Source organism: Hippocampus bargibanti, linkage group LG04, assembly GCF_051943395.1.
Source record: "Hippocampus bargibanti isolate YZ-2025 linkage group LG04, ASM5194339v1, whole genome shotgun sequence".
NCBI lineage: Eukaryota > Metazoa > Chordata > Actinopteri > Syngnathiformes > Syngnathidae > Hippocampus > Hippocampus bargibanti.
In genome coordinates this window covers 3,518,370-3,579,317 of record NC_142737.1, presented here as the reverse complement: position 1 = coordinate 3,579,317, position 60,948 = coordinate 3,518,370, and the positions used below count along the sequence as shown (strand labels likewise).

Sequence of the window (60,948 nt, the reverse complement as noted above, 5' to 3'; positions counted from 1 at the left end):
AAAAATCAAAACTTGAACAAATTCGGGAATGGTGCGCTAAGAGTTAATTCCTAAACTGTATTTGTCTGGTGTTATATGGGCTTGAAATGAGGGCGGCTGTCCGAAATACAATACATACATATTGGTTTATATTGCGCTTTAACTACAGCTGAAGCTGGAACAAAGCGCGAACATGGAAAAGAAGGAAATGATGCCCCCTTGTGGAAAAGAAAAAAAAAACATGGTCAGCACTTTATCGGCACCCAAGCGTGAAAAAAACATAATAATAATAATAATAATACATTTCATTTATAAGCACCTTTCAAAACTCTCAAGGTCACTTTGCAGTCACAGGATAAATTTTTCTTGGGTGAGCAGCGGCAGCCACACCCGCCAGCGTTCACTCAACCCGGAAACCCGAACAAATTCGGGAATGGCGCTCTACGTCATATTTTCAATTGCCGAATAAATTCGGGAATGCCAGCGAATGGGTTAAAAAAATCTGTAAAAAGTCAGAGATTTCAAAATAAAGTAATTGTAAAAATACAACAACACTGATCAACAAAAAAATGAATCTGAGGTGGCTTTCGGTGTCCCTCAGGGTCATTTTTGATGGCAATAAATAAAAGCATTTATATTTATAATTAAAAAAAACATTTAGACTTCTTTTTTTAACACATGGGATTTGGGATATTTTTGTTGTTTGTTTTTTTAAGTTTGACCAATTAAAGCTTGTAGACATGTAGTTTGAAAAAAAGGGATATGTTGCCCCCTCATGGAAAAGAAAAAAACATTCCCAGAGGCCATGGTCAGCACTTTATCAGCACCCAAGCATGAAAAAAACAACACCCGAACAAAATCTGGAATGGCGCTCAGCGTCATATTTTCAATTCATGAATGGCGTTGAATGAGTTTAGCGAAAAGCTTTTCAATTTTTTTAAACCAGAAAATCTGCAAGGGGGGGGGGTCTCTTTACGAAATGCTTTTAGAATGCTTTCGAGGCTATTTGTGAGATATTAGTTGAATCTTTTATTTGCCATTTTGTCACAGTTGCACTCTTAATTAGCTTTTTTTTTAAATAATTGCTGAGTCGTATCTTTTGGGAGAGCTGATTAGTCCTGTCATCAAGCCTATTAAAATAAAAAAAAAAATACCCCAAGTGACCCGTTTACTTGGCAAAAAAAAAAAAAAAAAACTACTGACGTTGCTCAACTCAAGCAGATGCAGTCCCACAGCGTGACACCATTGCTGTTTAGCGTCGTTACTTTTGCTTTACTCTCGATACTGGGGTTGTTTAAAAAAAAGGGACACAGCATCTTCTCTGTGATAGTTCTTTTAAACCGCGCCTCCAGGGTTTCAAAACTACAATGCAAAAAAAAAAAAAAAAAAAAAGCTGTCCACCCACATCCGTGCAACTTTCACAAGGCTACGGGGTGAAAGCAGACAACCCGAGTCGGAGGTTAGTAAACAGCAAGTTCCAAATGAGTTTGTTTCCAAATAAATGTAGCGATGTGGCATTTTGGTGCCCTGAGCGGAAAAAAAACGTGTCACCCCAAATGGGACGGATACACTTGAAACGCCGCAATCCTCACAGCGGTGAGCCCCCGAATCTGCGCAATCAAATGTCAAGGTGCTTTTATTTTGTTTTCGGTGTGTTGATGAGTCACTTAACTAGTGTTTAGCGCGTTTGGGATATGTGAAACGCATCCCAAAATGACTGTAAAATTATTCACGTCAGACCCTGGTTTACCGTATTTTCCGAGTGTATAAGATGCACAAAAAAAATCAAAAGATGACCCTGAGCCTTATACGTAGGTGCACCTTATATGTGAAGTCATATTAAGCCACAACATGTTTCGCAACTACTCAAAGCAGCCACCGACTCCATTTCGCCCTGTAGAAAAAGTAGTGCGTAATCTTAGCCTCTACTGTAGCGCCTTGTAATGTGGTGTGCCTTATATTTGGAAATTTATAAATTTTATATATTTATATACAGTAATACCTCGGCTTACAAACGCCTTGGCTAACAAACTTTTCGGCTTACGAACGTTAAATTCCCGAAAATTTAATCTTGGCATCCAAACTATTTTTCGGGATACACACGGAGCGCTACAATGAGTGATGTGTCGTTCGCGAACGACCCCGTTCTCCTAACGAGGAAATGGCAGCCGACTCTTTTTTGTCCTCTATTCCCCGCCCACAGTGTTCGTTAAAGCCGCACTTGATTGGTCAAGAACACAGCAGTGAGGGGGGGTTACAGAAACGGAGAGCTGCAAATAACAGACAGAGAGAGAGAGAAGGAGAGAGAGAGAGAGAGTGAGGGGAAATGGATAGAAAACACTGTGAAATTTGGACTAGTTTCAACTTTATTGATAGTTCAAAGGCAGAGTGTAGACTGCAAGGTTAAAATATCCTATCAATCAGGCTCCACAAATAACCTGCACTAGCCGTCTGTACACATGAGGCAAAAAGCTATCAACCCAGCTAAACAAAACACAATTGATGAGGAACTAGGTAAAATTATCGCAGAGAAAGCACGGCAACTTCACTCAGATATCATCAAGAGGCAACCTGGAAGTTCGTCATCCATTGATGATTTCAAGGCTAGCCACGGATGGTTCAAGAACTTTAAGCGTCATTAACTCTTTGAACTCTTTCAACAGTAGCCAAAATGGAACTGTATAGTGCCACTTAGCAGTTTTTTTGACGACGATACTAGTGCAGCGTGTTCTACCGGAAACAAATTCCTTGTGTGTTCTACATACTTGGCAATAAAGATGATTCTGATTCTGATTCTGATTCTGATACAGGGATTCATAGTGTCATTTGTCATGGTGAGGCAGCCAGTTCTGACGACAAAGCTGCCAAAGCTTACAAGGAATCATTTCTCAAGATGTTGGAAGAAGAAGGCTATGTTTGTCACCAAGTGTTTAATGCTGATGAAACCGGCCACTCCATTCCATCAAGCCATCAACGACCATCACAAAGGTAAATAAAACGACTTTATTATACAGTACAGTTTATTTATTTAATTATAATACCATATCACATTTATTATACATAAAGTAAGGTATGTTTTGTGGAGTTTTAAGGCTTCGAAAATAAGAAAGTAGAAAATTATGTGACCTGGGAACGGATTATTCTCATTTTAATGGTTTCCTATGGGAAATTAATGTTTGGGATACACACTTTTCGCCTTACACACTTACACTATCACTGTTATTTTTTTGGATAACTGTTTTCATTCATTGAAGGTGCACCTTACAGTCCGATGCGCCTTTTACAGTATATGGAAAAGGTTTGAAAATACATGATTCATTGGGGGTGCGCCTTATACTCCGGTGCGCCTTATACACCGGAAAATACGGTAATTTAAAACGTTTAATTCGATTGTCATATCGCTGCATTACAGCGTAAGTATCAGAATTGACTTTGAATTGCAAATCCAGCATAGCTGTGGGCCGTTTAAATATTCCCCGGGAATGTGGGTTTTCTCCGGGTATTCCGGTTTCCTCCTACATTCCATAAACACATCTGGCCGATTGATGGACACTCTAAATTGTCCTTTGGTGTGATTGTAAGTGCGGATTGTTGTTGGTCGGCGATTGTCTGGCAACCGGTTCAGGGTGTCCCCGGCCTACTGCCCCGAAGATACCCTGCAACCCTTTATGAGGATAAAACGACCAGAAAAATTGATTGGTTGATTCAAATGAGGGAGAAAAAAAAGACTTTCAGATTGACTCCTTGCCAACATGTTTGAAATATGCAACCTTATTTGTCAACAGGGCCCTCTCCACCCGCCTCCCTCCTTCCACTTTTAAAGCGATTTTGGGGAACCTTTGAAAAGCAGAAGCTTCTTCATCTCCACCAAAAAGGTAAAACCCACATAAAATCGCAAGCCTCCGTACACCTCATGACCAGCTCACAATCGGCCCGACATGGCGCTTTTCCTTCCGAGGTGAGCGACTCGCTTTGTAAAAATTGCCTTTTCTTTGTGGAGCTTATCAATCACTTCCAACCGACTCCTGTCGGCAACAATACGGGTGCGATTCTGCCTATTTGCCATGGAGACTGTGACAGAACAACGATGGGTAAGAGAGAGGAGGGTTGGATGTGGGCATGTTCTAGAAAGTTGATTTCCTTCACAAGGAAACTTTTTGGTGATTGCCGCTGAGGCAAACGCTTGCGTACCAGAGGACGTATGCGGTTTAGGAACGGCGCTCATGCGTTCAACCGAGACTCACGAATCACATCGAACAGTAGAAAAGCGTGCGATGCGATGACAACCTCGGCGCGCTCTCTCGTAGCAGGCCCGCTATCGATAATGGAGGCTCGCTGACAAGTTGCCACCTGAGCAAAGCAGGTGACAACTGAGATCAAAATAATCGCGATTGAACGCCAAACGCGCATTAACTGATTGTAGACTTATGGCTTTTTTTTTTGGCTTCATTTAAAAAAAATGTTCTAAAATAACATACAGTAAAGTCTCGTTATATCGATATTCAAGGGAGTCCGAAAAAATATCGATATAACCGGGACTATCGATATATCCGACCCTGTATGCATGTAATTTTCTCCGTGCGTGCATAGAAATAGTATCGATATAACCGGGACTATCGATATATCCGATATCGATATAACGAGACTTTACTGTATTTATTTATTTATGTATTTGTTTATTTATTTGTTTAATTATTCATTCATTTATAAATAGAAAGCTAGCTGGCTAGCTAATAGATAATAGCTAGCCCGCTGGCTGGCCAGATGGCGACAAGATAGCTAGCTAGCTAGCTAGCTAGCTTTCTATCTATTTGAGTTACTTCTAGGTTGAGTGGATTCTGGCGCATGTGGCTGCCGCTGCTCACCCACAGAAAATATTTACAAGTGTCCAGTTTTTTTTTTTTAAATTATTATTATTTTTTTAGCTCAACCAAAATAAGAACTACTTGAAAAAACAGTCGCTGCTGGAAAATCTTATCCCGTTTCTGCCCTGGATGAATATTGTCGTATATTAGCTCCCAAACTGCGCAAGTTTGGGAGTAATAATAAAGCTCGAAAATAAAAATGATCATCCATTGAACACTTTCTAAGGCACATGCGGGGGATGAAAAAAAAAACACATTTCACATGCAGAGGAGTGAAATCCGTTTGCAGCCATTTTTTTTTTTGTTTTGCTTTTATGACGAGTACCCGATCAGACCTCCATGGCTCAAAATGACCTTCCGCTTGTGACATTGGGAATTGTCGCTGTCACTGTTCTCGTCCTCCCCCTGCTCATGTGGAAACATTCCGTCTTTGTGCACGCTGGCTTGGCTCGGCTTGGCTGGGCTGGCAGCGCTCATCCATGTTCAGCATCCCTGAAGGAGAAGCAAGCTGGTCCCAAAGTCGCTGAGGCGGATTAGCCTGTCCCTCTCACTACCCCTCCCCCCCTCCTACCCTACTCCTCCATCTCCGCTCGCTCTTTAAAGCATATTGGAGGGCATGTGGAGCAACAACAAGCTTAAAAGTATTCCAGAAAGTTGACGCGTTTGTTGGAAGGAGACTGAGGGACGGCTTTTTTTTTGCCGGTGCTGTAAAACTAATCGATGAGAAGGTTTCTTCAGCCGTCATCTGTACAAAAGTGAAGGTTTCGGACGTTTCGCCTCCTATCCAAGAGGCTTCGTCAGCGAACTAAAGTCTGACTGGTCGTATCGGCCCTATTTATATATCCCTAATGTCCAGACATGGTGGCGCCGGTCACAGCTATGATAGGTCCCTACTCACAGGTTGGGGGGGCAGAGGACCCCTCCCTGTGGCCCCACTGATTGTTCCTACATTCCTGACTAACGACTGGACTATTACCCCCACTCCCACCGGTATCACCTCATCAGCATAACGACCCTCATACAATAGCCTGCCTAGGCAAAACAGGTTAGGCAACTTTCATAATGCTGATGAGGTATTGCTGCCTGTAAAACTAATGTAACCCCAGTAGCATTCTGAGTCAGTATCGCAAAAAAAAAAAAAAAAAAAATCCATTTGGGTGCGACGGGTCAATACAGAAAAAAAACAACAACAATACAGTGATGCCTTGGTTTATAAACTTAATTGGTCCCCAGACAGAGTGTGTAAGGCGAAAGGTGTGGATCCCAAAAATTAATTTCCCAGAGGAAACCATTAAAATGAGAATAATCCGTTCCCAGGTCACCATAAAACATAATTTTCCACTAAATAAGCCTTAAAACTACACAAAATAGACCTTATTTTATGTATAATAAATGTGTTACGGTATTATAAATAAAGAAATAAACTGTACTATATAATAAAGTCGTTTTATTTACCTTTGTGGTGGCCGTTTATGGCTTGATGGAATGGAGTGGCCGGTTTCATCAGCATTAAACACTTGATGAGAAACGTAGCCTTCTTCTTTCACCATCTTGGGGAATGATCCCTTGTAGGTGCTTTCTCTGCGATAATTTTATCTAGTTCCTCATCAATTGTGTTCTGTTTAGCTGGGTTTATAGCTGTTTGCATCAAGTGTACAGATGGCTTGTGCGGGTTATTTGTGGAGCCTGATTGATGGGAATTTTAACCTTACAGTCTACACTGTGCCTTTGAACTATCAAAATTGAAACGAGTCCCAATGTCACTGTTTTCTATCCATGTTGTCACTCTCTCTCTGTTATCTGCCTGTCTCTTTAATATTTGAACCAACTCCCCTCACTGCTGCGTTCTTGACCAATCAAGTGGCTTAACCAAAGACTGGCGAGTTAAGTTGACGTGCTTTCTCTGCAACAATACCCTCACTCACACTGTCCTGTGCTAGCTGATTTTCGTTAATGCACATCAACACAAGTTTTTCAACCTATTGCCCGAGACCGTTGCTTAGACAACACAGAAACACCCTTAGCCACACCTAGCAATGGTCGACTTACCGTACTGGGACGCTAATTCACACAAACGCACAGCTCATTCGATGATCTTCTGTTTAATTTTCTTTTGTGTCCTCTTCGGCTTAACACTAGCCTGTGGTGGGGTCTTTTTCATCCCATAATCGCAAAAGTACTCCACTCGATAGCAAACCACATCTGCACTCAAAGGGGGTGTTGTTCGACCGTGTGGTTTGGTGTTTATCCGCCGAAAAGTAGTCCGCCAGCCAGTTGTGTTGGTTTGGTTCGTCCGCCGAAAACTAGTTTGTATGCCAAGATTATATTCTCGCAAATTTAATGTTCGTAAGGCAAAACATTCGTGAGCTAAAGTGTTCGTAAGCTGAGGTATCATTGTATTATATTTTGAAAACTTTTCATTTTATTGAAGGTGCACCTTATAGTCCGGTGCGCCTTATACACCGAAAAATACGGTACATTTCTCGCAGTTCCTAAAATGGGATTTTCACCATTTCATTTGTTTAATGAGGCTAGCTACGATGTGTGTGTGTATCCATCCATTCATGCGGGCGGGTGCCTGCCATCTGTTTAGCTAAGATATGCCACCTTGTCCCCTTTCCTGTGCGTCAACGACTATCAGCTCCGCGCCCGGCCGCGGCTAATCGTCGGCTGATGCGGTCGAACGAAGCTATCTTAATCACCCCGATCTTAATTAGTGTGTCCTATCTAATTTCAAAAGTTATATCAAGGAAAAACGAACGCATTGGTTCGTTTTGATATTGTCAAATGATCAAAGAAATTAAAAAAAAAATAATATAAAAATTAAATAAATAAATAAACTATTCTACCGCTATTCAAAAAAAATCAGTGTTAATAAATATTTAATATTAACTCATTCACTGCCAGATGTGCAAAAATGTGTCCACTCCAGGGCCAGGGTGTTTGTCCTTTTCACTCAAGTTCCTGAACTCGGTCAATGCAGTTTTAGAAGCCTTAGCCTCTCTTCTTTCATCAGAAAAAAAGAGGTAGTTCCTAAATTACACGAGGGTCTGTAGTTATCTAAGCTTGAAATGTGGGTGACTGTACAAAGGTCAATGTCATGCTTTTCAATTCCTGAAAAAATTCGGGAATGGCAGTTAATAAATTAATATTATGATTTAAACTAGATTATTTAAACTAGATTATTTACATTATTTTTACATCTTACTTGATTATTAATTCAGTATGGTTACAGTTTAGATTTGTTTTCACGGGTAGTATTATATTCTGTATTATAAATAAAATATACTAAATTAGTATTAAACATAATAATTTCATCAGAAAAAAAATATAGTTAATTCCTAAATTATACGGGTCTGGAGTTATTTGAGATTGAAAGGAGGGCGGCTGTCCAAAATACAATGCAATTCATAGTATTGATTTATATAGCGCTTTAACAACAGCTGAAGCAAGGACAAAGCGCTAACATGGGGAAAAAAAGTAAATGACGCCCCCTTGTGGAAGGGGAAAAAACATTGCCAAAAGATCTGGCCAGTGCTTTATAATAATAATAATAATAATAATAATAATAATACATTTTATTTCAAGCGCCTTAGAAAGCTCTCAAGGACACTTTACAGTCACAGACAAGCATAGATACAATAATAAATACAATACAATTATAAATAGAAACAAGCGAAAGAGCTACACAGAAAATGCAATTTTAAATGGGTGGGTTTTGAGATGGGATTTGAAGGTGGGAAGAGAACCGATGTTACGAATGTTGGGAGGAAGTGAGTTCCAGAGTTTGGGGGCAGGGCAGCTGAAAGCTCTGTCCCCAATGTGCTGAGATGAGCAAGGGGGGCACACAGTGGTGGAGGGGATAGAAATTGGAAGAAGGTCAAATAGGTATTGGGGGCATTATTGGCACCCAAGCACGAAAAAATAAAACCTGAAATAAATCGGGAATGGCGTTCGACGTCATATTTTCAATTCCCGAATAAATTCGTGAATGAGTAAACTGTCGTAAACAAATAACAAATAACTCGTGTGCTGCGACGTGTATATTTTGCTATGCATTTGATACCAATATAGCGGCAGTATCACGGATATCGTTATTGGTATCGCCGATGACGCACAGGCTTTTCCCGCCCATTTTTTGAAAACAACAAAAGCGCTAAAAGACGGTTAGCACTCATTCATATTTGTCCTTCCGCAACGCAATGGAGGAATTGTTTTAATTTTGAATGTTATAATAACATGATGATTCTAAACTGAGGAAAAAAAATAAAAATACAGTGATACCTTGGATTACGAACTTAATTGGTTCCCAGACAGAGTGTGTGAGGCGGAAAGTGTGTATCCCAAAAAATTATTTCCCATAGGAAACCATTAAAATGAGAATAATCCGTTCCCAGGTCCCCATAAAACATAATTTTTCTACTTTCTTATTTTCGAAGCGTTTAAAACTACACAAAATATACCTTATTTTATGTATGATAAATGTGATATGTTATTATAATTAAATAAATAAACTGTGCTGTATAATAAAGTTGGCTGACATTTTCTTTTTGGAGAACGGCTTCACTCTCTCTCTGTCTGCAAACACCCCCCCCCCCCCACCGCCCTCACTGCTGCGTTCTTGACCAATCACGTGGCTTTAACCGAAGACTGGGGGCGGGGAATAGAGGACAAAAACAGTCGGCTGCCATTTTCTTGTTAGGAGAACGGGCTCGTTCGTGAACGCCACATCACTCATTGTGACATTTCCGTGTGTATCCCGAAAAATAGTTCGTATGCCAAGGTAAAATTTTCATACATTTAACGTTCGTAAACCGAAAAGTTCGTAAGCCAAGTGGTTCGTAAAACGAGGTATCACTGTATACATTTTTGTGCTTTCGAAGGGGAAACCGTCCTCTCCGCTCTCTTTCCCCTCGTCTCCCAGCGCCGCCAATGTCAATGTTCTGGATCAGCGAACGGGCCAGATGGCTTCAAAAACCCGGTCGATGCTCTCCCTTTGCTCTTTAAACCCCCCGCCCCCTTCCCACCTCCCGCTACCTTTCACAAACGTTCTCCATCGCCGTACTCTCGCTTTGGTGTCTCTCTCTCATGATGCTACAGCTAGCGAGACTATCCTCACGCTTTTGCCCAAGGCTCTGCTGTCAAGCCTTTGCCGAGCTCGACTTTTCCAGCTTGACGGCGACGCGTCTCCTACGCCGTCTCTCCCCGAGAAATGAAAGCCTTGATTTATTTCTCTATGGCCTCACTCCTATTCCACCTTACTCCTCTTCTTCCAAATATACCGTCGTGACATTGGCACCTCTCAAATGATCGTGGTTATGCTCATGTAGCCATCTTTGGGTGTGTTTATTGGAATTTAAATATTGATGAAGCCCCCGCTGTACAGAATAATAAACATACCTTGCATCAAATGAGTAAAGTAGCTAAGCACAGTGACAGTTAGCATTTATAGCAAAACTAGCTTAAAGCTAACAGGCTATCGAAATAAATATACAGTTAACACAAACGGACCTGCGACATTTGTGTCAAATGACACAAAATAAGCAGAGTGACAGTGAGCATTTTTTTTACAAAACTAGCTTAAAGGACAACCGACGTCCTCGGACAAGTTGTGTCCATAATTTGTAAAATGGCTTCAAATGACTTCTACTGAGCGTATTTGAATAAGATTCCACCGCATGTAGCTATATTTTACGTTTTAAGACTCGCTCTGAATATTCAGGAAGTCTTGTTTTTGAGTTGGTGATGAGGCCGTACGTGACGTCACGAAAGGACCGCCCCATGACCGTAAAAAAGACACATTGTAGCCGTCCTTCCATCACGTCAATGCATTTTGCTGTACTTTGGTCTGAAAACGTCGTGTTGCAACAAAAAGAGGCAGACGAGGGCGATAAAGCTCCATGTAAGGAATTAATCAGCCTGTGGAAACGGACTGATTAATTTGTTACACGGCTCTGTCGCTATTTTTTGCCTTTTTTTTCCACATTTCACATTTCCCACACCTGATGCCTCAAAATAACACGGAATAAATTATTTAATCGATTGCAAACATGTATGATTTCTTCTTCAGAACTATTTGAATCATATTCATAACTGGATGCGTAACAAGAAAGCATCCTCTCCGAATCTGAAGCCTGCTAGCTTGAAGCTACCAAGCTACCAAAACAAATTTACATTTTAATACAAATTGAGTGCCGACATTTGTGTCAAATGACACAAAATAGCCAGAATGACATTTCGCATTTAGAGCAAAACTAGCTTAAAACTTATAGAACAAACGTGTGATGTGTTTTTTTTTTATTATTTTCTTCCTCCTACTTCTTTATGTTTTTCTTTTTCCATCCAAGATGAAACCGGGTGAATCTTCTCCGTTCCCTTTGTCTGTCATTTCTTTTTATTTCTCGGACGGGTTGTAACTGCTAAGTGAAATTTGTGACTCGCTATGTCTGCATTTGCAATGACAATAAATAAATTACATTCTAAATTCAATTCCATTCGGAAAAAAAAAAACAACACACGCCAAGGGAGTATCAGCTATTTCCATATCATGGATTTCATTTATTGTGGGGGTGACGTTCCACATCACCCACGACGATAGAGTGGAGGGGGGGGATTACAAACTTCCATTGTGATGGGAAAACCCGGGATGACTTTAGTTCACGAACGGTGACTGAGAAATGAATTAAATTTGTGAAATGAGGTTCAACGGTGTTATCAGGTTCGACAGAACAACAACAACAATAACAACTGTTTCTGTTCGAGAGCTCACAATCCCCCCACCCCCTCAGCCCCGACCCTTCATTTTTTTTTATCTCGCAGCACTTGTGGAGCCCTGTCAAAATGTTTTATTAGACCTGCGCTATGTAAAGTCATAAAAAGCAATTGCATTACACATTACAAACAAGGATGATCAATAAATCATACCCGATCACGCGCCGCACTCTGCCGCACGGTGATTTTTCTTCACTCTGCCATGGATGTTTTATTTTTATTAATTTTATTAATTACATTAATTAATGAAATTTTATAAATTAGCTAGCTACCTAGCTGGCTATCTATTTGCTATCTATTAGCTATCTGGCTATATAGCTAGCTATTAATTAGCTATATGGCTATCTAATAATAATAATACATTACTAGTTAGTCTAGTTAGTTAGTTAGGTAACTGTCTAGCTTGCTATCTAGTAGCTATCTGTTAGCTAGCTAGCTAGCGTTCTATCTATTTGAGTTACTTCCGGGTTGAGGGAATGCAGGCACGTGTGGCTGCCACTGCTCACCGCAGAAAAACTGATCCTGTGACTGTAAAGTAACCTTGAGAGGCGCTTATAAATTAAACGTATTATTACGTTTATTATCTCCAAGGGGAGATTTATTAACCCGTGTAAGGCGCAAATAACGCCACATAAAGCATCAAATCAATACTCATCATTTAATGGAACACATATGTGAAAGGTGAAAATGTCACGTGTTCCTCCATTTGCCATGTAACGTTTAGATGATCCAATCAGGTGACTGCAGACGGCCTGTTCTGGTGAATTCAAACTATTCGATCAAGTGATTTCAGATGATCGCATCAGGTGAATTCAGATGATCTGATCAGGTGAATCCAGATGATCCGATTAGGTAAATTCAGATGATCCGCTTAGGTGAATTCAGATAATTTGATCAGGTGAATTCAGATGATCTGATCAGGTGAATCCAGATGATCCGATTAGGTAAATTCAGATGATCCGCTTAGGTGAATTCAGATAATTTGATCAGGTGAATTCAGATGATCTGATCAGGTGAATTCAGATGATCCGATGAAGCGAATTCAGATGATCCGATCAGGTGAATTCAGATGATCTGATCAGGCAAATTCAGATTATCCCATTAGGCGAATTCAGATGATCCGATTGGGTGAATTCAGATGAACTGATCGGGTGAATTCAGATGATACGATCGGGAGAATTCAGATGATCCGATTAGGTAACTTCAGACGATCCGATAAGGTGAATTCAGATGTTCGGATCAGGTGAATTCAGACAATCCGATGAGGTGAAATCAGACGATTTGATTAGGTGAATTCATATGATCCGATTAAGTGAATTCAGATTATCTGATCAGGTGAATTCATATGATCCAATCAGGTGAATTCAGACAATCCAATTAGGTGAATTTATATGATCCGATCAGGTGAATTTAGATGATCCGATCAGGTGAATTCAGATGATTTCATCAGGCGAATTCAGACGATCCGATTAGGTGAATTCACATGATCCGATCAGGTGATCCGATCGGGTGAATTCAAACGATCCCATCAGGTGAATTCAGACAAATGGATCAGGTGACTGCAGATGATCCGATGAGGTGAATTCAGACAAACTGATCAGAAAAGTTGTTGCTCCATGCTTTCCTGTCTTCCGCATGCTGCTTACATCAACATGTCATGGACCTTTTTTAACGGATGAAAGACAGGATGATTAATGGAGCCCAGATACCTCAATATCGTGAATAAATTTACATGAAGTAAAACAGCAATAAAATTAAACCTATTGCACCCTTTCAAAATCTAATTATACAGTTGTGAACAATAATGAAAAAATCAATTTAACCCAAATTTCCTTTTAATAATAATAATAATAATAATAATAATACATTTACTTTATGGCTCTCACATCCCCTTTGGCAAGTTTTTGGTTTTACCAAGTGCACGTGGGCGGCGAATAGCGATCACGTTGTGTTTTGAAAAGATGTGGGCGTACCAAATAGGGCCCGCCGCGGTGATTTTAGCTCTTACGGCGCGACAGCCTTTTCCCTTTTGGCATAAAAGGCATCGTTTCCTTTGAAATGTTTGATCCAGATCAATAACTTTTTTGGAGCTGAGCCGCCCGGCTGAGGACAGAATGGAATAGACGTGTTCATTTCACTCATCGAAAGAAGCGCATTTGCTTCGTCGAGGACCTCCAGCGCTAATTGCAACGTCACCATTAGGCACAAAGCGGGGCTTGGCTTCAGATGGAATTGGGTTTTAATTAGAGAGCCTTAATTGGTTGATTGCGCAGGGAGCTCGAAACTAAAGTGGTGACTAAATCCTGCTTGCGGGGCAGGTGGGGGGGGGGGGGGTCATGACGCAAAATGCTAAAATGACTGAGCAGCTTGGGAGGATTTTCCACACAAGTTATCCTCGTCGGGCGTCCTGCATTATTAATGACGTCGGGTTCTTTGCATTTCCTCTCGCCCCCCCCCCCCCCCACGCCCTTCCCGTCCTCTGTAAACATTAACGTTTTAAAAAGCAAACCGATGTAGGAAAATACAAATTACCAAAGCTGTGATATGTTAATTTTATTGACTGCCATTCACGAATTTATTCGGAAATTGAAAATCCGATGGAGAGCGCCATTTCAGAATTTGTTCGGGTTTTGTTTTTTTTTTTTTCTTGTTTATATGGGTGCTTATAAATCTTCTGTCCAGGGCCGCTGGCAATGTTTTGTTCGCCTTCACAAGGGGGCAGTATTTCCTTTTTTTCCATGTTAGCTTCAGCTGCGCTATATGTACAATATGTATTGCATTGTATTTTGTCCAGCTGCCCCCATTTTAAGCTCAGATAACTCCAGAACCATATAATTTAGGAATTAATCAGCCCGTTTCCACAGGCTGATTAATTCCTTACATGGAGCTTTGTCGCCCTCTTCTGCCTCTTTTTGGTGCGACAAGAAGTTTTCAGACCAAACAAGTACAGTAAAATGCATTGACGTGATGGAAGGACTGCTACAATGTGTCCTTTTTTCGGTCAGGGGCGTTCCTTCAGTGACGTAGGGCGAGGACTCGTCACCAACTCAAAAACAAGACTTATTCAGCGTGAGTCTTAAAACGTAAAATATAGCTATATGCGGTGGGATCTTTGTAAAATACGCTCAGCAGAAGTCATTTGAAGCCATTTTACAAATTATGGACACAACTTGTCCGGAGACGTCCTTTAAAGGACAGCTGACGTCTCCGGAAAAGTTGTGTCCATAATTTGTAAAATGGCTTCAAATGACTTCAACTGAGCGCATTTTACAAATATTCCACCGCATGTAGCTATATTTTACGTTTTAAGACTCACGTTGAATATTCCGGAAGTCTTGTTTTTGAGTTGGTGACGAGTCCGTACCTGGCGTCACTAAAGGACCGCCCTTGACCGTAAAAAAGTATTTTGTAGCGGTCCTTCCATCACGTCATGTATTTTGCTGTACTTGTTTGGTCTGAAAACTTCTTGTCGCACCAAAAAGAGGCAGAAGAGGGCGTCCAAGCGCCACATAAGGAATTTATTAGCCTGTGTAAGCGGAGGTGGCCACTGGAGGTCGCCATTTTGTGCCTCTTTTCTGGTGATCCGTTTCTCCCCAATGTTGCCTCAAAATGGCATGGAATAAATTCTTTAATCGATTGCAAACATGTATGCTTTCCTCTCCAGAACTATTTGAATCATATTCATAACTGGAGGTGTAACAAGAAAGCATTTTCTCCGAATCTGAAGCCATTGTTTTGATTCACTAGCAATGCAAGACGTCTTGGCATGACGTCGCGCACTGGGGGCGGGACTTTCTGAAAATGCCCAATTCGCAGCTCAATTTTTTTTGCAGATTTTGGACACTTTAAGTCATTTTTATTGGTGTTTTGCATTTGAGTACAAATATCATACTGCGTGTTTTGGGTATTTTAGATGCTATAAAACGTTTTTCTGGTGTCAGTTAGGAAACAAAAAAGTGACGTCGTTTGTCCTTTAAGTGGGTCATTTCAAGCATTTCCACACACGGTAACGGTTAACAAGGTATGATCAACCCAGCTGCTTTCCCCCACCGTGACCTCTTCTGACCTTTTCATTATCTCTCCCATTTACCGCCTGATAAAGTAATCTCTTTCCCTGCTTCTTCTTTTCACCTGCTGCCCGATCGCTATGCAACAGCAGTCACGGTGGGGAGACGCGACACTGTCACATTTCGCTTTGGTTGCCTTAAACATAAAAAAAACATATTGTTGCTTTGTGTTTTGAAGATTTTTTTATGAAATGTTCCGATAGCAATGAATCAATAATACAGTGATACCTTGGCTTATGAACTTAATTGGTTCCCAAACAGAGTGTGTCAGGCGAAAAGTGTGTATCCCAAAAATTAATTTCCCATAGGAAACCATTAAAATGACAATAATCAATTGTGTAGCTGGGTTGATAGCTTTTTTGCATCAAGTGTACAGATGGCTTGTGCGGGTTGTTTGTGTAGCCTGATTGATAGGATATTTTAACCTTGCAGTCCACACTCTGCCGTTGAACTATCAAAGTTGAAACGAGTCCAAATGTCACTTTTTTCTATCCATTTTGTCACTCTCTCTCTCTGTCGTCTGTCTGTTTCTTTGATGTTTAAACTACCTCCCCTCACTGCTGCGTTCTTGACCAATCACATGGCTCGAATTGAAGACTGGGGGCGGGGTATAGAGGACAAAAAAAAGTCGGCAGCCATTTTCTTTTTGGAGAACGGCTTCACTCTCTCTCTGCCTGTAACCCCCACCCCCTCACTGCTGCGTTCTTGACCAATCACGTAACAGAGTCAGGGTATTATCATCAAGAGGCAACGACAGCAACGACCATCACAAAGGTAAATAAAACGACTTTATGATACAGTACAGTTTATTTCTTTAATTACAATCCCATAGCACATTTATTATACATAAAATAAGGTCTTTTTGTGTAGTTTTAAGGCATATTTAGTAGAAAATTATGTTTTATGGGCACCTACTTCTTCCTTTCCTTTCTTCTTCCTTTCATAATTTAAGATTGAAGACTGTTTGTGTCTTTTATTTTTTGTCACATTATTTGTTAGTTAGGTTTTTGTTGTTATTTTGACTTCAAGATGGCGCCGCGAGAGTGGCTGCCCTGACAGCACGTCCTATATTTTGTTTTTCTACTTCTTCCTTTCCTTTCCTCTTCCTTTTATAAATTAAGATTGGAGAACATTATTAAGATTGGAAACTGTTGTGTCACATTATTTTTTTTTTTAGTTTTTCTTTGTTTGTTTTTGACTTCAACATGGCGCCGCGAGAGTGGCTGCCTTTGCAGCTGCTCCTGTATTTTGTTTCCGCACTGTTCGGCAAATAAAGGCTCGTCTAATCTAATCTAATGTAATATATACTGTGCGATCTGTTTTGTAATTTCATGAGGCTACTTTTACTTCTATTATATGCTTCAAAATATATTTTTTAATGCGATTGTAGTGGATGAAATACATTTACAGTATGTATAATATAAAAGTTGTTTTGGCCATCAATGTGTTTTCAAGTGGAAGTGCGTAGGTGTTTCAATCGGGGATTCACCTCATATCGGATTGATTTCTCAAGTGCAAAAGATTCATTTTAACAAACGTCCGGCAGGGGCAAGGTTGTCATGGCAGCTGCAAGCACTCCTGATAAATATTTCCACTTTTTTTGTTCTCTTTGCGCTGCAATTACATACTTGATGTCCAAAGGGTTTCTGTTTTCCTTCAGCTGTTATTTAACAAGCATCTCCTTTCTGTTTTATATTTATTTATTTTTTACTGGATTTAGCTGACATTATTCAATTATGGCTTGGGGTCATTTTAACAAATCGGATAATGGGGAAATATTGTAGTGTGTGTGTGTGTGTGTGTGTGTGTATGTTTGTATGACTAGTCTTGTGAGGACCACTAACATTTTATACCAGGGGTGTCAAAGTCATTTTTTGCCGCGGGCCACATTGTAGTTATGGTTTCCTCTCGAGGGCCGTTATGAATTTGGGGAACCCATTAGAATGTTTAAATCTCTTCAAATATTACATATAGAGCACACAGCCAATTATATGAATAACTCGTTTTCAAATCTGAAGTCAAGAATAATGACTTTTATAGTGGTTGACATCCAAAAATATGAAATTTTGGCTCAGATTTTAGCAATCATTATGGAATTTAACAAGTTTGATTTGCTTTCACGGGCCGAAGAAAATGATGTGGCGGGCAGGATTTGGCCCACGGGCCTTGACTTTGACACCTGTGTTTTATACCATACATAGTGAGGACATTTTTGACCAGTGAGGACCTTTTGGCCAGTCTTCACAAGTTTTTCATTCTAAAAGCTTCTAGAGCACAGGTGTCAAAGTCAAGGCCCGCGGGCCAAATCCGGCCCGCCACATCATTTTTTTCGGTCCGCGAAAGCAAATCAAACATGTTAAATTCTATGATGATTGCTAAAATCTGAGCCAAAATTTCATATTTTTGGATGTCAACCACAATAAAAGTCATTATTCTTGACTTCTTGACTATTCTGGACGAGTTATTCATTAATTTGCTGTGTGCTCTATATGTAATATTTGAAGGGATTTAAACATTCTAATGGGTTCCCCAAATTCATAACGGCCCTCGAGAGGAAACCATAACTACAATGTGGCCCGCGGCAAAAAATGACTTTGACACCTCTATTCTAGAGGGTCTATACATGCATCTGTTCAAGTTTCAGAGAGGTCCTCACAAATTCACCCAAAATGATTTTTTGGTGTGTATTTTCATTTCACTCGGATACACATACTTTTTACTCACTGTGTGTGTGTGTGTGTGTGTGTGTGTGTGTGTGTGTATGTGTGTGTGTGTGTGTGTGTGTGTGTGTGTGTGTGTGTGTGTGTGTGTGTGTGTGTGTGTGTGTGTGTGTGTGTGTGTGTGTGTGTGGTTAATGAGATGAAAATGTTCATACCACAAAAAGTAAAACGATATTTTAACCAAATTCACTCTAGCGGCGAGGACTTTGCATGTATCCATTCAGAAACCTCACTCCTGCTTTTATTTCAGTTTCAAGTCCACTTTTTATTGCTTTGTTTTTAAAGAAGTTGAAGTGGGAAATGTGGTGACATTTTGTGTTGAAATGTAACACTAGTTCCTCTCTAAACTTATCAGCAACGGTGGTCCTCACTCCTTATTATTCTTATTTATTTATTTATTTATTTATTTATTTCTACTCCCCCCCCACCTCCCCAAGATGGCGGCGCGTGAATAGGCAGTGGCTCCCCTGTCTCTCCCGGCAATGTTTTAGTTTTCGTGTTTATTATGTTTGTCAAAGTCATTATAAGTGCTTTGCACTTATTAAATGTGTGTGTGTGTATTACAGTGATATATATATATATATATATATATATATATATATATATATATATATATATATATATATATATATATATATATATAGATATAGATATATATAGATATAATTTTATTTTTTGTTTGTTTTGAATGTAGGCAGAATGTTGTTCGCGATCAAATGAAAACATTAGCAGAGCGGTCGGAGATACAGTAAAGTCTCGTTATATCGATATTCAAGGGAGTCGGAAAAAATATCGATATAACCGGGACTATCGATATATCCGACCCTGTTTGCATGTAATTTTCTCCGCGCGTGCATAGAAATAGTATCGATATAACCGGGACTATCGATATATCCGATATCGATATAACGAGACTTTACTGTATTATCTTCTTGCACGAAAGCTCAAGTGAAACATTTGCGCTATTGGTCAAAACGCTTCTCGGTTTGCTTCTAGTGGGAAAACATGATGCTGTGAAAAGTTTTTGTTTTGAATGTTCCCTCCTGGATTGTTTTTGTTTTTTGCAGTATATTCCTCGGATGTAATGCGGGAGTACAAAATGCATTCAGGGAAGAGTAAAAAAAAAAAGAGAATTACAAAAGTGTTTATATTTACAGAATGACGGGCACAATTGTGAAGTGCACTTAGCAATGCCTACATTCCGAAAAGGCATCTTCACTTCAGGTAGCCAGCTTGCAACGCCACTTTAGAGCGCCTCATTGTTGGTGGCGTGTGCACGGCCATTGTATAGGAAGAGGCGGAATAAGAGGGGCTGATTTCTTTTGTTTTTAAAATTGTATCTATTTATCTACTTATCTATTTATTTATGTATTTATCTATCTATGTATTTATTTATCTGTTTATTTATGTTCTGTTTGTCTGTTTATTTATTTATTTATTCACATAATTCTTTACACATTTTGACATTTATTTTAATTTATTTATTTGTGTATTTATTTATGTATTTATTTATTATGAACAAATGTATGTTTGTATGTATTTTTTCATGTTTTCTTTATTATTTTTATTGATTAATTAATTTATGAACATTTGTATTTATTTATATTTTGTTGAAACTTTAATATTATATTTATGTATCTGTTTATCTGTTTATTTGTTTGTGTATTTACACATTTGTTTACATATTTATGAACATATTTATTTTTGTGTGTATATTTATTTATTTACGAACAAATGTATGTTTGTATGTATTGTTTCATGTTTTATTTATTATTGTTATCAATTAATTAATTTATTTATGAACATTTGTATTTATTTATATTTTGTTTATACTTTAATATTATATTTATGTATCTGTTTATCTGTTTATTTGTTTGTGTATTTACACATTTGTTTACATATTTATGAACATATTTATTTTTGTATGTATTTTTGTGTGCATATTTATTTATTTACTAACAAATGTATGTTTGTATGTATTGTTTCATGTTTTATTTATTATTGTTATCGATTAATTCATTTATTTATGAACATTTGTATTTATTTATATTTTGTTTATACTTTAATATTATATTTATGTATCTGTTTATCTGTTTATTTGTTTGTGTATTTACACATTTGTTTACATATTTATTTATGAACATATTTATTTTTGTATGTATTTTTGTGTGTATATTATTTTTTTTATTTATCATTTTATTTTTGAACATATTTATTTATTTACTTATTTTTGTATTTATTATTCGTTTATTTATCCTTTAATCTGTTTATTTATTTATCTGTTCATGTTTATTTATTTATTTACACATTTGTTTACATCTTTAATTATGAACATCTTTATTTATTCATTTATTTATTTATGTCTTTGTTTATTTATGTATCTGTTCATATGTTTATTTATTTATTTACACATTTGTTTACATATTTATGAACATATTTATTTTTGTATGTATTTTTGTGTGTATATTTATTTATTTACGAACAAATGTATGTTTGTATGTATTGTTTCATGTTTTATTTATTATTTTTATCGATTAATTCATTTATTTATGAACATTTGTATTTATTTATATTTTGTTGAAACTTTAATATTATATTTATGTATCTGTTTATCTGTTTATTTGTTTATATATTTACACATTTGTTTACATATTTATGAACATATTTATTTTTGTATGTATTTTTGTGTGTATATTATTTTTTTTATTTATCATTTTATTTTTGAACATATTTATTTACTTATTTTTGTATTTAATATTCGTTTATTTATCCTTTAATCTGTTTATTTATTTATCTGTTCATATGTTTATTTATTTATTTACACATTTGTTTACATCTTTAATTATGAACATCTTTATTTATTCATTTATTTATTTATCTCTTTGTTTATTTATGTATCTACACATTTGTTTACACATGTATTTATTTATTTATTTATTTGTATTTTTTTGGGTGGATCTGTGCAATCTCATTATCCCTCATCTTGTGATTTATCATGATATCAATGCTGTGACTAATGATCTTAGCGCTAATTAAACCGCCCCAATTTTCTACTTAAGCGTCACGATATGCAGAGTGGATGAAATATCCCACTTAATGACCTGATGGGATTTAAGAGTTAATTGTGAGAACACTTTCCTTAATGGGCATCAGAATTAGTCATTGTGATACTCATTAAGCAAATAAACAGGCACCACAACAAACAAGCCTCTATTGTGCCGATTGTTGCTCACTTTATTGCAGGAGACCTAACATATTTTTTCAACTCATTCGCTGCCATTCCAGATTTTATTCCGATTTTGTGTGACATAGAGCGACATTCCCGGTTTTTGTTTTTATTTTTTTTGCGGGGGGTGCCGATAAAGCACTGGTCAGACCTCTGGCAGTGTTTTTTTCACTTCCACAAGAGGGTATAATTTGCCTTTTGTCCATGTTAGCGCTTTGCTACAGCTTCAGCTGTGGTTAAAGCACGATATAAATCAATATTTGTGTATTGTATTGTATTTTGTATATCCACCCTCATTTCAAGCTCAGATAACTCCAGATTCATATCACTTAGGAATTAACTTTTTTCTGATAAAAGAAGAGAGTCTAAGGTTTTTTTATGCTACATTGAATGTGAAATTACGATTTGTTGACACAGTTTTAAACTCTCAATGTCACTTTACAGTCACAGGATAAAGTTTTTCTGTGGGTGAGCAGCGGCAGCCACACGCGCCAGCGTTCACTTAACCCCGAAGTAACTTAGATAGATAAAAGCTAGCTAGCTAATGGATAGCAAATAAATAGCTAATAGATAGCCAGCCAGCCAGCTTTCATCCAATCAGCTAGACAGCTAATAGCTAGCTAGCTAGCTAATGGATAGTAAATACATTGCAAATAGATAGCCAACAGCTAGACAGCTTACAGCTAGACAGCTAATAGATAGCTAGCTAGGTAATGGATGGTAAATAAATAGAGAATAGATAGCTAAATAGCCAACAGCAAGACAGCTTACAGCTAGACAGCTAATAGCTAGCTAGCTAGGTAATGGATGGTAAATAAATAGAGAATAGATAGCTAAATAGCCAACAGCTAGACAGCTTACAACTGGACAGCTAATAGCTAGCTAGCTAGCTAATGGCTAGTAAATAAATATCTACGAAATAGCTAATAGATAGCCAGATAGCATATTAGCATATTTGACAATAAAGCTGACTTTGACTTTGACTTTGACTTTGACTTTGACTTTGACTTTGAGATAGCCAACAGCTAGCCAGCTAACAGTTTTGCTTTTTTGAATGTTGCTGTGCTGATGACCATTTTGTGTTTGGGAGCCTTTTACTCAGCGTGTTGCTTGTTCTGTAGCCACGAAAAGACATAAGTCTTCTTGTGCCGGTCCCAAGCTCGGATAAATACAGAGGATTGTGTCAGGCAGGGCATCCGACGTAAAAGCTTGGCCAAAACAAACATGCGGATCACACCTCTCAAGATGGACGACACTGATTCGCTGTGGTGAACCCTTGAAGGGAAAAGCCTAAAGGAAAATAATAAGAAGAAGTCGTGCATGCTTTTACCAATCACGTGGATGGACGGGTTCGATTCCTGGCCTGCATATAATGCGTAAAAACTATTGGTGGATTTTGTTGCTGCCCTCTAGTGAATGGAGGTCTGAACTGCACCGATATGAACATTTTTCTGCTGGACAAAAATGTCAATGAAGTGATGAGTCATATGTTGAAATAGTCCAAGCATTTGTGTAATGGGACTGGATGTCCTTTTTTTTTGTCAACACATCGTCAGAAGTGACTTCCCTTTTTTTGATACATCCCAATTATTCCGACCAGCCCAGAAAAAAAAAAACCTTTCATCCATGTTGATAATCCAACCGTATTTGTGCTACCTACGCTCTACTTTTAAGTTGCGAAAACTTCACCGGTTGAATTTAGGACTCGACGGAGAAAGGGGATTACAATGCCAAGCCACATTGACCAGGCAATGCGTTATACTGTCGCTTTCCCTCTAAGTCGCAACTTTGAAATATATAAACATCACCAAGTTCTCTGAAACAAAAAAAATACCGTGTGAGAAATACATTTTCAGACACATTCCTTCCGACAGTAAGAAATAGGCACTATTGTGCGGCGCGGACGACAACGTTGTACTCGTTTAACGGTTGTGTCAAATTGTCATGGCTTTGAATGGACACAACATGGCCGTCGCGCATTGGGAAACTGCCTAGCGACTTTGATCAATGGCACTGGCTTGGAGAAATGTGATCGCCACTTCTCCCTTGATAGGTTCAATGTTTCAGCTGTTGTGAAATCACTTCAAATCACTTCTACTGAGCCTATTTTACAAAGATTCCACGGCATATAGTTATATTTTACGTTTTAAGATACGTGTTGAATATTCAGGAAGTCTTGTTTTCGAGTTGGTGACGATTCCTGACGTGACGTCACGGAGGGAACGCCCCTGACCGAGAAAGCGACACACAATGCATTTTGGGGTACTTTGTTTGGTCTGGAAACTTCGTGTTGATCCGTGTTGATGGCGAAATTAGAAGGAAAACACGTAAATAACGCGACCATTTGATACTGGTTGACACAAATTCCCAGCAGGCAAATTAGCCCATTTCCAACAGAGCTTGGGCGCCATCTTGTGCATTTTCTGGGTGCGACATTGGAATCTACATGCTTCGAAATGAGACGGAAGGACTTCTTTAATCGATTGCAAACATTTATGCTTTCCTCTTCAGAACTATTTGAATCATATTCATAACTGGATGAGTAACAAGAAAGCATCTTCTCCGAATCTGAAGCCATTGTTTTGATTCTAGAGCAAGGCGAAGACGTCCTGGCGTGACATCACGGACAAAGGGGCGGGACCTTCTCAAAATCGGCATCTCCGAGGTAGGTGAAGTAATTTTGGGACACTTTAACTCATTTTTATTGGTGTTTTGCATTTGACTAAAAATATCAGCCTGCCTGTTTTGGGTATTTTAGATGTGATGTATTTTAGAACAGCTATCTAACTAGCTAGCTATCTATTAGCTAGCTAGCTAGATAACTATCAGCTAGCTAGCTACTTAGCTATCTATTAGCTATCTAGCTATCTATTAGCTATCTATCTAGCTAGCTATCTATTTACTACAGTAAAGTCTCGCGATATCGATATCGGATATATCGATAGTCCCGGTTATATCGATACTATTTCTATGCACGCACAGAGAAAATTATATCGATATCGGATATATCGATAGTCCCGGTTATATCGATATTTTTTCGGACTGCCTTGAATATCGATATAACGAGACTTTACTGTATTTGAGTTACTTCCAGGTTGAGTGAACGCTGGCGCGTGTGGCTGCCGCTGCTCACCCGCAGAAAAAAAAAAATCCTGTGACTGTATAGTGTCCTTGAGAGTTTGGAAAGGTGCTTAGAAATGAAATGTATTATTATTAATGAATTAAATTTGAAGTAAAAAATTATGACTGTTATTTTTTGGGTTTACATGGGACAATTTTTGCTTCGGTCTTTTTTTTTCGGCAAGCATCGTGAAATCTCACATCGTTGATTTGCTTACGTGGACCGAATAAAATGATGTGGTGGGCCGCATTTGGCCCCCGGGCCTTGACTTTGACACCATTGCCCTAGATAATCAGAATAATATGTTCGTGACTCAGTAACGCCTACCAGATTTGATCCGATGTTGTGTTTTTGGGTTGATGCCTATCAATCAGAGTTAAACCCGATCAATCACTTCCGTGTAACACGTCCAATCAGTTTGTCTCCTTTCACGAGGACATTTGGACATCCAGGGGAAATCAAAGAGATGAGCTTTTCAGTCACTTTTCTCTTTTTTATGAGTCATAAAAAATAAATATAATCATAATACACCAGACAGTTTTTCGGAGGTTGTTTCTGCAGCCTTTTAGCACTCCGTCGCTTAAAAGGTGAAGGTTGTATTCCTCCCCGGGGTGATCCGCACGGGGGGCACAGCGGGTAAAAGTGCCATACTCGCTTATTAGTCCACAGATTGTTTTTCTGCCGCTGTTCATTGTACCGAGAGAGCATCCAGGTGGACTGCGGTGCGAAAGGACGACTCTTTCGTCTCTTTGGAAGCTCTAACGAGGGATGTCGGACTAATGTGATTGTTTCAGAGGAAATTTTTCATTATGAATTTTGATCAAAAAATGGGCAAGCAACGGCGACGACGTTCTATGAAGAACTGGAATCATCTTTATTGGCTAGTTAGTTAGTACAGTAATACCTTGGCTTACGAACTTAATTGGTTCCCAGACACAGCATGTAAGGCGAAAAGTGTGTATCCCAAAAATTAATTTACCATAGGATACCATTAAAATGAGAATAATCCGTTCCCAGGTCCCCATAAAAAAAATAATTTTCTACTTTCGAATTTTCTAAGCCTTAAAACTACACAAAATATACACAAACTACACAAAAACTATACAAAAATACACAAAAATGTATGTATAATGCATGGGCTATGGTATTATAATTAAAGAAAGAAACTGTATTGTATAATAAAGTCATTTTATTTACCTTTGTGATGGTCGTTGATGGCTTGATGGAATGGAGAGCTTTTTGCATAAATAGTGCCACTTAGCAGTTTTTTTGACGACGATACTAGTGCAGCGTGTTCTACCGGAAACAAATTCATTGTGTGTTCTACATACTTGGCAATAAAGATGATTCTGATTCTGATTCTGATTCTGATAAAGTGTCTCAAGGAGCTCTGGGCTGTGCATCTTGGAAGTTGTGATATCGCAACAACAACAGATGCAAGCAGACACACTGGAAACATCATTAATAGCTGGTTCCCTTGCTTGTCTTTTCATTTCAAATTGAACTGATGGCTAGTGTGGGTTATTTGCGGAGCCTGATTGATGGGAATTTTAACCTTGCAGTCTACACTCTGCCTTTGAACTATCACAGTTGAAACGACTCCAAATGTTACTGTTGTCTCTCCATTTTGTCACTGTCGTCTTCCTGTCTCTTCAATGTTTAAACCACCTCCCCCTCACTGCTGCGTTCTTGACCAATCACGTGGGTTTAACCGAAGACTGGAGGCGGGGAATAGAGGAACAAAACAAGCCGGCTGCCATTTTCTTTTAGGAGAACGGGCTCGTTCGCGAACGACACATCACTCATTGTGGCAGCTCTGTGTGTCTTCCGAAAAATAGTTTGTATGCCAAGGTAAACTTTTCATAAATTTAACGTTCGTAAACCGAAAAGTTCGTAAGCCAAGGGGTTCGTAAACCGATGTATGTAGAACACACAAGGATTTGGACTAGTATCTTCATACAAAAATTGCAAAGAGGCACAATACAGTTATATTTGGGTTAATGTTCATAGAGTCAATGGCCACGGAGGAAGTAGCTGTTTCAATGTCTGTTGGATTTGGTGCGCATCGATTGGTAGCTGGAAAAGGTGGTGGGCAGGGTGCGGAGGGTCCAGTCGGATTTTCCACGCCCTTGTTTGGATTCTTGCAGTGTGCAAGTCCTCAAGAGTGGGTAGGGCGGTTCCGATGATTTTTTCACGCCGTCCTAACTGTTCATTGAAGTCGCATTTTGTCCATTTCTGTGGTGTCCCCAAACGTAACCGTGATGGAAGAACACAGGATTGATTCGATGACAGTCGTGTAGACGTGTCGTAGCACCTCCTGTGTCAGGCCTTGCTTCTTTAGAAGCCTCAGAAAGTATATCCTCTGTTGGGCCTTTCGGGGTGAAGTTGGTGTTGACCTCCCACTTCATGTCCTGGGAGACTATGATTCCGGCAGCTTCTTACGAATAGGACATGTGACATCAGACGTGTGTCGCTAAGGGCAGTCTTTTGAAAAGTTGCAGTAAATCCGCTACCGCTTGGCAAATTTGGCAAAACTAGGAGAGAATTAACTTCAAGCATGAATGACGACACTAAATGCTATTCAGGCGGGCGAGGACATCTTGTTTGCTGCGATAAGTGAGCGCCGTTGTTTGACTTTGTCAAAGCAAGAACCAAAGCCCCGTATCGACACCGCTTCCATTCTCCTCTTGTGTTCACAGGACGATGCCAACGGTTTCAGTCTTTGACAGCACAGGCCAAGCGTCATTTGCATATAAGGGCAAAGAGAGACGAAATTGAGATGATGCTACACGTGCGATGTTTTGATCATGGGCCATTTAAAGGTTTCAAAACAACTTTGTAGAGTTGATAAGTGGGTATAAATAAATAAATAAATAAATAAATAAATAAATACATAAATAAATGAATACATGAATACATAAATACACACATGCAATACACACATAAATGCACACATAAATACACACATAAATAAATAAATAAATAAATAAATAAATAAATAAACACATACATAACCAAATACATAAATAACAGCATAAATAAATAAATAAATACATGCATACCCAAATAAATAAATAAACGCGTGCAAATACGTAAATAAACACATGTATAATAATATATATAATATAATAATAAATAAATAGATAACTAACTAACTAAATAAATAAATAAACACACGCATAACCAAATAAATAAATGAACACATAATCAAATCATTAAATAGATAACTACATAATTAGATAAATACATAAACGCATAAATAAATAAATAAATAAACACACACATAACCTAATAAATAAATAAATAAACAGGTGTACAATAAAATTAATTAATTAATTAATTAATTAATTAATTGGTGGAACAAAAATGAATAAATACATATATGCATAACCAAATAGATAAATAAATAAATACATAAATGCATAATAATGAAATAGTCATTCATAAACACAAAAATTGTCACGGGTTTGGAAGGTGGTGATGGCGCTTGCGGATCCCAAAAAGCGGGAATGAGGAGGCAGCAGGTTGTGTTTGAGAAATTGTATTGAAATATAGTCAGCAGGAACAAAATCTAAAACATCAAAATCGTCTGAACAGAAAAAAATACAAAGTATCAAAAGAAAACCAAGATTAAAAGTCCGCCAAGGTGAAACAAACACATGCATATAACATGCATCAACAGCATTCAACAAACAATCACCCGGTCGCGAATGGTCGTGCCGGGAGTCCTTTTGAGTGTCACTGATTGTAACGACCAGCACTTGCGAGGCAGCAGGCAGGGCTGACAGCGCTACGCATTGGTCGCCAATCCAAACGTGGCAGTCTGCCAAGGCTCGGGACGACCAGCACCTGTGCAGGTGCAGGCGGGGCCGACAGCGCCACCCGTTGGTCGCCAACCAGATCATGACGAAAATAAAACAATAATAAATGAATACATTTATATGTACATAATTGAACGAATAAATAACAATTAAATTAAATCATAAAAAGCTACACACACAATATATATATATATATATATATATATATATATATATATATACTTATTTCTTCCCCACTTTGTGCGTGTGTGAGAGGTTTGGACTCCCCTGCGTGATCACGGCCGCTGGCTCTTTGCATTTCAGGCCGACCATGGCATGCTGTAAATGTTGTTACCCATCTCGAGGGAGAGCATTATGAAGCCGTCTCTGCTCATCATCAACCTTTTCACACCGGTATAAAAAATTCATGGCTCTGCAGCACGAGTCAGGGCCGGCACCAAGAGGCTGCTTTTCTTTGGACAACATTCTTAGAGAAACCGAATCGAGGCATTGACGGATAATTTATACCATTTTTGTCATGATGTAACACGTTCAAATCTTATAAGCTCTGAAGAAATTGTTCAAACGGCATATTTTGCCGTATTTTCTCAAAACCCACCTATTTAAAATTGCATTTATTGTGTAGCTATCTCTCTTGTTTCTATTTATCATTGTATCTTATGTATTGCATTGTATTTGTGATTGTATTTTATTTATTATATTATTTATTAATGCTATTTATTATAGTACCTATGCTTGTCTGTGACTGTAAAGTGTCCTTGAGAGCTTTGAAAGGTGCGTAAAATGTAATTTATTATTATTATTATTATTATTATTATTATTATTATTATTATTATTATTATTTTGTACGATTTTTGCATATTTTTAGATGTGTTCGGCATACAAAAAAGTTTGTATGAGAAACGCAAAAATTGTTAAATATAAATTTGAGATATTTTTGATTCCATTTTTGTCATTAAATATTAGCAGTAATGTTAATTATAAAAAATATTGATACTCGTAAAAAGCGAAGTCGACCACCGAGAAAACAAGTCCCTGTGAAAAGTCTCACGATCATACAACAGTTCCAAGAAGATAAGTTCCAATCAAGTGGAATTTTATTTTGAAATCAGTTAAATTAAACATTTTACCATGTTTTTTTCTCGCTGTAATAGCATTCATATTTTTTTATAAACATTATACATCATAAGAACACAAATTGAAATATTTTTTATTGCTGTGGACAAATTCAATTTGTCCACAGCAAAAAAAAAAGCCAGTTCCGAGAAGACAAGTTCCGGTCAAGTGGAATTTTATTTTGAAATCAGTTAAATTAAACATTTTACCATGTTTTTTTCTCGCTGTAATAGCATTCATATTTTTTTATAAACATTATACATCATAAGAACACAAATTGAAATATTTTTTATTGCTGTGGACAAATTCAATTTGTCCACAGCAAAAAAAAAGCCAGTTCCGAGAAGACAAGTTCCGGTCAAGTGGAATTTTACTTTGAAATCATTTAAATTAAACATTTCGCCGAATTTTTAATATCATTCATATATATTTTTTCATATATGTTTTTTTATATTTATATTTTTTGATAGCTTTTTTCATCAAGTGTACAGATAGCTTGTGCGGGTTATTTGTGGAGCCTGATTGATGGGATATTTTAACCTTGCAGTCTACACTCTGATTTTGAACTATCAGAGTTGAAATGAGTATAAATGTCACTGTTTTCTATCCATTTTCTCACTCTCTGTCGTCTGCCTGTCTTTTTAATGTTTAACCCCTTCCTCCTCACTGCTGCGTTTTGACCAATCACGTGGCTTTAACCGAAAACTGGGGGCGGGGAATAAAGGTCAAAAACAGTCGGCTGCCATTTTGCTGTTAGGAGAACGGGCTCGTTCGCGAACGGCACATCACTCATTGTGGCGCTCCGTGTGTATCCCAAAAAAATTTTCGTATACCAAGGTAAAATGTTCATAAATGTAACGTTTGTAAACCGAAAAGTTCGTAAACCGAGGTATCACTGTATTTTATTCATTTTTTTAATTCTGTCACTGCAAATTCTGTAACTGCTTTGAAAAAAGCAACTCTAATTTATTATAATTTTTGGAAAATGGTGCATGATCGCCGGTCCAATGAGTTATTTGAAAGAAAATTGTCAAATTGTGAGAACTTTATTGATTTTTGTCATTGTATTATTCATTCATCGGGTTCATCAACGATGGACGTGCGGCAAATAAAAGCTGCGACACATTGGTCTTCTTGTCAAGTCTTTCTAAATAAGGAACAAAACCGCTAGAAGCATTTACGCAGTTTCATTCACTGCTTTTTTTTAGTGGGAATGTAAACACCACGATAAACAAGGCTTCAATGTGTTCTTTACTTAAAAGATGATGTTCTATCTTTATTTTTTTCTGACAGAATCTGGACGAAAGAAAGAAAAGAATCTCAACTCAACACGATCCCATGCAAACTTCTCCGCTGGCTATATTTAAATCTTTCTTGTGATGTCTCAGCAACCAGCCAGAAAGGAAAAAGGTAAACCAAAAAAAAAAGTAGGCCATATTTGGGCCTGCAGCAGCTCCTCAAATGAAAGGATGACAAAAAAAGACTGTTTTTATCCAACATTCCATCTTGACAAAAGCACATCAAGGTTGAGATTGACACACCGACCGTAGCCGTCTTTGCCTTTTTTGCAAAAAAATAGTTCTTCTTCGATCAACAAAGATCGAATTGATCGCATATACTGTTTGTTTTTGTTCCCAAAAAATCTAACATGTTCTATTTTTTTATGTTGTGAAATTCAGTTAGCTGAGACACTATTATCTCAATAATTAGCCGCACACCTAATACGGACGGATGCATAAATAAGTCATGAACTCGTTCACTGCCAGGCATGTACAAAAATGTGTCCACTCCGGTGCCAGGGTTTTTGTCATTGTCACTCGACAGAGAGAGAGAGTGAGGCCGTTCTCCCAAAAACAAAATGGCGTCTTCGGTTAGAGCCACGTGATTGGTCAAGAACGCAGCAGTGCGACGAGGTGGTTTAAACATTAACGAGACAGGCAGACGACAGTGAGTTTCAACTTTGATAGTTCAAAAGCAGAGTGTAGACTGCAAGGTTAAAATATCCCATCAATCAGGCTCCACAAACAACCCGCACAAGCCATCTGTACACTTAATGCAAAAAGCTCTCAACCCAGCTAAACAGAACACAATTGATGAGGAACTCTGTAAAATTAGCGGAGAGAAAGCACCTAATAAGGTATATATTGGGTAGTTTTAAGGCTTAGAAAATTAGAAAGTAGAAAATTATGTTTTATGTGCACTTGGGAACGGATTATTCTCATTTTAATGGTTTCCTATGGGAAATTAATTTTTGGGATACACATTTTTCGCCTTACACACTCTGTCTGTGAACCAATTAAGTTTGTAAGCTAAGGTATCACTGTACTGCGTTAGAAACTTTAGACTCCCTTCTTTCATCAGGGAAAAAAGTTATTACCTAAATTATAGGGGTCTGGAGTTATATGAGCTTGAAATGGGGGTGGCTGTACAAAATACAATACCATATTGATTTATGTAGCGCTTTAACAACAACAGAAGCTGCAACAAAGCGCTAACATGGACAAAAGACAAATTCTGTAAAGTGTCCTTGATAGTTTTGAAAACCGTTTATAGATGAAATGTATTATTATTATTATTGTATGTATTATTATTATTATTATTATTATTATTATACAAGGACCCACATCATCTTGAATTTTAGGATTACATAAACATTTAATACAGTTTAAGAAACCTTAGAATCTTGTTTCATTAGGAAAAAAAAATGTTAATTCCTAAGTTATATGGGTCTGGAGTTATCTGTGCTTGAAATGGGGGCCGTTGTCCAAAATACAATGCAATACATACATATTGGTTCATATAGCGCTTTAACAACAGCTGAAGCTGGAACAAAGCGCTAACATGGAAAAAAAAAATTCTGCCCCCTTGTGGAAGGGGGAAAAAATACCAGAGGTCTCACCAGTGCTTTATCTGCACCCCAAAAAAAAACACATACATAATCGTAAATGGTGCTCCACGTCGTATTTTCAATTAATTCGTGAATGGCAGTGAATGAGTTAAAAAAAATTCTTTTTAGCGTACTTATATACAACGGCTTTCATCCACATGGCTCCAGATGTTCCTGTTCCTGCCGAAATCGCTATTTATGCAGCATTTTATTATTATATTTTTTTTGTGGTATATTGTTCCGTCCAAACTTTTTAACACGCCGATCGCTTCGATGCCGGCTGGGGACAAGTGTGCTAACATCAAAGTGGAGTGATTCATTGAATCGTGTAGGCTGTTTGAAATTTGTGGGAACACGAAGTTTTCGTGACATTTGAATGTCATTGAAAGGAAGGAGGAAATTGAAGAAGACATGAACTAGAAAAAGAAAAACAACCCAAAAAAAAAAAAACAATATTAGTGGATATGTTGTAGCATAGCTTGCATGTGCTTAACTCACACAAAGTCTTTCATTTTATTTTTATTTTTTTTATTCTGGATGAAACAAAAATAATAAAATAGTGGCCCTTAATTAACCAGGCAAGTTTGTCCTTTTTGTAGTTTTAGTGTAGCTGTGTTCTATTTTTATTGTACAGTGATTCCTTGGCTTGCGAACTTAATTGGTTCCCAGACAGAGTGTGTAAGGTGAAAAGTATGTATCCCAAAAAAATAATTCCCATAGGAAACCATTAAAATGAGAATGATCCGTTCCCAGGTCCCCATAAAACATAATTTTCTACTTTGCTAAGCCTTAAAACTACACAAAATATACCTTATTTTATGAATAATAAATGTGCTATGGTATTATAATTAAAGAAATAAAATGTACTGTATAATAAAGTCATTTTATTTACCTTTGTGATGGTTGTTGATGGCTTGATGGAATGCAGTTAAATGCATTAATGCAATAAACACTTGATGAGGAACGTAACCTTTCACTATCTTGAGGAATGATCCCTTCAAGGTGCTTTCTCTGCGATAATTTGTGTACAGATGGCTTGTGCGGGTTATTTGTGGAGCCTGATTGATGGGATATTTTAACCTTGCAGTCTACACTCTGCTTTTTAACTATCAAAGTTGAAACGAGTCCAAATTTCACTGTTTTCAATCCATTTTCTCACTCTCTGTCGTCTGCCTGTCTTTTTAATGTTTAACCCCTTCCTCCTCACTGCTGCGTTTTGACCAATCACGTGGCTTTAACCGAAGACTGGGGGTGGGGAATCATTATTATTATTATTATTATTATTATTATTATTATCAACTCCTTCTCCCGGTCCCGGGGGTTGCAACAGACCGCTATAGGGACACTCTTGTTGCCGAGCCACCCCTGCAGCAGTTAATTGTAGCATGAAGCCAGCTCACACTACAACAAGCAGTAGATAGAGGATGGGGGGGGGGGGGGGGGGGGGTTATAGATGCGGGAGTGGGCGGCTAGCATCCTCTTTGGGAAATATATATTTTTTTGTTGTTTGAAAAAGAACCTTAAGCAGTCTAGACGACTTTTATATCGTGACACATTTCTTGGGTAGCGCATGGGAGGGATATCAAAAGAATGTCATTTCTTTAAGCAAATATTTTCTATATAGCATACTTATCTTCCCGTCGCGCTCTTCAGATGCAAAGACGGTTCTCGTTCGAGTCGTTGGTGCGTTCTGAGAGAGAGAGAGAGACAGAGAAAATAAATAAATGAATAAATAAATACACAGCCGGAGTTCATAGTGCTGTTGAAAAAAACTTGCATGTGTGTTGTCATATTTGTTATTTTTTCATTTTTTTTTTTCCCCAAGATGGCGGCGCGTGAACACGCAGCAGCTCCCCTCTCCCGGCAAATTGGCGTTTTCATGTTTATGTTTGTTAAGTAATTATAAGTACCTTGCATGCTGGTTTCGAGAGGACAGTAATTTCATCTGTGCTGTATGTCATGCATATTAGCATATTTGACAATAAAGCTGACTTTGACTTTGACTTTTTGACCAAGGAGCATTATCATACCTGTCAATTGGCTTGGCTAATAGCTGCCCTTATAAATGACGATTGCCGTATAAAAGTCGTAGTACAGCGTACATTATTTGAAATGATTTTTAAAAAAAATGCGCACGTTATGCTTTTCAATCTGACTGTACGCAGCGATAAAAATACATAAATAAATTACATAAAGTGATACCTCGGTTTACGAACCTTTTGGCTTATGAACTTTTCGGTTGACGAATGTTAAATTTATGAACATTTTACCTTGGCATACAAACTATTTTTCGCGATACACACGGAGCCGCCACAATGAGTGATGTGTCGTTCGCGAACGAGCCCGTTCTCCTAAAAGAAAAATGACAGCCGGCTTGTTTTTGTCCTCTATTCCCCGCCCCCAGTCTTCGGTTAAAGCCACGTGATTGGTCAAAAACGCAGCAGTGAGAGGAGGTGGTTTAAACATTAAAGAGAAAGGAAAACGACAGAGAGAGAGTGACAAAATGGATGGACAATAGTGACATTTGGACTCGTTTCAACCTTGATAGTTCGAAAGCAGAGTGTAGACTGCAAGGTTAAAATTCCCATCAATCAGGCTTCACGAATAAACCGCACAAGCCATCTGTACACTTGATGGAAAAAAACTAAACAGAACAAAATTGATGAGGAACAAGGTAAAATTATCGCAGAGAAAGCACCTACAAGGGATCATTCCTCAAGATGGTGAAAGAAGGTTACGTGCATTTAACTGCATTTAACTGCATTGCATCAAGCCATCAACAACCATCACAAAGGTAAATAAAACAACTTTATTATATAGTACATTTTATTTCTTTAATTATAATACCATAGCACATTTATTATTCATAAAATAAGGTATATTTTGTGTATAGTTTTAAGGAAATTAGAATGTAGAAAATTATGTTTTATGGGGACCTGGGAACGGATTATTCTCATTTTAATGGTTTCCTATGGGAATTATTTTTTTGGGATACATACTTTTCACCTTACACACTCTGTCTGGGAACTAATTAAGTTCGCAAGCCAAGGAATCTTTTCTGTCATATTTTCAATCCTGAATACATTTGTGCATGGCAGTGAATGAGTTAATATGTTTTTTTTTTCCTTCTCGGGAGGCAAATTATGATTCCAAAGGGTGAAAACAATCGAATGTTGTCAAAGTTGTTCACGGTGAGATTATTCAAAAGAAAAAAAAGTAAGAACAAATGATAATCGCCTTCAATACTGCAGAGAGAGCAGAAGTGCAAACGGTATTGACAAGCCAATAAGAGGAGAAATATTGTTTCATAATCACACAAACACTCTGACCGCTTTAATTTAAACATACTCTGTCCCATTTGTGTAACAACATTCACAGTTAGTGATGTATCGTTCGCGAACGAGCCGGTTCTTAGAGCCGATCTCTGAAGTGAACGAAGAGAGCCGATTCCCCACAAGGAGAGATGAAAATGGGAGCTGACTTTTTTTGTCCTCTATTGCCCGCCCCCAGTCTTCGGTTAAAGCCGCACGTGATTGGTCGATATCCGTGGTAGAGGAGGGAGGGGCGAATTACAAACTCACGCAGCAGTGAAGAGAATGGGGCGAAGATGTGTGGACAAATGTTATCACATTATGCTGATAATATTATTCAATTATTATTATTCAATATTTTTTACTAGTTGGTATGATAGCATTATTAATATGAAAAGCAAATTAGTGACAGCTGACCATGAGACCTGAGTAACCACAGGGAAACTGAAAGTTAGTGGATGATCTCTGTGCACATATTTGTTATTTATTTATTTTTAGTTATTCCGGGTTGAGTGAACGCTGGCGCATGTGGCTGCCCCTGCTCACGCACAGAAAAACTGATCCAGTGACTATAAAGTGACCTTGAGAGTTTTGAAAGGCGCTTACAAATGAAATGTATTATTATTATTATTATATAAATCAGGCCATATCAATAAAAATATTTCATATAGTGTATTTTTTTTACACGAGGAATTCGTTTTTCACATAATTTTACGTGATTTTTGGTAGTTATTTAATTTAAGCAAAAAAAAAAAAAACAAAAAAAAAAAACGAGTTGCCATTTACGAGCCAAAACAGCCGGATCTTTTTAGTGAGCCGAGCCAAAAGAACCAGCTCTCTGAAAGGAGCCGGACATCCCATCGCTACTCTGTCCACATATAAATCAAGCCATACAAATAAAAATATTTCACATAGTGTAATTTTTTACATGAATAATTCGTTTTTCACATAATTATACATGATTTTTGGTTGTTAATTAGTTTAAGCAACAAAAAAAAAAAAAAAACGAGGAGCCATTTCGGAGCCAAAAAGAGCTGGATCTTTTTAGTGAGAGAACCGCCTCTGTAAAGAGCCGGATATCCCATCACTACTTTGTACACATATAAATCAAGCCATAAAAATAAAAATATTTGATATAATGTATATTTTACATGAGTAATTTGTTTTTCACATAATTATACATGATTTTTGGTAGTTAATTAATTTAAGCATAACAAAAAAAACGAGGTGCCATTTAGGAGCCAAAACAGCCAGATCTTTTTGGCGTGCCGAGCCAAAAGAGCCGTAATTCCCATCACTAATTCACAGATAGAAACACATTTAATGAATGAATTCCACTAAATATAACGATGTTTTTTTTTTTTTTTTTGATCATTCTTCTCATCAACAGCTGTGTAGTGGGCTTGGTTACAGCGTCCACCCACTTCTCCCGTCGCCACATTCAATTTTACTTCGGTTTTAGCCCTGCACTAAAATGACGACAACAAAGCAGAATAACATTGATTTTTATTTTCCGGAAAGAGAAAAACGCTTCCATTATCCAGACACCCGATTCAGAGACTTTTTGTGCGAAAGTTGAGCAACCAGCCATCGCCATTACCGAAGGAAGTCACTTCCGACAACTGATGCTAGCCATGGCGATGCTAGCATTAGCACATAGGTGGCGTGGGGGGCTCCACTAGGTCACCCTTCGCGATTTGGAATGAAGACATTTGGATCGATGATAAGGATGAGGAAATTCTGCTGCAAGGTGTGCTCTTTCATTAGTGATTTGTCTGTAGTCAAAGCCCAGTTCTCACGAATGGCGTTCCTACACGATTAGCAATAGTGGAACGGATAAGAGCACACAAACGTCACTTCGGAAAATAATAATCTCCGACATGAACATTCAAGTGGACACGTCGCTGCTCAGCGCATTAAAAAAAAAAGAGAAAATCGATAAAGTTTGTCCCAGAATCGCGTACGCATACCTAAAAAAAAACACCACTACACAACTGCTCATCACCGAAGGAAGCCTGCAAAACAAAATAAAAATGTCATCATGCACAGGTCAAACGGCAATTAACATAGCTGTCAACTTGCGAGACACTGTGACCTTACTAAAGGCTCATTTTTTTTCTTACATACTGAGAAAAAACGCGTGTATAATATTTCATATGCACAAAATGTCACATGTAAACATGAATACGTTTAACAAGTTAGAACGTATTTCTAGGAATAATCATTTATGTTCTTTGTTATGTACAGCATTGTGGCTTTTCTTTGTTGGCGTGAACAAATTGAATTTGTGTTCTTACGATGTATAATGTTTATAAAAATTATGAATGAGACGATGGCAAGGACAAAAAAACACGTTAAATGATTAACTGATTTCAAAATAAAATTCCACTTAACAGGAACATTTATTTCTTCTTGAGACTTTTCGTGCATACTTTTCGCACGTACTTGTTTTCTCAGTGGTCGACTATTTTTTTACGAGTAGCGATATTTGTTATAATTAACATTACTTCTAATATTTAATGACGAAAAGGGAATCGAAAATATCCCAAAATTATATTTAACAATTTTTGCGTTTCCTGTACAAACTTTCTTGTTTGCCTTACACATCTAAAAATTTACAAAAATTGTACATAATATGGCAAAATACGGGCGGTTGAATTGTAAATATTATTATTTATTATTTTAATCATTATTCTAATTGTTCACATGTGTCTCACCGGTTCATTGTAGATCTAAACTAGCTGAAGAGTATCACATACGAGTATTCTGTGAGCTCTTTTATTTACATTTTTTTTTTTCAAATTGTGACAGTACTTGAGCTGTGATGGATTGACATTTCATGAGATCACAAGGAACGGACAAGAACGCCAAATGCTTCCCAAAGTATTTTCTGTTTTGGTGCAGACGAGCAAGCAAAGGTGAGTACATTTTTTACTTTACAAGTTGCCTTCTTCTTGTTTGTTTTATTACACACATTTGTTTTCACTTATTTGGTGTCTGTTTGAAAGTTACAAATGTCTTTTTAAAATTGCCGCTCATCATATTTTACATATCTGAAGTTGCTTATCTAAATCAATTAACTAAGATGATACAACATATACAGTGTACTTTATGTACTTTATACTAGAGTGGATTAACTTTTTTTAAAATCTAAATATAAGAAGCCCTTAACAGATTGGGAATGATTAAGACCACATGTGTCAAAGTTTGTTTGCACATTTACATGCAATTAATTAAAAAAAAGTTTTTTTCCTTGAAAAAAAATCTGCGATGTACTGAAGACACGATAAGTGAACCGCGAAGTAGCGAGGGATCACTGTACACATAAAATAAGGTATATTTTGTGTAGTTTTAAGGCTTATTTAGTAGAAAACTGTGTTTCATGGGGACCTGGGAACAGATTATTCTCATTTTTAATGGTTTCTTATGGGAAATAAATGTTTGGCAGACGAACTTTTCACCTTACACACACTTTCTGGTAAGTAAGCTGAGTTATCACTGTATATGGAAAAAGTATAAAAATTCACCATTCATGGGGGATGCGCCTTATAGCCCGTTGTGCCGGATACACCGGAAAATGCGGGTACTTACGCGATGACTTTTTGAAAGGGTAGCAATCTATCAGGACGGTAACAGTCAACGCGGGTCAATAACCTCCCCAACGCAGGTCAATAACCTCCCAGCGCGCTTGCTATTATTCACCCACGCCCGGCGCACCAATCCATGCGCTCTCCTTTACAAGCTGAGCTGACAGCTCTATGAAAGCGCCGATCAAAGCATTGTGCACATGACAGGCGACCCGGTAGAAGAGCATTGATCCCGGCGGTTGAAGACTCGGGCTCCAGTGATAACATTTCACAAGGCTGACGGGCTGCTGCCACAACACAGCGCACGGCTGAGTGGACAGTGAGCCGCCGACTATGATCAATGACAGGGAAAACAGCAGATCAGAGCGTGAGTGATCAGAGTGTCCTCGGGCAAGTGGTGGTGGTTGAGGGGAGGTGGGGTTTCTTCAACAAGCCCCCTTGAAGAAATGTTAGCTTGGAACAAAGCCGCTGTTGTTGTATAGCGGATGATTATAGGCTCGGCTGGATTGCAAAGTGCATTAAGTCAAGGGGGGGAATGTCACCATGGTTCCATTTGTTTACCGCCCGCCTCACTGAAACACACTCTGGATTTAAAGGACAACCGATGTCTTCGGACAAGTTGTGTCCATAATTTGTAAAATCACTTCAAATGACTTCTGCTGAGGGTATTTACCAAAGATTCCACGGCATATAGCTATATTTTACGTTGTAAGACTCGCACTGAATATTCAGGAAGTCTTGTTTTTGAGTGGGTGACGATACCTACCGTGACGTCACTAAAGGAACGCCCCTGACCGAGAAAGCGACACACAATGCATTTTGGTATGAAAACTTCGTGTTGATCTGTGTTGATGGCGAAATTAGAAGGAAACCACATAAATAACGCGATGGTGAATCGTTGTGTGTTGCACCATGACTACTATTTGATACTAGAAGCTAGTCCTCTGCTCCCCCCAACCTGAGAGCAGGGACCTATCATAGCAGTGTCCGGCACCGCCATGTCTGGACAGTAGGGATATATATATAAGGCCTATACTACCAGTAAGACACCTTCAAAGAAGTACAGATGACGGCCGAAGAAACCTTTTCATCGATGGACCACTCCTGTACGACTGAGAGTTTACACAGACGTATTTGATACTAGTTGACACAAATTCCGAGCAGGCAAATCAGCCCATTTCCAACGGAGCTTGGGAGCCATCTTGTGCATTTTCTGGGACACTACATTGGAGTCCAGACGTCTCAAAATGATCCGGAAGGACTTCTTTAATCGATTGCAAACATGTATGCTTTCCTCTTCAGAACTATTTCAATCATATGCATAACTGGATGAGTAACAAGAAAGCATCTTCTCCGAATCTGAAGCCATTGTTTTAATTCTAGAGCAAGGCAAGACGTCCTGGCGTGATGTCACGAACAAGGTGGCGGGACCTTCTGAAACTCTGCATCTCTGAGGTCATTTTGAAGTAGTTTTGGGACATTTTAAGTCATTTTGATTGGTGTTTTACATTTGACTAAAAATATCAGCCTGCGTGTTTTGGGTATTTTAGATGCTATAAAATGTATTTCTGATGTCAGTTAGGAAACAAAAAATTGGTGTCCGTTGCCCTTTAAGCGATTGAAAATGGTAAGGAAAGAATCTGCCGGCAAGGCCTTGAGTAAATCCAAATCATGTTTCTGATCTGATCAAACTTGACTTTTAACAAACGCCACAGGGTGGAGGTTACGTCAGGATGGTTTTGCTCTTCGGGGAGAAATGTGCATTGAACTTCTTTGACATCTCTGCAAAAGGCTTTGAAGGGAAACACGTTGGCAAAAGTACAGTGATACCTCGGCTTACGAACGCTTTAGCTACCGAACTTTTCGCCTTATGAACGTTAAATTCGCCAGGCTCCACAAATAACCCGCACAAGCCATCTGTACAATTCGAAGAGAAAAGTATCGCAAGGGAACCAGCTATTAATGAAGTTTCTAGTTTGTCTCTTTGAGACACTTTATGCAAAAATCCATTGCATCAAGCCATCAACGACCATCACAAAGGAAAAATTAAACAACTTTATTATAGAGTACAGTTTATTTCTTTAATTACGATACCATAGGACATTTATTATACATAAAATAAGGTATATTTTGTGTAGTTTTAAGGCATATTTAGTTGAAAATTAGGTTTTATGGGGACCTGGGAACAGATTATTCTCACTTTAATGGTTTCCTATGGGAAATTAATGTTTGGAATATACACTTTTCACTTTACACACACTTTCTGTGAACCAATTAAGTTCGTAAGCCAAAGTATAAGGCACACCTTTAATGAGTGAAAAAGTCTTCCAAATGCATAGACATATATAAAAGATTTCATAATATAAGTAAGGTAAACCACATTATAAAGCGCTACAGTAAAGGATGGGACTATTCACTACTTCTTCTACGGTGGGAAATGGAGTCTGTGGCTGCTGACAGTAGTTGCGAGAGCTGTTGTGGCTCAATAGGACTTTATATATAAGGCGCACCTGCACATAAGGTGCAGGGTCATCTTTTGAAGAAAGTCGATGCTTACCTTATACAACGGAAAATATGGTACTTTAACCTCTAGGATCCCACACTATCCTTTCCAATAGAAGAACAAAACATGCCTTTTTTCTTCTCTTTGGTCCCATTTGAAATCGATCTCCGTCGCTCATACCATCATCCTTGTGAGCGCAAAGCTAGCTTGACCCTCTGTTCCAACGCCTAGGTTTGTTGTTAGCATGGCGTTTGCCAGTCAACAGCCCTGAGCTGACCAAATATTCCTATTGTCAGAAAAATGTTATCCGGACAAATATTCCCGTTACATAGAGGGCACTAGTAGTGTGGGTGTTAGCTTGAACGTAGCGCGTAATTAGCTTTCACGCCTATGTACTCCCCACTTAGATACAGTAAAGGTGAATTTAGGAGACAGGACACGCCATCCAAATGCTAATTTCTGGCATGTTCTGGTACAAATGGGAAAGTTCTGCTATGTATTCAATATACAGTAAAGAGATAGATAGATAGAGTAGATACAATAATAAATAAAATACAATTATAAATAGAATACAATAAATAACAAAATTATAAATACAGTAAAGTCTTGTTATATCGATATCGGATATATCGATAGTCCCGGTTATATCGATACTATTTCTATGCACGCGCGGAGAAAATTACATGCAAACAGGGTCGGATATATCGATAGTCCCGTTTATATCGATATTTTTTCGGACTCCCTTGAATATCGATATAACGAGACTTTACTGTATATACGTATGTAATATTTAAAGTATATGCCACATACGTGAAGATGATTCCACCATTCCCGTTCGTCAAGGTGAATTTATATTCAGCTGAAGTGATTTTCTGCAGAGACTCTTGTACTTTTAATCAAATATAGCTTTTTATGTACTTTATACAAGACTGGATGAAGGTATATACCGTCAGCGGGTCATCGCTGTTATCACGGTAACCTTGGGTGATGAATATCTGTCTCGCCTCGGAGCTGAATGTGGCATTTGCTATAATATGTCTGCTTCGAAGGCTGAATGCGCACTAATGGCACACAGTCAACAACAAAAAAAAGTCTTTAACCGTGTCATGTTTATGAACAAAGTCACTCGACATCAGGCATGACAGACAAGGTTAGCTTGAACTCATTTCCATCAAAGGATAACTTGAATTTATTGACCATGACAGCAGGACTTCGTGTCGTCTGTCACCATATTTAAGAACCCCTTTTGCAGCTTTTTTTTCCACCCCAAAGAGTGACAAGCACCAGATCGAGCTATTCTTTTGTGAACTACAGGCACCTCATGCCGGTTTATTACTTTTTCATCTCCTGTGGCTAACTGAAGGCTTGACCGATATGTGGGAACTACAACTTGAGTCCAATTCTGAATCATCGAGAGATGTTTGTGTTTGGGTCCATTTGAATATTCACTTAAAATTGCATTGCCCTAAAATCTTATCTTACCTTACCTTAGCTGACATTACCCTACCTTAGCCTACCTTACCCTACTTTACCTTACCTTACCCTACCCTACACTAACCAACCCTACCCTCCTTACCTTACCTTACCTTACCTTACCCTACCCTACCTTATCTTACCCTACCCTACCCTTGGGGAAGTTCACAATATATATGGTAGTGAATGGCTAGTGTCTTTTACTCTACCATACCTAAGCCTAATAATAATAATAATACATTTAGCCTTACCCAACCTTACCCTATCCTACTCTACTGTACTCTACTCTACTCTACTCTACTCTACTCTACTCTACTCTATCTTACCTTACCTTAACCTACCTTATGTTACCCTAACCTACAGGCAGTTCACAATATATATGGTAGCTAATGGCTAGTATCTCACTCTCCACCTTATCTAAGCCTACCTTACCCTACCTTACCCTACTTGACCTACCTTACCCTATCTTACCCTAACCCACAGGTGTCAAAGTCAAGGCCCGCGGGCCAAATCCGGCCCACCACATCATTTTTTTCGGCCCGCGAAAGCAAATCAAACTTGTTAAATTCCATGATGATTGCTAAAATCTGAGCCAAAATTTCATATTTTTGGATGTCAACCACAATAAAAGTCATTATTCTTGACTTCAGGTTCAAAAACGAGTTATTCATTCATTGCTGTGTGCTCTATATGTAATATTTAAAGGGATTTAAATATTCTAATGGGTTCCCCAAATTCATAACGGCCCTTGAGAGGAAACCATAACTACAATGTGGCCCGCGGCAAAAAATGACTTTGACACCCCTGCCCTAACCTATCCCACCCTACCCTATCCTACCTTTACCTACTCCACCCTACCCTACCTTACCTTACCCTACCATACCCTACCCTAGCCTACCTACAGGCAGTTCACAATACAGTAAAGTCTCGTTATATCGATATTCAAGGGAGTCCGAAAAAATATCGATATAACCGGGACTATCGATATATCCGACCCTGTTTGCATGTGATTTTCTCAGTGCGTGCATAGAAATAGTATCGATATAACCGGGACTATCGATATATCCGATATCGATATAACGAGACTTTACTGTATATTTAGTAGATAGCGGCTAGTATCCCTTACCTTACCTTATCTTACCTTACCTTACCGAATGCAATGCTTTCTCATGCTATTTTGATAGCTGGCGACAATTTTTGATGCTCGTCACATCAACGGTTAGCTTGTTTTCATCACTCTCCTGACACCTACATACACCTCATGTGATTTCAGATTTTACAGCCTTTTGAAATCACCTCATAAAGTTGAATGCCCCCCCCACACCACTACCACCCCCCGCGTACCATTTTTCATCGTATCCCTATGCTCATGACAATCGGCTGCGATGTAAGGTGCTCTGTCAGCCGAATAGACAGCTGGCAGAGGTCACTGCGAATCACAGGATGAAGGTAACAATAACACATACCGCGCGTCCCTGTCGACATTTCTTCCCCTCCCTGAGTTCCTTTGCAGGGATTTGATTGAACCCGTTTATTATTTTCAGAGGGAACAGGTGAAAGAAGTCAATACCAAGTCTTCCTCAAGCACTTCTGTCAGATGGAAACTTGAGCCGTGAGGGCCCACTAAAACGAGGGGTGGTTTCCATTTCGCTTGTCTTCGTGTGTGAGGTAATTTTTGAAAAACGCAATGGGAATATTCAAACGACTATTTGAAACAAGAAAAAAAGCAATTTCACTAATCAGAAAGAAAACAAGTGCTAAATAACAATAGTAAGATTTGGATTGGATATGCCTTTATTAGTCTCACAGTGGAGAAATGTACATTTCACAGCAGCAAAGTGATGAAAGGACAAAACATAGCAAAAGCATATATAAAACAACACAACACAACACAAAAAGTATCATGCGAATACTAATTTACCCCAGACAACTTCAAACTCCGACGCTGCGGTTACATTCGACCGCACGACTACTTGATAGTTTGGCCAACCCATTGCATTGTCTGTGTAATGTATTATAAATGAAGCGGGCAATTATCACGCTAAAAGGATAAGAACAGGAAATGACCGGATAAGCACGCAGGACAGGGGGGAGTTGATAAATTGTTAAGACAATTACAGAAAATGACAGCCGGAAAGTGGCCGATATTGATGGAGTCTCCGAGTGGATAATAACCGACGGGACAATGATTACCCCATTCTAAAAAAGCGGACCAGAAGATAGAAGAAGTAGGACACACCCTGAAATGGGAATGAGCGGTTGTCTTAATTTGTCACTATTTGGATGCTTGAGTACCATATTTTCCAGTGTATAAGGCGCACCCTCAATGAATGGTGTATGTCTACTTTTCCATATACAGTATAAGGCGCACCTTCAATGAATGAAAAACGTTTTCCAAATACAGTAAAGTCTCGTTATATCGATATTGGATATATCGATAGTCCCGGTTATATCGATACTATTTCTATGCACGCACGGAGAAAATTACATGCAAACAGGGTCGGATATATCGATAGTCCCGGTTATATTGATATTTTTTCGGACTCCCTTGAATATCGATATAACGAGACTTTACTGTATAAGGCTGATGGAGAATAAGAAGTTATCATATTTAAAAGTTTCATGCCGTTATGTGCTTAGTCCACATGTGTGACTTGAATACACAAAATTGTCCTATCTTGATGTGCCATAGTGGTGTTTACGTTGCTACACGGCGGCCATTTTAGCATTCACTTGGTGGACAATCGAAACGAAACACAAAAAAAGTCAAGTTGCCCCCGCCGCCTTCACTTAAATGTACAAAACAACAATTAGAGGCTTACCACGAGCAAAAAAAAAAGTTGCTAGAATTTGATGAGTTGCTATTATTCCGCTAACAGTCAGCCAGAAAGCTATTGCTAAATAACAATCTAACAGTCAGTCGATTCTAAAGCAACCTGAATTAAAGACGCTCATATCGTGACCGTCATTGTCATCTGTCACGCATATTTTTTTGTTGCTCTGTGCACTTCAAATTCACGCGATGCCTTTATAAAACCGTCGCCAAGCTTTGCAGGCAACTCGGCGACGACCTTCAAAGTTGTTTCCGCGTATTGAAAATACAGCTTCTTTCCTTACTGTGAATCAATCGTCCTCAAGGACACGTCTGTTGTGACAGTGAAAAGATTGGCAACTAACCCGTATGACGGTGAAATAGTTCAAAGCAAGAATGCTGGTAGAGGAACAAAAAAGAAAAAAAGAAGAAACTGTTGTCATGAAACTTTTGGAAATTCTTTTGGAATACCTTGACTTGGTTTTGCTCGTCCGCTTCAAGTCGACCGCTAACATTTATATGCGCAAAGCAACGGTGATGAGTAGCAATTCCCAATTGCAAGTCTTGCAGTTTGAATTCATTTCGGATCTGTCAGCGCCTGCAACATGCTTCAAGTGATTTGCCGACATGAAATATTTGTGCGGTTCACTCGGCGTGTTTATTGCGAGAAGCGAGACGAGTAATTGCGTTCCGCCCCGCAACAATCGCAACGGCTACGCTAGATAGTCTTGTATTTCTATCTAGCGTAGCCGTGAATTGGATCTAAAAACTGCTTCTTTAAGCAACATATTTCGGACTATGGCTGTCCTGTGTTTTCCCGGAATTCTTACAAATGTCTTGAATGGTATATACAGTGATACCTTGGCTTACGAACTTAATTGGTTCCCAGACAGGCGAAAAGTGTGTGTCCCAAAAATTAATTGCCCAAAGGAAACCATTCAAATGAGAATAATCCGTTCCCAGGTCCCCATAAAACCTAATTTTCTACTTTCTAATTTTCTAAGCCTTAAAACTACACAAAATATCTTATTTTATGTATAATAAATGTGTTATGGCAGGGGTGTCCAAAGTCGGTCCTCGAGGGCCGCTGTCCTGACTGTTTTCCAACTCACCCAGGAGCAACACACCTGATTCAAATGATCAGCTCATCAGCCAGCTCTGACGCAGCATCAAAATGGTGCTGATGATTTGAATCAGGTGCGTTGCTCCTGGGAGAGCTGGAAAACAGGCAGGACGGCGGCCCTCGAGGACCGACTTTGGACACCCCTGTGTTATGGTATTATAATTAAAGAAATAAACTGTACTATATAATAAAGTCGTGTTATTTACCTTTGTGATGATTGTTGATGGCTTGATGGAATGGCTGGTTAAATCAGCATTAAAGACTTGAGGAACGTAACCTTCTTTCATCATCTTGAGGAATGATCCCTTTTAGGTGCTTTCTCGGCGATAATTTTACCTTGTTCATCATCAATTGTGTTCTGTTTAGCTGGGTTGATAGCTTTTTGCATCGAGTGTACAGGTGGCTTGTGCGGGTTGTGGGTGGAGCCTGATTGATGGGAATTTTAATCTTGCAGTCTACACTCTGCATTTGACCTATCAAAGTTGAAACTCTGTCACTGTCGTCTGCCTGTCTCTTTAATGTTAAAACGACCCCCTCTCACTGCTGCGTTCTTGACCAATCACGTGGCTTTAACCGAAGCGGGCTGGTAATAGAGGACAAAAACAGTCGGCTGCCATTTTGTTGTTAGAACGGGCTCGTTCCGGAACGACACATCATTCATTGAGGCAGCTCCGTGTACGAAAAACGTTCATATCCCAAGGTAAAGTTTGTATGCCAAGGTAAATTTTTCATAAATGTAACAATCGTAAAGCGAAAAGTTTGGAAGCCAAGGGGTTCGTAAACCGAGGTATCACTGTAATAAGAATCCAAATTTATTTTCACATTTGCATTTTGAGATTCATCCATAATTGTAAGATGACAACACACCAACAGACTTCCTATTTTCGCTAGTCGCCAGAAATGCTTTTCATTCAACAACCAAATGCGCTTCAAACGACGAAGAGGAAACATAACTTCAAACATCCCTTAAAAATCCCTTAAAACATCCCAGTTGGCAGGCAGGAAATTTCATCGCTCGGCCTTCAATAGAGCTATGTCTGAATCAATCCAGACTGAAAAAAAAGTGCTGTGTGGTTTACTACAAGTCCACTAGAGGCTACCATTAGCCAGGAAGTAAGAGACCCACCTTTCTTAATGATGTCCATTTTTTTTCCCCTTGAAACGTCTGTCATGAAAATGGGTATTAAATCAACACAAACTATATTTGATTATGCAGCTTGCTACCGATCCAGTGTGCTAGAGCTGGCCAGTATGCGCTTGTCACTAGCGGCTAGTGACAAGAGCAGTTTTCATAAACTATGATTGGCCAATTATAGCTTGTGAAAACTCTGCCATTGACCAGCGCCTTCAAGGAGGCGTTGATACCCTTTTGGGTTGCTAACTCAAAATCTGATTGGTTAAAGAAACCGATTGATCAACAAATTTCATTGGACAGGACCTGCTGAACTGATTTTAAAGGCGTCCAGGTCCAATTTCTGACCCTGGTGACAAATGATGGCTGAAATGTGATTGGTTAAATGCTTAAATATGAAAACATACATTTGGAAGCAGCGCAACAGCGGAAAAGTAATGAAAAGAAACTGAAAGACAATTTGAAATTATTTGATAAGAATTCATGAATAAAATATAATTAACACCAGCCCATGATTCAGATATTTTTTCGGCCAGCAGAGAAGGCTTTGCAGGCCTTGACGGTCCGCCACTGTTGAAAACGTACGCTCGTGATCGCCCCGTGGCTTCCAGGATTCCCTACCTCTCTAGCTCCCGGGCCGCTTTAATAATAGATCGTCTGCCGTCAAAGTCGCGGATAGGAAAGATTGCCGGACTCGAGCGATGACCATCCGAAACCCTTTTACTGTTTTGTACTGACTGAACCTCGAATGGAAAAATGACTTTCTTGGCAGAGAGAAGCAGGATGATGAGAGGAAGCGTCCGGGGCTTAAATAGTTTCCTGTTCTCCATCAGCCCATTTGAATCTTTAAAACGACGGAAATTCTGCCGTCGGGTTTTGAGGAAGCTAAAGCACAAAGCGCATGAGAATAAGACTTGATGCATTGTTTAAGGGGTGGATCCGAGCAAACCACCAGAAAAAGAAGTCTATTTATACTTTTATCTCCAGTCGACTTGTGTTAGGTTTATTGTTTTTAGTGGTCATACATTTGCTTTTGATACATTGATTATGCTTGCAATGAAGAATGCTTATGCTAATAATACAATGCTCATAAAGTGATACCTCAGCTCACGAACTTAATTGGTTCCCAGAAAGTGTGTGTAAGGCTAAAAGTTGGTCTGCCGAACATTTATTTCTCATAAGAAACCATTAAAACGAGAATAATCCGTTCCCGGGTCCCCATAAAAGGTAATTTTCGACTAAATAAGCCTTAAAACTACACAGAATATACCTTATTTATGTATAATAAATGTGCTATTGTATTGTTATTAAATTGTAATTGAAGAAATAAACTGTACTATACAATAAAGTCGTTTTATTTACCTTTGTGATGGTCGTTGATGCTATTTATCTAGCTCTCTGGCTGGCTACTTAGCTAGCTACTTAGCTGGCTACCTACCTGGCTACATTGCAGGCTATCTATTTGCTGTATATTAGCTATCTGGCTGGCTATCTAGCTGGCTGCCTAGCTAGCTATCTATTTACTGTCTATTAGCTATCTGGATGGCTGTCTAGCTGGCTAGCTAGATGGCTACCTAGCTAGCTATCTATTTACTGTCTATTAGGTATCTACCTGACTAGATGCTAGCTAGCTAGCTATCTAACTATTTGAGTTATTCCGGGTTGCGGCTGCCGCAGCTCGCCCACAGAAAAAACTGATCCTGTGACTGTAAAGTGACCTTGAGAGTTTTGAAAGGCGCTTATAAATAAAATGTATTATTATTATTATTATTATTATTATTATTATTATTAAGTGCATTATTTGATTATTTGTAAAGTCATTCTGTTTTTTCACTGGCTACGAATCAACTGTAGAAAAGATTTCAAAATTAGCTACTGGTGCTACTGCCATCTACTCTCACATTGTACATCTTGCTAGCAATTTTTAATTCTGTTTAGGATTTCTTTTTTTGAAGCATATTGAGGTACCCTGTGAATGAAATGCGCTTTGTAAATAATTCCATGCCTTGTCTAAATACGTTGCATGACATATTTTTGAAAATCTGTTCCTTAACGTTGAGATAATGCGCTAATATGTAAAGTCCGGACACATGGACCGACGCCATATGTTCTGTTACATATTTGCAGCCAAACAACAACAACTCCTCAGCTTAAGTGATTGAACTTTTCCGAACGCCATTTTGCTGGCAACCTGGTCGAGAACGCTAAAGAGTGCCGGAAAAAAAAAAAAAAATGGCCGATAGCAAGAATTTGATTCGCGATCAAACGGAGACCAGCTCCTATCGTTGGAGACGCTCTGATGAGAAAGCGGAAGCAAACATCTGCTCACGGGCAGACGGCGGCGTCGACATTCAGACGTGCGTAGGCGCTCTGGTGAGGCTTTGAATATATAAATAAAAGAGAAAATGAAGGCAAACAAAAAGAGCAAGATGTTGTTTTATTCACCCCCGCTGATGGATTTTTCATGAATATTAAGAGCTATTATTTATGTATCTTAATAGGTAACGGTGGCTCTCTTTTGTGGGTCTTTTTTTGAGGGGGGGTGAAGGAAAAATAAGATAAAGGTTCATCAAACCGAGATGTAGATTCCTTTTAAGTTAGTTAGGAAGTGTGAGGAAGGATAAAGACACTGTCACTACTCTGTGGGTGTTACTGTCAGGATCATCTTTGGCTGAATGAATGAATGAATAAATAAAATTACATCAATACATTCAATTACATTAATACAGTAAAGTCTCGTTATATCGATATCGGATATATCGATAGTCCCGGTTATATCGATACTATTTCTATGCACGCACGGAGAAAATTACATGCAAACAGGGTCGGATATATCGATAGTCCCGGTTATATCGATATTTTTTCGGACTCCCTTGGATATCGATATAACGAGACTTTACTGTACATTAAATTACATTAATAAATTAATACATTAATACAATAATACATTAATTCAATAATAATATAATAAAATAAGAAATTAAGACATTGGGACATTGGGACACTGAGACACTGATACACTGATACATTGATAGATTGATAAATTAATACATTAATGCACACATTAATAAACAAATAAATACATAATAAATAAATGTGGAATAATGAATACATAATGAAAGATAATCAATAACAAACAATAAATAATAAATAAGCAACAATAAATAGTAAATCATAATAAATAATAAATAAACACATGCATATTAATTCATACATACATACGTACGTACGTGCGTGCGTGCGTGCGTGAGTACGTACGTGCGTGCGTGAGTACGTACATACATACATACATAAATATGGAAAAATGAATATAATAAATAACAAACAATAAATAATACTAAATAAGTAATAACACATGTTACATAATTATTAGACAATGACTAAATAAATAAATAAAAATTAATAGATAATAACTAAATACAGTAAAGTCTCGTTATATCGATATCGGATATATCGATAGTCCCGGTTATATCGATACTATTTCTATGCACGCACGGAGAAAATTACATGCAAACAGGGTCGGATATATCGATAATCCTGGTTATATCGATATTTTTTCGGACTCCCTTGAATATCGATATAACGAGACTTTACTGTATAATTAAATGTTATTGCAGCCATTTTCTTACATGACAAAAATGGAACAATGGATTTTTTTTTTCAAATAAGTCTGCTGCATTTTTTCTTCTTCCCCAAAAGCACACTATTGAAATGTCTTCCCTTTTTATAGAATTATTTTGTTACTCCTCTCATTCATCGGGTTTCAGCCCACGCTTATTCACTGGCAGCTGTTTTCTGAGCAAAGTTCCTCGTGCTGTGGGCCCTTTTGGAGCATTTCTAATGATTTACAAGACCCACTGAATGTTGTGTTAGAACAATAAATACACATGTCAAACCTATCAAGAAAAAAATTCCCCGCTGAAAACAGTTTGTGATGATCTTGTTCCATCGTGTTTTTTTTTTCACCGCACACACCGATTTCTGACCTAAAAGCGAAGGGAACATGCTTCTTGTGAACTGCGACGTGTCAAACGGCGGTTTACTTTGACACGATTATTTTGCGCTTTTGTGACAAGCAAAGGGGCTTTTTGATGGCAAAATGAGGAGACAAAGCAAAGTCGTGTCTCTTTCGTCTTCACGTACGACAGCAACGCAGTACGCGACCCCTTTTCATGTTTTTTTTTTAATATCCCTTTCAACCCTGAAACACATCAGCGCGGTCCCCCTCCCATCTAGATGCCGCTTCCTGGTGCACTTTTCTCCCTCGTTGGGGACCACCTAAACCAGGGTTGTTCAACTCATTTTTGTCATCGGCCATATATTTTAAGGCTGTTATTATCACGGTTTGCAAGGTGGTAATGGTGGTTGCGGATCCCAAAAAAGCAGGCGGGAGGGAGCAGCAGGATGTATTTGACAAATTGTATGAAAATAAAGTCAGCAGGAACAAAATCTAAAACATCAGTCATCTGATCGGAAAAGTACAAAGTATCAAAGAAAACCACGAGTAAGAATCTGTCAGGATAAAACAAACCTGACAGGGTGTAACAAACACATACATTGCAATACAATACACTGCATTACAATGACCTGACCCCGAATGGTCGTGCTGGGAGTCCTTTTAACTGCCACTGATGAGGACGGCCAACACCTGTGCAGCGCCACCCGTTGGTCGCCAACCAGATTGTGACAGTTATGACTGAACCCATATTTAAACAACAAAAAAAAAAAATCTTTTTTTTTTCAACTATTGTTTCTATTACTGCAATTGCATCACAAGAATACTGACACTATATCGACACTATATAGAGCAATACATTGGGGAGATTAAACACATTCTCAAAAAAAGACTATCAACATCAGTGTGAGGTTTAATTTGATTTGGATTGTTCTTACAACACACTTGTGAGATTGTTACCACACAGGCTTAGTTATGCTGATGAGGTGATACCAGGGGAAATGGGGCAATCTGGCCAGTCGTAGACCAGAATCAGTCAGGACAATAGAAGTGTCCTCTGCTCCCCCCAACCTTAGAGCAGTGACCTATCATAGCAGAGGTCTGGCACCGCCACCTTTGGACAATAGGGATATATATATACAGGGCCAGAGCTACCAGCAAAATTTAGTTCGCTGACGAAGCCTCTTAGTTAAGAAGCGAAACGTCTGACACCTTCAAAAAGTAAAGATGCTGGCTAAAGAAACCTTTTCATCGATGGACCACTCCTGTACGACTGAGAGCTTACACAGACGTGTCATTAAGAAAGGTTAGACATTGTCGAAGCTAGCAAAGATAGCAAAAAAAAATCGCAATTTTATGAGGTTATCATAAATCCACACATTCACAGTAAAATTTCTAATTGTTTAATCATTAAACTATATATTCTGATATTAATTAATATGCATGGATTTATGTATTATTATTTCTTATTCAACATGTATTGTTACTTCTTATTATTTATTGTTTGTTATTATTTTCAGAAATACTGCCAATAAACTTTAATGGCAGTATTTCTGATGTTTCTTCAAGTCACATGTTATATCCTCTTCTGAACGTGTAGTAACATCACACCATACAGGCAGCTGATAGATTCAGACATAGGACTACTGAAGGCCTAGAAGTGACATGCACGGCCCGTCACTGCCGAAACGTTCTCAAACCTTCCTATTAGTATTCAAAATAAGATGTTATGCAGAGCAGCAGCGACCAATTACTTTTCCGTGTTATCCGTATGTGAAACTTTCCTCCACCCTTTGCTTTATTTTTTTTAAAGTCATTGTCGTGTAAACGCCACCCTCTCAGATGCCCTCGAGCGATACCCCATACGGTCCAGTGCTTATCCATATCCCAGCGAGGTGACTGATGTGATTTCACCGTTGATTACCCCCCGCTTATCGGCGTGATTGGTTTAGAGCTACATCAAACACGGCGAAGTCGCCGAATAGGACGATAAAGCCTCAGGTGATCAAAGGTAAACAATGCTTAGATTACGGAAACCGAAGAGGCAGGTTTTAATGATACAGATAATCTGTTGTATTAACGCAAGGTCAGGTCGGGGGCAGTGGCGGAAGCTTCCCTTAAAGGACAACCGACACCTCCTGACAAGTTGCTTCCATAATTTGTAAAATTTCTTCAAATGATTTCTACTGAGGGCATTTTACAAAGATTCCACCGCATATAGCTATACAGTAAAGTCTCGTTATATCGATATCGGATATATCGATAGTCCTGGTTATATCGATACTATTTCTATGCACGCACGGAGAAAATTACATGCAAACAGGGTCGGATATATCGATAGTCCCGGTTATATCGATTTTTTTTCGGACTCCCTTGAATATCGATATAACGAGACTTTACTGTATTTTACGTTTTAAGACTCGCACTGAATATTCAGGAAGTCTTGTTTTCGAGTTGGGGACGATTCCTGACGTGACATCACGTCAGGAACGTGACTGACCAAGAAAGCGACACACAATGCATTTTGGGTACTTTTTTTGTCTGAAAACACCGTATTGATTGCGAAATTACAAGGAAAACGACATAAATAATGCCATGGTGAATCGTTGTGTATCGCACCAAGACTACCAATTGCGGTAACACCATAACAAATTTGTAATTCCCATCAGACAAATCAGCCCATTTCCAACGGAGCTTGTGCGCCATCTTGTGCATTTTCGGGGACTCTACATTGGAGTCCAGACGTCTCGAATATATACGGAAGGACTTCTTTAATCGATTGCAAACATGTATGCTTTCCTCTTCAGAACTATTTGAATCATATTCATAACTGGATGAGTAACAAGAAAGCATCTTCTCCAAATCTGAAATCTCTGAAGCCATTGTCTTGATTCTGGAGCGGAGCAGTTTGTGAAGGAGTATCTTGGCGTGACATCACGAACAAGGGGGAGGGACTTTCTGAATCTCCCCATTTCCGAGTGCATTTTGTGGCAGTTTTGGGACACTTTAAGTCATTTTTAATCAGTGTTTTGCATTTTACTAAAAATATCAGCCCGTGTGTTTTGGGCATTTTAGATGCTATAAGACGTTTTTCTGATGTCAGTTAGGAAACAAAAAAAAATGGTGCCGGTTGTCCTTTAAAGATATTTTCCGACCGTTGAACTTTGCCTGATGATACCGAGCTCCTGCCTTCAACCAGAAATTGATCTCAGTCCGAAATGGGGTGTTTTGGCTTTTTATTTTTCTCTTTCAAAGCTGAGCCCAATCAGATACATGAACTCACATGGCCACTTCATCAACCCGAGTCAATGTCAAGAGTGACAGTTCAAGGCCTGTCCTGAAAGGTCCCCATTTTTCCCCTTTATACGCGCAACTTGCCCTTGCAAGGCGAGCCTGCGCTGTGATCCATCGAGTATCCGACCACATATAAGAAGCAATCCAAACAGCTTGTCACGGGATGATATTTACACTTCTCTTTGAACATTATTCACACTAAACTATGTCCTTGGTGGCTAGCGGGCTCGTCTCCCCCCCCCCCCCACCAGTCCTGGTCAACTCAGCCATCCCCTAAGAAGATAGAGAAAATCGTAAAGAAATGGGGAAAAAAGGGGCGGGGTTTGTTGTTGTTGTTTTGTTTCAATGTGGGAATGTACTGATCACTATTGCCACTCTTGGCATAAAATCCTCCATTTTGTTCGAACGTGGCTCGGTGTGAAATTCCGCAAGAGCATTTCATTGAGCGAGGAATGGTGAGTGCAGTGGATGGAAATGCGAACGTGATTGGAAAGGAGAATGTTGACATGGACATTGGCCAAGTTGTGCATTTAATACATTGAAATGTATTCACGCGTGTCTGCTGGATAGAAAATGCTAAGTAGCTTTGTAGCATGGCACTTTGAACGAAATATTTACCCCATCTGTGTGCTGTCATGTGGCCAAATGTAAGCCAAGTAGCTTTAGAATATATATACAGATAAAACCCAGAAAATTTAAATGCAGTCATACCTTGGCTTATGAACGCTTTAGCTAACAAACTTTTCGCCTTACGAATATTAAATTTGGGAGAAATGTAATCTTGGCATACGAACTAGTTTTCGGGAAACACACGGAGCGCCGCAATGGCTGGCGGACTAGTTTTCGGTGGAAATACACCAAACCACACGTCCGAACAGTGCCACGGTGGCTGCCGGAGTATTTTTCCACACCCACTTTATTTCAGTGCACTCATGCAGACATGGTTTATAATTGAGTGGATACTTTTGCTTTTTTGGGGAACCGAAAAAGAAGCCACCACAGGCTCGTGTTAAGCCGAAGAGGACACAAAAGAAAATTACGGTCGGGCAGAAGAAGGAGATCATTGAAAAAAGACTCGTGTGATTTAGCGTCCCAGTAGCAGTACGCTAAGTCGACCATTGCTACGTGTGGCTAATGGTGTTTCTGTGTTGTCTAAGCAACGGTCTCAGGCAATAGAAGAGGTTGAAAAACCTCTGTTGATTTGGAGTATCAAAAAGCAGCTAGCAAGGGACAGTGTGAGTGAGGGTATTATCGCTGAGAGAGCATGGCAACTTCTCTTGGATATCATCAAGAGGCAACTACATCAACGACCATCATAAAGGTAAATAAACCGACTTTATTATATAGTACAGTTTATTTCTTTAATTACAATAAAATTGCACATGTATTACACATAAAATAATGTATATTTTGTGTAGTTTTAAGGCTTATATACCTTAGTTTTAAGGTCCCCATTTGCCTAAATGACTGCTTCAATATGGCAGGGTATGGATGATCTCAGCCTGTGGCACTGCTCAGGTGTTATGGAAGACCAGGATGCTTCAATAGCGGCCTTCAGCTCTTTTGCATGTCTCATGTTTTTCATCTTCCTCTTGACGATGGCCCGTACATTTTCAATGGAGTTTAGGTCAGGTGAGTTTGGAATCCCATGGTCATTGAACCAGTCTTTGATACTTTTAGCCGAGTGAGAATGCAGACGAATCCTGGACATAGGCTTTAAGTGTTGTCTTCTTCAGGTCAAGCCACTCAAAAACAACATCAGAAACGTCTTACCTAGGCCAATGAATAAAAGAACTGGTCTGCTGGTTCGTGGTCCAAAGTCCAATAGTCTAATGAGAGCAAAATCGGAATCTCATTTGTAAATAAAGATCTCAGAGTCTGGAAGAAGAGACCCATAACCCAAAATGCTTGAAGTCCAGTGTGAAGTCTCCAAAGTCTGTTCTGGTTTGGGGTGCCCTGGCTTCTTCTGATGTTGGTCCACTGTGCTTGATAAAGTCCAGAGTCAACGCAGCCATCTATCAAGACATTTTAAAGCACTGCTTGCTTCATTCGGCAGATTAGCTCTTTGAAGATGCTGATTTCATTTTTCAACAGGACTTGGCGCCTGTTCACTCGGCTAAAAGTATCAAAGCCTGGTTCATTTTTCTGTTAATTTCATGTGATATTCTAATTTTACAGTTTTCATAAGCTGTAAGCTTTTCGTTTACTCCTATCAGACTTGATAGGATCGGAGAAGCCACTGTTCCTGGTCCAGTCAATGGCTTTTCAAACACTCAAATTAACTACTAATCTGCGGTCATTTGGCTTTGACCGATAGCATCGAGCTGCAGAGTGGTCGAATTGACATGACTTGCGACGTATGCGTACACCCACCGCTGAGTGTTTAGGAACTGGATGTGTATCTTCCAGTGCTCGGATAGACTTTCCTGTTTCCTGCTGGTGTAAATCCTCTTTCAGTGGCACATCATTAGTCAAACCACAGAGGACAACCCCCCCTCCTTCCTCCTCTTTGCACCTCCACCTACTTCTCACAAGCATCTGTGGTGCCCAACAGCTGCTGCTGATGTTTTCCTCACTTATAGACCCTTGGAAAAAAAATGGGTTTGCAATTTAAGTAGGTTCGCTTCGGCAATAATCCGAATGCTTTCCAAATGTGATCATACTAATATTAATAATAATATACTTGTGGCTTAAATTGACTGTATGCATATTTTACTCCTCATTTTTTTTTTACTCCCTTTAAAATAGGCCCAAATAAAACGGAGTCAGATCTGTGATCTTTCTGAAACAATTTCCGAATAAGATCCACACGCAGTAATGGATTGCGGTGCCTACTAGTACGGGTGACTTGGCCAGTGCAGGCGGAATAATCAAAGCCATGCAGATACAAATGAAAAAGAGTCTCAGAACTACCCGGAATTGACTTGGCTAGCTGAAGTGATGTGAGTCTTTTCTTGGCAGAGGATAAAGATAATATGGCGATGTGTATTTTTATTATAGACTGTCCATGATGCTTTTGTTCGACTATGTGTTGCTTAAAGAGATAAAACATTTTGGCATAATTATCTTTAGACAGTAAACATTTATGGCATGAAACAGCTAACAGGTTAAAGACTACCGGTATCTGCCAAACTGCTCATTTCGGAGACGTGAGTCGAGATGAGTTTACTGCCACCGTCCAGCGTATTGAATGATGGCTCATATACACCCCCCCCCCTTAAGTTGGTTATGTAGCACAGGGAGTATTAGCACATGCGAAGGGGCTGCATACTCATGTTGCGGGACCCATTAAGCCTGCAATAAATACTATGTGGCTTGTGTGTGTGTGTGTGTGTGTGTGGGGGGGGGGGGGGTGGTTGCATATTTGAGGCCAAGGGAAGCATTAAGGAGTCAATTGGCTGATTTAGCAAGATCTCCCCAACACGTAACGCAGCTCTATTTCAATTTTATTTTGGGTGTTTAAATGTTTTGATTAGCGCTCGAGGTACACAAAAGGGGAAAAACACAAATGGATATGCTTAAAAAAGATTCTGTGTTGAATATTGATGCGACATGAAAAAATTGGGACGTTACGCTCGCAAAGGCAGTGGCGGGCCGTTCATGTCACTCCTAGGCCTTCAGTAGTACTATGTCTGAATCAACCAGCTGCGACTGTGGTGCGGTATTACTACACGTCCACTAGAGGGTGCTGTTGGCCAGGAACTAACATGTGACTTGATCAAACTTGAGAAATACTGTCATTAAACTGTTCGAATTTTTACTATGAACGTGTGAATTCATGATAACCTCGCAAAATTGCAATATTATTTGCTATTTTTTTCTAGCTTCGGAGCTGTCCAACTTTAATGATGTCTATCTAGTCTTGAAAAGTCCGTCTTGAAAATGGCTATAACAGTATATCTGCAACCGAATAAATCTTTTCTTCTTCAGCCATTGTGGGTTGATAAAATCACTATAAAATCAACACAACAATATATTTGCTTATGCAGCTCTCTACAGATACAGTATGCTAGCTCTGGCCAATATGCTGTTATCACTAGCGGCTATTGTTATTAGGACCAATCATAGTTTGCGAAAACAGACGTCTCCAGCGCCTTCCTGCAGTCCTTGAGTTGCCAACTCGAAATCTGACTGGTTAAAGCAACAGTTTGATTGACACATATGATGCGACAGGCTTGCAGAACTGATTGTGAAGCCGTCCAGGTAGATTTCGGACCCTGGTAACAAATGATGGCTGAAAATGTGATTGGTTAAATGTTTAAATATGAAAACACACATCTGGAAGCAGCGCAAGAGGGGAAAATAAATCAAAGGAGGCTGAAAAACAGTTTGGAATTATTTAATAATAATTTATGGACAAAATATAATAATAATAATAATAATAATAATAATAATAATAATAATACAGTAAAGTCTCGTTATATCGATATTCAAGGGAGTCCGAAAAAATATCGATATAACCGGGACTATCGATATATCCAACCCTGTTTGCATGTAATTTTCTCCGTGCGTGCATAGAAATAGTATCGATATAACCGGGACTATCGATATATCCGATATCGATATAACGAGACTTTACTGTAATAATAATAATAATACACCCAAGGACACTTTACAATAAAAAAATACATAGAACAATAAAAACGTGAATAAAATGATACATAATAAAATAGCATATTAAACTAGACCATGAATGCAAGTTTAAACAGGTGGGATTTGAAAGTAGAAAGGCAGTCAATATTACGGATGTTGGGTGGAAGTAAGTTCCAGAGTTTGGGAGCAGAGCAGCTGAAAGCTCGGCACCCCATCGTGGTGAGACGGGCAGAGGTGGAGGGAGGATGAGAATCTGAGGGAACTGAGATTTGAAGTCATTCACATAAATCCGTGATTCAGATATTTTTAGACCAGCAGAGAAGGCCTTGCAGGTCCGGATGCACACATTGATTTTCGCAATAAAGCGACATGAAAGCGAAGTCATTACATGTCAACGGACTGGAATATCAAGTTTAGGTAATTGGCCTGCGAGAAGAAAAGATTGACGGTCTAATTGTTTCATGGTCAGCCAGCGACGCCGCGAACATGTCCGCGTCTCATCGGGGCAATTTAGTCGATTACGGCTTGACGCAAAAGCCAAAGATTATCGCGCCGAAGCCGTCACATAAAACGTCGGCCGTGACGTAGCCGA

The 60,948-nt window shown here is 38.8% G+C and overlaps 1 long non-coding RNA gene across 1 annotated transcript; it reads left to right on the top strand.

Annotated features, from left to right (window-relative positions):
* The first annotated feature begins 2,830 nt into the window (after positions 1 to 2,830).
* On the top strand, positions 2,831 to 31,206 carry LOC148898744 (uncharacterized). Its single transcript, XR_016114836.1, has 4 exons — positions 2,831 to 2,967; positions 3,765 to 3,854; positions 24,221 to 24,293; positions 30,980 to 31,206. It is a non-coding gene; the product is annotated as an uncharacterized LOC148898744 (long non-coding RNA).
* The last annotated feature ends 29,742 nt before the right edge of the window (positions 31,207 to 60,948 follow it).